Here is a 71,318-nt window from a genome sequence, read left to right on the forward strand (position 1 = left end):
AATTCCCTATACTTTGGCTTCAGGAGGTAAGAGCCAGGACACTCCCAAACAAACAAGACTGCTTTCGTGGCAAACTACACGCATCAAACAGGGTCAGAGGTTGCCCCAAGGTTACACACACCCCTGGTGAGAATGCAGAAGGAACAAGTTCTGCCTGGGGATGTACAATGACACGTGCCGCCTCTTTTGTTTTGACACGTACATTTGACGCTACAGAAGTACGTTTATACAGAACCAGTATGGTTAAGGGATGCGTCAGTGAAATATGCTGATTGGATTATTTATGATGTGTCAAAAATGGCTGCACAATTTGGTGTTGCCAAAAAAGTGCTTTTACAAGGTACAGTTGTCAGGCCTAACAATGTCACCTGTGATAGGTGAAGTGAATCCTATCTCTTTCTCATAGTACCTTTCTGTGAAAGGGATATACTACGGAGGAAGCAAACATTTTGTCCTAAAAGGTAGTGCGTCTAAAACAGGGGGAAAAAAATGCAGAAGTGTAAAAAATTGAGCAAGTCTGACAAGAGTCCAGTTGTGTTCATAAGATGACTGGGTCAAAGCGTTTCTGAAACTGCAGTTGTTGTAGGGTGTGGAGAGTATCAATCAAACATGACCCAACAGACAAGCAATTACAACGTTCTAAGGCTGACTCTTGTAAGAAAAGTGCCATAAAACATTTGCATTTGTTGGACTGTTTAGCCACAGACCAAGCAGAGTGTCCATGTTGGTCATGCTGTGTTTGATCAGTATTATCCTGTTTGACTGTTCAGTGCTGTCCAAAGCTAATTAAAATACATAGCGTGTTGTGGCAAATATAAGGATATGTTTTAATCTCAACATGAATAAAACATTAAAACAAAACTTTACTTTTACAGTTTTTCATTCAGTTACACATGCAGCTAATAATTTCACATTTGGCAAGTTAACTACAAATAATTGTATGCTCTAAAATCCTATGAGCTTCTTGAACCTTAGTAAGGTTAGAGTAAAGTTATATCTTTATGCATTTTGCTATAGCACAGTAAATTTTGTTTGTTTTGAAGTATTTTTGACAAGTAGGCTGCTATATTTTCTGACCATTCTCCTACTTATTCGGTTTTCACAACAGCCTCTGTGTTTGTTGTTCTACATAACGTCATGTAAAGCTCTGCCGATCTTGAGATGGTGTGTTTCCCATCAGGCACCGCCTTCATACAGGATGGTACACCATATTTGGTAAATGACGCGTCGGGGATCCCGCTCTGGAACATTCCATTTCTCTACAGACGAGCTTTAAAGCGACCAAAAACACTCCGTGTTTCTTCGTCAGCTGAAAGAAAATGAAAAGATGAGTTTAGTATTATTTTCTTTTAAAGTAAGACTAAGCCGAAGTGGTTGTTTTTCGGTGTTTTCTGTGTTGCTATGCAAATGTTTGGGTGGTTTTCTCCCGCGGTGTCAAGCGACAGAGTCCCGCCTCCTGCTACGTCACGCTGAGATTCTCTATAAAACGCTCCTCAACTCCAGAGTTGGCATTCAAACTTTGAGTAGCAGAGCAAGGACTACAGGAAAGCGAGCAACAGCAGCACTTTTAAGAGTTTTTCACAAACCTACTGAAGGGATTTCCTCAGCTCAAGTTTACACAGCCCCGAAGTAGAGTTAGCTTGGATATTCCGTCTTCTTTTTTTCTTATAAATTGTTACTCTCGGGACGATGATGTTCACCGCTTTCAATACGGAGTGCGACTCTTCCTCACGCTGCAGCACGGCTTCCCCGTCTGGGGACAATTTGGGATACTACCCGTCACCACCAGGATCTTATTCCAGCTTGGGATCTCCCCAGTCTCAGGTATGTCAAGTAAAAATGTTTTATTTATTTATCTTTTCTCCTTGCGAACAGCAACTTATGTAGAGCTATAGTCCAAGCTTGATTATCACACTGATTTACTGATTTCGATTGAGGGTAAAAAGTTAGAGAATGATAGGAAGATGATTGCACTGCAAATAGTGCCATGCAATCTCCATTCATCCACCTGGAAACTCCATAGAGAGTGTGTAACGTCATAGCTGACATCACACAGATATTTTTAAACAGTCCAGCTTTTTATAAACTCCTCCATTGCGACCCCCTCTCCTCCTGAACTTATACCAAATCCCCTCATGTTCTTTCCTTTATTTCTTCCAGGAATTCACTGATCTGTCAGCATCAAGTGCCTCCTTCATCCCCACCGTCACAGCTATTTCAGCAAGCCCGGATCTGCAGTGGATGGTCCAGCCTTTGGTCTCCTCAGTGGCCCCCTCTCACAGGGCTCACCCATACACCTCGAGGCCCAGCCCGGCATACCCCAGATCAACCATGAAGTCTGCAACAACCAGACCTCACATTTCTACCAAGAGGGGCAGAGTTGAACAGGTAATTACATGGTCTAATCATATAACTTAGGTCATGCATAACAATGAATGAGTTGAAAGAGTTGGAGTCTGACTGTTTTTATTATTGTTATGCGCAGATTTCTCCCGAGGAGGAAGAGAAGAGAAGAATTCGCAGATTGAGGAACAAGCAGGCAGCAGCTAAATGCCGCAACAGGAGGCGAGAGCTTACAGACACCCTGCAAGCTGTAAGTATCCCACCTGATTCCCTCTCACTTATCAAAACCTATTCACCACCAGAGCTAATGACGATAAAACAGCCATCTAAGTAACATTTCCTCTATTCTTCCCCTTTGTCAGGAAACTGATATGCTGGAGGATGAGAAGTCCACCCTGCAGAATGACATTGCCAACCTGCTGAAGGAGAAGGAAAGGCTCGAGTTCATTCTGGCGGCCCACCAGCCTATCTGCAAGATCCCTTCAGAACTGGACACAGACTTCCCCATGCCCTGCCTCTCCACCGCCGTCACTTCCACAATCACTTCCAGCCGGCCAACTTTCACCTCAGCCTCCAACTCCATCTTCTCCAGCACCAGCTCCGTGCCCTCCGCCGCCGCAGTCTCAGACAGCACGGTTAAGATGGCAGACCTGGAGGCCTCTGTTCTCGAGGAGTCCCTAAACCTTCTGGAAAAGACGGAGATGGAGACGGCACGCTCGGTCCCCGAGGTCGACCTGTCCAGCACCCTCTATCCAGGCCAGGACTGGGAGCCCCTTCACACCTCAACCAGCAGCAATGACTTTGAGCCCCTGTGTACGCCTGTGGTGACCTGCACCCCGGCATGCACCACCTACACGTCTTCTTTCGCCTTTACCTTCCCAGAGGCTGAGACCTTCCCCACCTGCGGCATCGCACACAGGAGAGGAAGCAACAGCAACGATCAGTCCTCTGACTCTCTCAGCTCACCAACCCTGCTGGCCCTTTAGAGACTCTTCCAAAAATGAACTTTCTTCCTAGAAGCACATTTTCTTGAATATGTGACAGATGTGCAGATTACAGGGCTATGGAGCAGACTTGTACCAGGAAGCAAATTATATTTATGATTTTATCTGCCTTTATGTATAGCTACTTGCCTATTACACCAATGTAGCAAGTTATTAAGCATGTTTCAACTAATACCACTTAGTCGTTCTACAAGTTCCTTATATGATTTCATGGTGCTAGATTTTAAAAAAAAGTTTATTGTTATGTGCTGAGAGCAATAGTTATTATTTGACCAAATTTGTTTTTTTGAAAGTTAAGAGTATTTGTGAACTGTTTGTGAAACTTAAAACAAAACAAAAAACAACTGGTGTGCTTTGTCTGAACCATGGTCTGAGTGGTCTATAAAACTATAATATGGAGTTTTCTGTGAAAACACTTGTCCTTTTAATTTATTAAATTTTATTTTTTTAGCGTACTGACGAATGTTGTTTGTAAGACATGTGAATAAAAAAATAGAGATATTTAAATTCATTCAATTGTCTGACTAATTTGAACTCTCGGCGTTCACATTTCTATAAAACGGGCTCAGTTAAAATATAGCAACTGTTTGAAAAGCGCTCGTTTAGAAATAGCTGTATTTTTCCTGCTCCTCTACCAGCTCTATTTATTGTTCCGTCTGTTGTCAAGGCTGGCGAAACGTCAGGGACTTGACGTCAGTGCGTTCTTTCCATTTTTTTTAATTTGCAAGCGTTGCGTGGTGACGTCTTACTTCCGAGCCCAAATATAGAGACCAATGTGGAGTCGCTGTTGCAGTCTGTCAGCAGAAGAGACTGTCCGCTCTGCACAGTTTACTCGGTTCGTACGCCTTATTTTTCCACCAAAAGACAAAAATCGTCGTCGCAGTACTCTCGTTGAAGTGAAATTGGCATGTCCACTGTAAAGGGGAAAATTACTGCGCTCCTTCCGCAATCGAGGCTGCGTTGTTTCTCACATCTCTTTGAGAGACAGTAAGCTTAGAGATTGCAAGAGGATCTGAAAGAAACGATCAAACCACAATGTATGCTGGTTTTACTTGCTGGTGTTATAATGTAAAATACAATTGCGCAAAAAAAACCAAAAAAAAAACAAAAACAAAAACAAAGAACGCAGAAAATATAAAAGGAAAAAAAATGTTTACTTGGAAATGATTTAGGCTACATGTCAAACCAGTTTGAACATGATGCACAAGGCGGGTTACAGTGCAGCACCTTGCAAAAAATATATTAAGATTTTTTTATTTTTTTTTTACAACTGCTTGATTTATTTTTGACAACGACATAAACTGTCTCACATAGTGCAATTGAACACATATTTGTGACAGTGCTTCTTGTGTCGAAAGAAGCATATTTAGTTTTCCCTCCACTTCACAATTATGTCATTCTTTGATTTTGTCACATTAAAATCCCAATAAAACACACTGATGTGTGTTGAATTTCACTTATCAATAAGTGAATCGCTTAAATAGGAAGGAATACTTCTGGAAGGCCCTTCATGGTTTCTGTGTTGAAGGTATCACTGTTATTTATATAAACATGCTTAGAATTAGTAGATATGTATAAAGTTAAATCAGGCCCAAAATCGGGATGTAGTGATGGACTCAGACCTGAACCTGCAGAGACACATAAAGACAATTACAAAGCCAGCCTTCTATTACCCAAAGAACATTTATAGGATTAAAGAACTAGTTGTTCTTTAATCTGACGCACTGTCCGTGCGTTAGTCTTTACTCACTGGTCTTACTTCCCTCCTCCTCACCAGAACCAGAACCAAACATGGAGGAGCAGCATTTAGTTTGCTCCTCTAATTTAAGTTCTGAGTTCCTTGAAATCCATTCTTTACTTAATAATAACTGGAAAATAGATTAATCCTATTTAATTCTGGATTACAACCTGTTGTTGCTTCTATTTCTTGTCACTGTAATGCAATGTTTCCTTTTTGTTTGTTTGCTTATTTTTATGACATATTTCTATCATGTCAGGCAGTTCGAGTTGCCTTGTTGCTGAAGTATGCTATACAGAAGGTGCCTCACTGAAACACATATTTCACTTGTGTTTCAATGAATATATAAATATAAATGCAAATTAATCCTGCCTGTTTCCTGATGGGAAACAGAAGACTGAACATGTATTCCCTCATTTGCAGTTATGAAAAATAATTGGTTTGTGCAACATTTTTTCTCGAAAAGTTTGTCACCCAACCTTTCTCATCCCTATGTGTAATTTTACCTCGTTGCTCTTCTCAACTTTACATCCGCATGTACAAAATGTTTCAGTGAGGGATTGCCCAATGGAGCTTTCTCAGGAAATGCGTAGTGCGTGAATGCTCTCGTGTGTGTGTTAGGGAAAACTGCTGTCGCACAATAAGTAACTAACTCTGACGTTTGAGCCGTGTCTGTGGTGCGGTCACACCCTTTTTATGCAACACAATACAAGATACAAAGCATGCTGTTCTCTTATCGTGCATACCTTGAAGCCGGATCCTAGCATAACTTGCGGAGGAGTCTAAAATTTGCAAAGCAAAACTTTTTCTTTATGCATGGAGAACACTTTTAAGAAAGCTTTTAGTAAACCTGTGTTTTGACAGAACTTCCTGTTTCACTCGCCTTGTGCTCTTGCATAACAGCCCTATTCTGGCTGAATCTGTATTCTTTTACATTGAAGCAGCACCTCCTTTTCCTCAGCTCTATGTGCGACCATGCAGCGCCACATAACTCTATTAATATCCCTTCTGCCAGGCGGGGGGATACGGGGGTCGCAGCAGAAATAGCAGGTGCCTTTTGCTTCTTTTAACATCAGCATCAACAGCAGTAAAATTAGACCACTGTGACGCCAACCTGCGTCGGTGCTTCAGCCCAGGGGAGGATCCAGGCAGTGCATAACAGAGAAAGGGAGAGGAGGAAAGCAGTACGCACCAAGGCAAGGCTGGAGGAGGAAAAATGATGTATATATGAGGATAGCAGGGAGGGAGACAGACAGAGATCCCTGCCTCTGTGAGAGCGGTGATGATGAAACAGCTGAGTTCGCCTACGTGCCAAGATGACAAAAGCTCATTTAGGCTTGGCTTTGTATTAAGAAGGATCAGCCCCCAAGTAACTTCATTTTTCAGAGACATGCCAGAATGTCGTCTAAAAAAGTGAATATATCAGACTTGTGATTGCTATCCAGCCCTGCTTTTTTTTTTTTTTTTTTACTTCAGTCAGCTCTTGTAGAGACTAATCAATCTTCATATGAGACATGTTGAAATTCCTTAACAGGACAAGTTGATCTGATGCAGTGGAGATAAAGTCCCTTACCAAAAGTGTGTTTTGTTTAGCTCTATCTATTTTCCCACCAAAACTAACCTGCTGAAAAGAATCTCCACATTATGGTGCTGTAGCCACTCTCAAAACCTTCTGTCATTTTTTTATTTTTTTGGTCCACATCACAAATCATCACAATAAAGCACAGAGAAGTCTGTTGTTAGAACAAAACGTGAAAGAGTTTCATTGAACGCTCTTGCAGGGCAGCATATTCCATGGTGTCACCTGAGGTAGTGTATGACTAATTCGTTTTCTGATTTGCTCTAGACTAGAGTTCAAACCATTTATCTGCGTTTCATTTGCAATAACGTGCACAACCCGCTGTGTGACAGCAGCCGGTTGAAGGGTGTGTACTAACTTGCGTCAGAAGGAGTGCACTTTTAAGGAAGTAGTCCAACTGACATGCAATCATGGCACAAAGCCAAGAGGGCAATAAAAAGGTGAATAAATCATAGAAGTTCCGTCTCGCATCAACGAAATACGTATGTAAACCGCAATAAATATGTTCAAACTTTGTTCGCTTGAAATTCAACTAAAAGGGTTTTCACATTTCACCAACTTATAATCATAATCTTTTATGTCACTTATTGGAATTTTATGTAGCAAACCAACACAAAAGTAGTACATAACTGCCAAGTGGAGGTGCAACCTGATTTCCAAAACATTTTACAAATGAAAATCAGCAAAGTAGATGTGCAGCTCTAATTCACCCCCATCAAATTCATCAAACTATGTGATCTAATCTCAGTAGACATATAGCTGTTCTGTAGAGGTTTAAGAGGTTAGTTAGAGGACATTAGTATACAAACGACAGCATGAAGAACAAAGAGGACAGCAGAAAAAGAAGCTCAGGTTAAAGATTGTGGAGAAGCTTGATTAGATTATAAATCTAATGAATTTAGAAAATCATTACATGATTTGAAAATATGAAGATGCAAGGAATCAAGTCAAACAAACACTGACAGCTTCACATTACGGCTATTTTGTAAAGATCAGTGGCCAAAATGTTGTTTGTATGTGTGCAAAGTTGGAAGAGACATGTTACAATACTGACACCTGTTAATTGAGAGGTAGTTCTGCACTCTGTAATCTGCAAAGCTAAGTGTGGGTTGATTACAAATTCCTGTCACACTTTTCAGATTTGTGTTGGTAACAGCAAGCTCAGACTCATTACAGAGCACACTGCTTTAGGTTGTAATATGAGAAAATGTGAAATTGTTCTTGGAGCATGATGACGGCCAAACACTCAAAATTTTAAATATTTTATGAATTGTATTTCCAGTCTAAAATCCCCACAGCCCAGTGGAGTGTGTGCCGTGTGCTATTCTTAGAGGTTATTTGACGCACCAAGCAGCAATACTGGAGGGATTTCTCTACCCAATAATTACTGTTCACCTATAGTGCCAGACTCCCCTCTCGGCAGCATGTCCTCGTCGCGTCTCGTGGGATCAGTAACGAGGATGTTTCCCTGGAAACTGGACAGCTATAGGGTGCACAATTGTGTAATCCCTGAGCTGCTGACAGAAAAATAATGGCTTTTGGGATTTTCAAAATATCCCAGCTTGCTTACGATGCCTCCATTTCTTCAGGCTGGACTACATATTATGCAATCATAAAAAAAAAAAACATGTTGCAACGACACTATTGTGTGATCATTAACATCATTTTGAGTGTTTTGGACACTCAGAAAGTAAGAGCTATCATCTTAACATTGTTGTTATTCAGCAGAATAAATCAAAGCCGTTGATCGATTGACTGTGGTTCTCGCTGCCTCGAAATGATGTGTTTGCACAAGTCTTCCCACACACTGCCACTCAATATTAGTCTCAGGAAATGGCCATTCAGACACACTGGGAAGCCCAGACTGCATTGCTCTGTGGTTTATGTAAGACTCCCACTAGAATTTTGCTGGAAATTATTGTTTCCTCCGAGGAATCCCACAGACATATGAGAAATTTTTCAAACAATAGCTTCTAGTTCATGTTGTCATGTTGTGCCAACCGATTATTCTGTAGAAATGCTTTGTGTTTTAACTGGTAAGACTGCAAATCTTACCAGGAGGAATTGAATGGGTCACAGATCTTCAGTAACTGTTTTCACCATTTTCTGCAGTTTTCCAGTAACCTGCTCGAACCTGATATTGGATTGCAACACTTCAAGAGTGTTCAGGCATGTCAGCCTCACAAAACAATGCTACATATTGCAGGCGGTGACAATGCAGTCTGATCACTGACGTACAATTTAGTCAGCAGCTCACACAATTAATTGTGATTTATGACTCTAGGTCAATGGTAAAAATCCTATAAAATAAAGAGGAAAATCAAATCAGACAGCTTCACCACTACATTTTCAGTTTTTGCTTGTTGTAATCTGTAAATGAAATTCAGTAGTACCAGGAAATTGTAATTTAAAAAATAAAAAAAATACCACTCAATATAATTACATACAACTAAACACATTTAAGCTCTTTGTCCTGTCTTATGCATGGTGATCTTTGTCATATGAAAAAGGACAGAGAGTACGATTTTCTAAATTTGATTTTGTGAATAGGTGCAGTCAAGCAACCAAATGTATTTACATTTTAAATAAGGATTTTAAGAAAAAGCTATAATAACTAATAATAATGGTTCTCCAGAATCACAAGTTTTATTATTCGCACTGAGATCTTCTTACTAATTATTTGATTAAGTAAAGTGGCTGCACTGATTCCACTACTACTGTGATTAAAGGGAATTTTTAGCATGATAGAATAAAAAATATTCCACCAGAACTGTAGGAAGTGCCCTGCTTTGGTCAGACTGGTCTTTTTAAACATCATGGGTCCCTCAGACTCCACCAACTGGATGGCTAGTTGCCTTTGGTTCTGCCTTCCACAGGTTTTATCATGAGAGAAACATGATAAGCAACCATGCTGTCCTTATACTGTTATTGGACATTTTCTCCCAGGTTTATATGTTATTACGGAGCAAAACTGGATACAAAAGAAAAAAAAAAGATTAATATAAGTCATTTATATTAATCTTATATATACTTATTTAGTCACTGATGCTAAGGCTTAGAAGAAAATTTTTTATTCTTGCTCATCTTTACACAAAATTGATAAATATGTGTGATAAATGTTTTCAGATGATTTAGTGCTCCAATCCATCAAACAGATGTGTAAGCTCTGCAGAGGTTTGGTGATTGCAATCAATTTGCATTGTGTCAAAGCATAGAGGCATGTAAGACTTACAGGACAGAGTGTCTTGAGGACCGTAGTTGGGAAATGCTGCATTGCAGGGTGTGTTCATGGGCAACAGTCTTTCTTCAAGAGCAAAGCACCAATGTCTGTGTGTAGAGTCATAGTCAATAAATTGCAATATACGCCGTAATGAGTCTTGATTCTCAGATTAAAAGTACCTTTTGAAAAAGTAACTTTTAATCAGTTATTAAACATATCTTTCCTAAAAAAACAAAAACAAAACATTTATTTACTTTTAGAAATAATGTGCTGGATATATGGATAATGTGTGTCATTGGTTTGATGCAATATTCTGATGTTAGTTGTGATAAATCATAAAAATAAAGGAACGTAATTAATCTATAAAATCTGTTCCATTTAGTGATTAAGTTTCTACAATAAACAGGCTTTTCAGTAATATTCTGATTCTTTCAATGGGTTTGTATAAGTGGAATGCCGTGGGAACAGGAAGTGGACGGGAACCCATGCAACAGGTTAGCAGTTAGCAAAAGTGGAATTTGATTGCAAAATAAAGAACACGAGGTGTGAAGACAGATGTGGACTGAAGCAATTCGAATATGTCATTCCTGCAGTTCCAGTTTACCTAAGATTTTTAAATGGTTCTGAACTTGTGTTGTGAGTAACACTTCTTGTTGTAGTTGTAAGAAAATGTTTTGGCATCAGCCATTTAACACTAAATATTAGGCTCGTTAAATTTTCTAAGATAAACAACAATGAAAAGTTAAACAACAGAGATAATGAAAAACACAAGTGGTTCATATACACTTGCTAAAGTTTCAACTCCTGTTTTTTGGCAAACAATGGCTGTTAGTGAATTCATCAGTGGATGCAATTCTTGCTCAGTCTCTTTCTCACTATTGAAACATGAACACTCATCCCAGTTGAGGTCTGCAATTCTTTGACATACTATTTTGCATTGTTGGAGTAGTTTCAGTAGCCTGGAAACTCCTATGAAGGTTCCCCACTGTTCAACATGTTCCATTGTTGAAAATGGCTCTGACAGGGGTTCAAAGGTCCAAAGTCTTACAAATGGCTATGTAACCCTTTCCAGACTGATACATGTAATTGCCGAGAGATTTTGATCTACTTCAGAATAGTTCCATTCAACAAAATTATTGATTCTAGGTTGGGCAGTAATAATACCTGGGTGTTGCCACATAAATTGAGCCTGTTTGAAGTGGAAATCTTCCATGATCATTCTTCAGATGTTTCATCACAGCTTAAGATTTTTTTTTCTTCTCATAGCTCGTACTGTACAAAGTTCTTATCTCTGTGAGTGTAACACACACATTCTTTCCCTCTCTTTCTCTCTCTCTCTCTCTCTCTCTCTCTTTCTAACACCATCTGTGTATGAATGGGTGAATGATTGAATGTAGTGCAAAGCGCGGAGTCCTCAGATTTAATAAAGTGCTAAACAAATGCAGGACATGAGGGAGACTCTCTTACCAACTTCACGAGCTCTTTCACTTTTACTTTAAGATACATTTAGTACCAATATATGTTAATCTCTGGGATAAAGATTGAGTCTCCTTCTTACTTAAGACTGTTCCTCCTGCATCTAAAAACATTATATAGCAGTTCTCCCTCCAGGTCAGCGGGGGCGCTGCTGCGCTCAGCGAGGCCGCTTTTGGGAGCCGGAGCTCGGTGTAAAGCTGGTTGGTTGGCAAGGGCTGGTTGGTCGGTCGGTTCATGGTAGCCATGGCTCGATTTGCTGCGCTATTGCTGTTACCGGTTCTCATTGAATCCGTCGTTTCAATTTCTTTCTTTTTACCGGTCAACTCTAGAAAATGCTTACGAGAGGAGATCCATAAAGACGTCCTGGTTACGGGGGAGTATGAAATCAGCGAGCAGGCGAACACCAAAACTAACCTGAAGGTGAGCACATACTGGGGGGCCGTTGAAGCCAAAACAGTTCAAATAAAACCAAAATGGCTTTTTATTGTTATATATCAGTAGCAAAGAGAAGTAGCTGTGACACAGTGGGATAGTTTATTCTTGTAAGTTTAATTTGAAGGACTGAAGGACTTTAGTCAGTGACAACTGTTGTTAGCATTGCTGCTAAGGTAGGCCCGAAAAACTCGTCTTCCTGGTTTTACAGTGAGCTAGCTAGCTAGCTAGCTAATGCTCTCATTGTTTTCTCACTTATTGGTTTTGATATAATTTGCTTGTTGTATTAACTCTGATTACTTTGACGCCAGCCGTGAAGCCCATTGTGAGTGTTTGCTCTGCATTATTTGGTTATATTTACAATATTTATGTAGGTGTCATAGTCTCTGCTGTGTAGCTGTTACACGTCACTCTTACAGACTGCTCAGACGCATACACGTCAGATTTAGTTTGTGTGTAATATTCACATGAACCAGGCCTGGGGAATTTTTTATTTATATTAATGGCGTCTGCAACCATACTTTTTATTTTTTCTTAAATCTAAAAATATATTTTAAAAGCTAACAGCTGTCAAGTTTAGGATTTGTATGCTGTAAAACTAAAAAATCACGGATGACAATCTCAAGTCTGTTTTATTTTCCCATCTATTTTCATCATAGCTGAAAGTAAAAAGTGTTTGTTTTTTCAGTCTGGAAACACAAATGTAAATGGGATATTCTGGGAGGTTCTTTATGAATTTATTAAAGGTCATTTTTGGGTCATTAGCTTTAATGCGATAAAGTAAAACATTTCAGTTTTGATTCTAAACAACTTTATGCACATTTTTTATTTGATTGTTTCTTCATATGTTAATGAACATATTTAAACAGAATGCTTTTTTTTTTAAATGTATTATAATCTGTGCTCACAGTAATGCATTTAGTGTGCCAGATGGTGGTTTGCAAACCATTTTAATGTCACATTATTGTATGACCCATTCAAATTCAGTCTAAGGGGCAGCAGACTAACACGTCAAATATGTGACTGCAACAAAGTTAACAGCTGGTTGCTTCCAAAGTTGAAAAAGTCTTAAATACTCATTAAAATCGGAATTTGCTGAATATGATGGATTTCAGATTATTTATTAACAAGAATGTGTTCTCCTGTAGTTTGTATTTCAATACAGATGATTTAATAATGATTTTATCAGTGGTGAGTGAGCTAATAAACTTCTCCGACCTCCTCCTGTTGATAAAAGTGTTGCTCTTATCCTATCAGCAACAGAAGCTGTTAAAAATACTAAGGACAATAAAAGGCTGCAAAATACATGATAAATTGTTGAGCGTTCTGAACGTTGTTAGACAACCGAAAAGATCCACACAGTTCTGTTAATCTGCAATCTTTTATCAAATTAAAAATTATATTTAGAATTTGTTCGTCACTGTTCACAGGTGCAGTGAGATTAAAGTCAGCGACAACAGTGCAAACAATGCAGAAAATATGTACAATATAAATATGGTGACATTTCCATTATTTACAATATTAAATCAGGTAAAAGTATATATACATACACAGATAACCACCATAATTAGTTTTCTTTCATTGAAAATAATTAATTTAAAAAGGATTTTTCAAACTACTCCAAAAATGTTGGCTATGTTCTCCCAGAATATGTCTAAATGTTTGTTGTTGTAACTTTGTAGATCACTGACTCTTCCAGCCACACTCTTTACTCGAAGGAAGATGCAACAAAAGGAAAGTTTGCCTTCACCACAGAGGACTACGACATGTTTGAGGTTTGCTTTGAAAGCAAATCACCCATGGGTAAGCAAAATTGTAAAGCAATTAAAAGCTTATCAGAGGAATCTAATCAAAATGCAGTCCTATATTTGATTGTATTGTGAATCCCTCATATTATTCTTAATAATCTGGAGACATTTTTGATGTATTTAAATCCTCAAAAGTTCTGATAAATATAACTTTTATTTTTTAGTTTTTTTAGTTTACTGAGAATGTTAATTGTCCTTTGCAAAATAAGCAATCACAATGTTTAATTTCAATTCTGTGAAAATCCGCAGGAACAGGAAGAGTGCCTGACCAGCTGGTCAATCTGGACATGAAGCATGGTGTCGAGGCCAAAAACTACGAAGAGGTAAAGTGTCAGAAGACTGAAATCTGTGCTTCCTGATGTCGAATAAACGCAATCCAAATTGTAGATAAAATGTCTTGCGTACGCTCCCAGTACTCTTACAGATGGGATTTTTACTCCCAAATGTGCTTGAAATATGCCAGCATGAATATTTCTACTCAGATTTTAGTGCTGTGTTCATCTATCATTTAATCAAGTTAGTTGAGTTAGAAAAATAATAGAAAGACGGAGGCGTTTTGAAATGAGTGTAAAAGTTAGTTTGCTTCCTTTGTACAAACGGTAGCGTGGGTGTCTTTTGTCAACACTGTGAAAATGACATTTTTAAGAAATGCCAAGTAAACCTAAAAATTAAAATGGTCCCGTGACAAAAATAATGAACACGGACTTTATATAAAAGTGGGAATCTGCTGTTTTGCCGTTTTGGGATCCATCTGCGTCAGGTGATTCTTAATGGATTCAAAAAGGAAGAAACACGTCGCTCGTAGCTCAGAATCACCTTTCTCTGCCCACACATGTTGAGCAAACATTACATACTGTTCAGCTGAATGGCGCGTCGGTGGATATTCACAGTTGAACTTGAAGAGGGCATTCCTGTCTGTCGGAGGAAGGGCGGAGCTGGCGTTACGCATGCATTAACTTACATAATGCTTGAATAAATTTGCAACCTGTTCAGTAGGGGGTGTACTTGAAAGAGAAGAAAAATGTCGTTACACAATGCTGTCTGCGTGGCAGATACAATCTGTGCTGTGAAACTTTTTTTTTTTCCCTTTTCTTCCTGATTATCAACTCTTCTGACTGCGCAGGATTTCATTGATTTCAAAGGCTGTGTTTGATTAATTTAGCTCATTAAGGGGGGGCTGAGGGGATTTTTCATTCTTTTAGAAACGGACATGGTTAATCTTGTGTCTTCAGTCAAGTGAATAAAATGTTTGCCCTGCCAGATCTGATAAACTTTTGATCTTTCCGTGTAACTTGCATTACGTCTTCCGGAAGGGGAAACGCTACGTAACCATTTTTCCCTTTTATAACTCGGGAACTTTATTAAGATTTTCCTCAAACTTTGCCCCCAACAGTAGCTTCAGTGCCCATCACTCAACCGAGCACGGACCGGTCTGATGTTTGAACACAACGTTTTTCAGTGTCTGGATGAGCTGTTCCTTTCTCCAAAGCAACAAATATTTAATATTTCACGATAACCCACGTGTGTATCAGCACTGAGTGTGGGTGCATACCTAGAATGTTTTGCAAGATTTGTTGACGTATGATAATACCTGCATGTACTAGTATGGTTTTCCACAAACATTTCCGGTCAGCGTTCCCCTGACCTCTGCTCTGATAAATCTGCTATAACGGCTGTCTTAATCATTTACTGAAGGAAACTGGCAGAACGAAGGTTGCAATCTGTCGTGAAGCATATAGTTGGTATAAGCAGGGAGTCCAAGATTCGAATCTTTGATTCCTCAAGTTTTGTTATCTGAATTTGTTTTACTTTAAACCATCCAGGGTTAGTGTTATCTGTTATCAAATTGTGCTCAGTAATCCCTCAGATGAATGGGAAGGGGAGGAAACTCCATATATAGTAACAAATAAAAGTTTTGTGCCACTCCTCAGTTCATTGCCTTGCCTCCAAGGAATCGAGATGTTCTTATCATATTCTCAAGTGAGCTTGAGCAATAATTATTACAGTGTCTTTATTGTGGCTATTTTAGATGTTTCCAACAGGAAGAGAAAGGCAAACAACCCCATCAAATTAAGTTCAAAGTATATATAATTTACATCTATTAAGGGATTTTACTCAAGTTAGTTTTATAATTAATGTAGGTTTTATGTTTTTGAAGTTTGAATATTGGTCTTTAATTTTCTAAACCTTTCAGAACTGCTGTTATTTTGTTCATGATCAAAATCTCCCTTTTCAACAACTGTTTGAATAATGTTGGTGTTCAAATCTAAGTGAAAGGGAAAGCCTGGCAAATATTTGCCCTATTTGGGAATTTTAGCTCAAGAGTGACACCTGCTGGACTGAGCATTCAACAATTTCAAATGTTTTGTGTTCCGCTTTATTTTGGAATGCCAACATTTTATTTAGAGGTTTTATAAGCTTTCTGTTGATCCTTTTTTTTTTTTTTTTTTCTGTCCCTCCAGATCGCAAAGGTGGAAAAACTGAAGCCTCTGGAGGTTGAGCTCAGGCGACTGGAAGATCTGTCTGAGTCCATCGTCAATGACTTTGCTTACATGAAGAAGAGAGAAGAGGAAATGCGGGATACCAATGGTACGCCAACATAGTACTTACACAGATTCGTACTTTTGCATAATTGTGTGATACGTATTGGGGCTGAAACGATTCCTCGAGTGATTCGAGTACCTCGATTATTAAAATTCCTCGAGGAAAATTGACCTGCCTCGAAGCTTCGTTAATTTATGTTTTATCATTTAGCGCACCGTGTTTCAGCTGGAACATTATTTGCGTTGAGTGGAGCTCTGACTTCCGCCTCTGAGTTGTTGACGGAAGCTACGTGTTAGCGGCATAACGTCCAATCTTCAAATTCGGCCCGCGGGGATTTTACTGATTGGTGATAATTCCGGGTTTTCATCGTTTTTGTGGGACCAATAAACATCCTTAAAATGACCGGCGTGATGCCGGGAGTTCGGCAGCCTGAGCGGAGAGACTGAACACGGCGGGCGGCTGAGGGTTGATGCTTACAGGGTAAGAGCAGCTTTACGGACCGAACCGCACAATAAACTTATATCATCCCGGTCTGAACAAACGGGAGGCGGAACATGACTGGTAGATGAGTTTCTGAATGGAGGAGCGGTAAATATCCCGTGTTGCTCCCCCGGTCTACAAAAAAGTAACTGGTAGGGAAGCTCAAATGTGGAAAAAATAGACTGATGTTGATATCCGATAGTAACACTGGTGTTATGGAAGATTTACCAATATTTTATTTCATAATTGTTTTTATCCGATTACTCGATTAATCGTAAGAAAAATCTATAGATTACTCGATTACTAAAATAATCGTTTACAACAGCCCTAATACGTATGTAAAATGAGCATACTAGCTGGTGGCTCTTCTGCCTCTGAAAGCGGCTCTTCCTAACTTAGGATAATAATTATGTGAAAAACAAATTGTTTCTAATAAAGGAAGGTTTTTAAACTTCTCTACATAGATCTGTTCTAGCAGATTGAGCCTAGTGGTCTTTTAAGTCAGTTACTTCATAATTACAGTTTGTGAGTTAGTTGTTTTGAAGTTGACTGACTGCTTTTCTACAGTTTTCAAAAATATGAAAAGGACTGAGAGGAGTGAATTCTTAAAAGTAAACTTATTTTGTTTTGTCTTTAATCTAACAATAAAAATGCAATTTATCAGTTTTCACAATAAAACTAACTTTAATGCAGTGTATATTTGTGAAACCGACAAGGTTTAAGAACATTTTGTGTCTGTCTTTAGAAAAATGTTATTTTATTGGGCAGGAATTGCTCTTTGAACTGAAAAGGCTGCTGATGCCTAATCTGAAAACTAGATGGTTTTTAATTTCTTGCAGGGATAGCAAGAATTTCTTACTGTCCAATAATACTAGCATTTTTAATTTCTCCACAGAGTCTACAAACACCCGCGTGCTGTACTTCAGTGTGTTCTCCATGTGTTGTCTCATCGGCCTGGCCACGTGGCAGGTCTTCTACCTGCGGCGCTTCTTCAAGGCAAAGAAGCTGATCGAGTAGATCGACTCATCCGGCTGCTTCCCTCGAGGGACGCTGCCTCCCAGTCAGCAAACGCATCCCAGCAATCCACTCTCCTTGGACTAGCTTCAACAAAACAAGCAGGGTTTAGGGAGCTCAACATCTAGTTTTCAAAGCTCTGAGAGTATCCATGTTTCCAGGAAAATAAGATTTACCTGCTTGTTTAGTAGTTGGAAACATGAAAACCCTGTAGGGAGAAATGCCTTGTCAAACATGGGAGAGAGAAATTTCTTTCTACACTGTTTTGAATGTTACAGCTGACTGAATAAGATGGATTTTCTTTTTCTATCAACCCTTTGAAAAGTTGGTTTGTTTTTATTTCTGAGCTCGGTTTGAGTGGATGTGCCACAAGTGAATGTCTGCCCCTTCTGTTAATGTACACATTATTTACAAGGCCACATAAACTAAACACCTTTTTATTAAGTGAAGGCTTTAAGAAACATGGTGTGTTGTTCCTTTAAGACAATTGGAACCACTGAACTTCTGTGTTGTCACTTAAACTACATATATGTTCGGTAGCTAAAATTAACTGTCTTTAGTTTGTTTTCATATTGTAATTACCACCTAGATGCTTCTACTGGTATCTTTTTCTTTTTATTTTTGCGGGGCGGGTGGGAGTTGAGTTTTCAGATTAATGTTCTCAATTATAAATTCTTGCATTCTTGCAAATTTTTGCATGTTCAGATGTTCTTTTGTTTTTGAACATCCATTAAAAGTATAGAGGAACCAATATTCTTACATTCAAGCAATTCCTCTTTCCCCTCTTCAATGTATTTATGCAATCTTTCTTGTTGAAATGCAGTTGTTGGCGACTGTGACAAGAATTGAACAATTATCCAAACGTGCACCCTTTTGCTTTAAACTGGCAACTCCAAGTTACAGCATATCACCTCCCAGTACCAGAACCTGCTGATCCATCCAGTGTTCCTATTTTCATTCAAACATTTGAGGCCGGGGTCATGTGAATACGGGTGGTTTCAGATATTAATGTTTTTGTTTTGGTTCTTTTTTTTTTTTTGACAGGAAATGTTGAAGGCTGTCCTGGTACATTTTTAACAATGAACATGCGCATGGAGCGCAGTCAATTTTTATGTTGACTGGTAAATTTTGTAAATTTGTGTTGGGCTTTTATTCAATAAAATATTGGATGGATTTACATGACTTATTTTGTAGTTTAATCTATATTTTTGAGGGGGAGAAATATACATTTTTGTTTCAGAAAGTGGTTTAGGGTTAAAATACATATATGAACCAAATTTCAACCAATAAAACGACTAATAACTTCAACAGAAAAACTGATAGGCGACTCGGTGTTGTACCCAAAACATCGCCCCCTGCTGTGAAAAGAACTCATATTTGCAGCTTAAACATTTAATTTCCAATAAATCTGTGAAAATTAAACAAGTTTGCCAACAGACTTTAAGATTTTACTACTATTAAGAGTATATTTATGTACTTATTTTTAAATGGGGTATAGGGGTTATTTAATGGCGGCCACTGTAGAAAGCATGTCACTTCGAGACTTGCTCAGCTGGTCTATAGTAGCAGAATGTGCTCATATCAAAATAAAGCTAACTATAGTGGAAAACAAACGATATTTGCTTTAGCCCTTTGGTCGGTTTTGCTGGTGAAAACAAGCGCTATAATAAAGGGAGACCAGACGGAGCGCTTTTTATGCTACAACACCGGATGTTCTTTACAAGTACTTCCTGGTCAACATTAACAGTAGAAACTTGCAGTCTTCTTTTTCTGACGGTTCGTTGATTTGGAAAACAACTATGCCGGGCCCCGACAAAGAAACCGACCTGACTGAGCGGGTTGAAGCCTTTCTGTCCGACCTGAAGCGCGGAGGTAGCGGGGCGGGACCTCTGCGGGGCTCGGCGGAGACTGCCCGAGAAACGACCGCACTGCTTCGCAAGATTACAGCCCAGGCTCGGTGGAGTAGCGCAGGTTCTTCTCACTTGATTTATTTTGACGATTTCTGATAATAATAATGATAATAATGCAGAGGACTATATTACTGTGAAATTGGTTCTGTTGTTGTTGTAATGTGTGTGTGTGTGTGTGTGTAGGTTGTTATTATCTGTGAAGATCTCAGACATCTGTTGTAACATCTGTGAAATGATTGAAATAGGGCGAGTTACGTCATGGTTTCTTATTTGTGTACGTTTACTAAATTGAGCAACATTTTTGCTACATTTTTATAAAGACACTAGTTAAAAAACTAATAAGTAATAATTTCTCTACAATGTTATAATAACAAAACCAAAAGGGGAAACTTAGGGTAGAGGTGCAATTAAAGCAACAATATAGTAACAACTACTACTTATATTAAAACGTTTTTTTGTTGATTGCTGCTTTTAGGTGATCTGATGGAAATCATACGGAAAGAAGGGAGGAGAATGACGGCCGCCCAGCCGTCAGAGACCACAGTGGGTAACATGATCAGGAGGGTCCTGAAGATCATCAGAGAGGAGTACGCCAGGTGAGGACAGACAGCTGCGGAGTCAGATAGTTCCTAATCCATGCACTGGGAACGTAAGACAAAAAGACATTAAGTAAAACAGTGCTGTTTGTAGCACATGAAATATCCCAACTTATCACATCACTGTGAAATGAGTATTTTTCCATGTACAGTAATGACAAAAGAAAAATAAACCTCAATTCTAAGATTTTATGAATCAGAAAATCATAAAATCTTAGAATTTTATGATTCTAAGACCACACTGTACAAAGCCTCCAGTAGAAGCTGTTACCCTCTAAACACATCGGAGAGGATCCCCTCTTGAATTTCATGTAATCATAATGTCCTCTGTCCCATTTCAGCTATGGGACAGCGGACAATGAACAATGTGATGAACAATTGTTCATCACATTGTTCATTGTGATGAACAATGTGTGTTTGTTCATCACATTCTACTAGATTTTCTAGATATTTAGTCAAATTCTTAATTTAATATAGTGAATATTTTGTCATAGTCAAAATGGAAAGCTTGTGGACAGACTAAGTACCACTCACTGCTTAAGTAGGATTAAAGAGAAAAAATGGGTACTGAAAACTGCTAACACATTAAAAACCGTCATTCCAAATTTAGACAATGTAGTGCTTAGAGAATTAGCAAAAACCCCAATACTTGCATTTCAGACCCTGTAAAGTTTAAATATTAAAACAATAATTGGAAAAAAACTAAAACAAATAAATAGAACTTGCCAGGAAAAAGTATCTTCTTTCTAAAGAGAAAATGGCAACAAGATTGGATCTAAAGCTACCACTATTTCTGGAATAATTTCCTTTGGACAGATGAGACGAAGATGAAGAGGGTGCAGCTGTTGATCCATGTGGTGGAGGTTGTAATTATTGGCGCTTGTTTGGCAGCCATGGGAGCTGATGGTGGGTTGAAATCTGGTCACATAAATAACTAAAGCAATGTTGGATAAAGCCTAGGAGAATATGACAGACTTCTGAAAAATGCAGTTGTAGAAAATTCTGAATCATAAGACGACTTTCCACGTTAGCCTCAACTTTTTTTTTTTTAATTAAATATTTGTAACAATCTAATAACAAATTTTTTGCTTGGCTAAGTCTGCACTTACCTCATGTAGATTTGCCTCTACTTTGTCTTTGTGTTTCCTTTTATGGATGCACTGTTCCTCAATGTTCATTCTGCAGAGTGTAATGAAAGTGTTTGAATCGGACGTCCACATGCTACTTTAGCAGAAAGGTTCACCTTCAAAAATATGCTTGGCACCCTAGAGTCGCCAAAATAAAACTGTTAAAAAATTGACCTGATGTCAAGCTGTTGAGGTTTTCCCCCTCAGGTCTCGAGGAAGCAGCGAAGAGGCAGACCAGCAGGAGTCCCTCCACAAGCTGCTGACCTCTGGAGGACTCTGCGAGGAGAACTTCAGGCAGCACTTTGCTCCCCTCAAAGCAAATGTCATTGAGGCCATCAACGAGCTTCTCACTGAGCTGGGTAAGATGGTGGAGCTGGTTTTACAGAGCTGAACTGCCCACAGTGCTGGTTACTCACTGATGTTCTCTAAAAATCTCCGCGGCCTTCACAGAACACCCGTATTTATGCAGTTGTCTTTTTTTTTTAGTGGTAGCAGAGTGGAGGGGTCTGTATTTGTATCTGGGTTTGTGTGGGTGCTTGGAATCCTTGAAAGTGCTCCAATTTCAATTTGGTGTTTTCAAGATTTGGAAAATGCTTGATTTCTGTATCAAGTCCTTGAAAGTGCTTGATATTCAGTCTTTTGTAATAAAGTGCAATATAACATTTTATCAAAGACCTGCATTTGGAAAGCGTTATTTAGTCGAAACCAGATATTTTCATAGACTTAATAAAAAAAAAAATTGATGCATATTTTTCACTGTCTAAAGTTAGACTAAACTTATTTTGTTTCAGTTCAGTTAGAATTGCCAAACTTATTTCTATTTGCTAAATACTAAAAAACACAGCAAAAACATTTTTTATAGATTTTTTTCTGACTTTCTTTGTATACTGTTTTTAAGCATTTATTTTGATTAGAACGTAATTTACTTTAACATTATTTATTTGGATTGTTTAAATGTAATAACTACTATTCCTAATAAGTCAGTAACTTATTGATCCTCTTATATTTTATACATTAAACAAAGTAAATGAAATCGCTTACCTTGTCCCTGCTGTAGAATGTAGAATGCTACCACAAAAAAATGATTAACATTATTAAATTCTAATCATACGATAATGTATTGTTTTTATCTCCAAAGTGTGGTGCTGTAAAAGTTTGAAAACCTACCTTGAAAATGCTTGAATTTCACTGTGGGAAAAGTGGAACAAGGAAACTGGAGAAAATATGATATTTTGTCTATAAGTTGAAAGAGATTATTTTTTTTTCTTTTGCAGAAGGAACAACAGATAACATCTCCATGCAGGCCCTGGAGCACATCCACTCCAACGAGGTCATCATGACCATCGGGCGCTCCCGCACGGTGGAGGCATTCCTGAGGGACGCCGCACGTAAACGCAAGTTTCATGTCATCGTTGCGGAGTGCGCCCCCTTCTGTCAGGTATATGAAGTACATCGAAAAGAGCTCGGAAAGCAAAGGTTTACCTACAAGAACGTTCACGGAAAAACCTTCACTTTTCAACAGGGACACGAAATGGCCACCAACCTATCCAAAGCTGGCATTGAAACAACGGTGATTGCTGACGCTGCGATATTTGCGGTCATGTCCCGGGTCAATAAGGTATTTATCTTCACAGAAGACTCGCTCCACATTAAGGCGGTGCAATTTAACTTGTTTGACGATCTGGTTTGGCAGGTCATCATCGGAACGCAGACCGTTCTAGCCAACGGCGGTTTGAGAGCTGTGAACGGCACGCACACTCTCGCCTTGGCAGCCAAGCATCACTCGACGCCTCTTATCGTCTGTGCCCCCATGTTCAAGCTATCGCCTCAGGTAGGAAAACACTAGTTAACAAACGTCTAATAAAAGCAATCTTTTAAACACAAATAATAAAAGAAATATTTTCTCTCCTTAGTTCCCAAACGAGGAGGACACTTTCCATAAATTTGTCTCCCCACATGAAGTCCTCCCTTTCACTGAAGGTACACCCTCATCGATTTACTTTACAAGTTAAGCGTTTATCTTTGGTAGAATATGAAGTTAACATGCTGATTGTGTACGTTTCAGGTGAGATCCTCTCTAAGGTCAACGTGCACTGCCCGGTGTTTGACTACGTTCCTCCAGAGCTCATCACACTGTTCATCTCTAACATTGGAGGACACGCGCCATCATATATCTACCGACTGATGAGTGAACTGTACCACCCAGAGGATCACGAGCTTTAATTTGTGTTGCTAATAAATACATTTAACTTAATCTGTTTTGTGTCTATTACTTACCTTAATAATAATAAAAAAAAAAAACTAAAGTAGTTTTAGATATTGTTGATTCGGTATATAAGCTGCTATACGGAAGATGAAAAGTATTCAACTCTGACTTCCAATGATTGTTCAGTGTCTTAAAGTTGCTGGGATACATGGGCTCTCTATTTAAAATTACAATTTTGAAGAATGTCTACAAGTGAAAACGCTAATCAAATGTTTACTTAGGGTTGCTTGTAATAAAACAAACTATTTTTAAATAAGGTGACTTCTCAAGGCAGTGGGTTGGATTGATTTTTATTAATGGGTAGAGTAAATTTGTATCATCCTCATTTTGATTTAAAATACTGTAGATTTCTCCAGCTGATGTTAAGAGGTTACATGTGGTTGGTGTAGTATGAGATGTCTTCCAGAAGGAGGCGGTGTTGGACAAGAATCCCATATGCTTTTTGAAAGTTTATGTTGAAACAATTAGCTCGAATGAGTGTTAAAGCAGATTTCAGATACCAAAATATGAATGTTAGTGTGACAGTAGTGTATTGCTGAGAATAAAAAGACTGGGTCTCACCGTGTCACTCAGGCTCAACTACAGCATCTATTCACAGGGGCGATCCCACTACTGAGCAGTACGGGGGATTTGACCTGCTCCGTTCCCGACCTGGGCCGGTTCACCCCTCCTTGGAGGACCTGGTGGTCCAAGGCTCCCCCAGGAACACCATATCTATACTGAACTTAGTGTGGACCCCCGCTCAACATAGCCCACTGCAGCTCAGAGCTCCTGAGCTCAAGCAATCCTCCAGCCTCAGCCTCCAGGTAGCTTGGATTACAGGTGAGAGCCACCTCACCCGGCGACAAGCAGCTGATCAGACAAGAAATTGACCAGGAGAGACGAGATAACATGAGAGGAAGGAGAGAGACACCAAGTGGTGGAATATATTACTGCATGTGATTAAGTTTAATGAGTCAGAGTTTCGATTTAAAGTGTTGCTTTTATTATGAATATTTAACCGTCCAAAGTGACTCCACATATTTTTCTAAAAACTGAAAGGATAAGGTCTGACAGGATATATTCACTACTGGGCCACTCAGTGTCCCTCTCTTACTTCTGCTGCTAGCATCTCGTCTCTCCAGGTCAATTTCTTGTCTGATCAACTGCTTGTCGCTGGGTGAGGTGGCTCTCACCTGTAATCCAAGCTACCTGGAGGCTGAAGCTGGAGGATTGCTTGAGCTCAGGAGCTCTGAGCTGCAGTGGGCTATGTTGAGCGGGGGTCCACACTAAGTTCAGTATAGATATGGTGTTCCTGGGGGAGCCCTGGACCACCAGGTCCTCTAAGGAGGGGTGAACCGGCCCAGGTCAGGAATGGAGCAGGCCAAATCCCCCGTACTGCCCAGTAGTGGGATCGCCCCTGTGAATAGATGCTGTAGTTCAGCCTGAGCAACACAGTGAGACCCAGTCTTTTTATACTCAGCAATAAAGTACTGTCACATCGACATTTACTTTTTAGCATCACTCAGCTTGCTTGAACACTCATTGCAGCTTCTTGTTTCATTCAAAAACCTCCAAAAAAGCAGCTGAGATTTGTGTCCAACACCGCCTCCTTCTGGAGAGCGGCAGACACTACATCAAGCTGGTGCAACTTAAAAACTTCAGACATTCTGGTTTGTTCAACTGATAAAGTCAACTCAGTAAACAACAAGCAAGCAGAGATGTGATGATTCAGATGTCGGACTTCAGCAGAAGTAAGTTAAAGTTTCAGGGGTTGCAGCTTTGTGATACTTAATAAAATGATGTAGTATCTGCTGTCCTCCAGCAGGAGGCGGTGTTAGACAAGAGTCCCAGCTGCTTTTTGAAGGATTTTGATGAATCGAGACGCTAGAATTAGTGTTAAAACAGGTTTAAGATGCCAAAATATATACAGGTCCTTCTCAAAGATTTTGCATATTCTGATGAAGTTCATTATTTTCCATAATGTAATGATAAAAAGTAAACTGTCATATATTTTAGATTCATTGCACACGAACTGAAATATTTCAGGTCTTTTATTGTTTTACTGATGATTTTGGCATACAGCTCATGAAAACCCCAAATCCATGTCTCAAAAAATTAGCATATTTCATCCGACCAATAAAAAAAAGTGTTTTAATACCAAAAAGCCAACCTTCAAATAATTATGTTCAGTTATGCACTCAATACTTGGTCAGGAACCCTTTTGCAGCCGTCAGTGCGGCGTGGCATGGAGGCAATCAGCCTGTGGCACTGCTGAGATGTTATGGAGGCCCAGGATGCTGCGATGACGGCTGTAAGCTCATCCAGAGTGTTGGGTCTTGCGTCTCTCAACTTTCTCTTCACAATATCCCACAGATTCTCTATGGGGTTCAGGTCAGGAGAGTTGGCAGGAAAATTGAGCACAGTAACACCATGGTCAGTAATACCAGTGGTTTTGGCTCTGTGAGCAGGTGTCAGGTCGTGCTGAAAAATTAAATCTTCATCTCCATAAAGCAGATGGAAGCATGAAGTGCTCCAAAATCTCCTGATAGCTGCTGCATTGACCCTGCCCTTGATAAAACACAGTGGACCAACACCAGCAGCTGACATGGCTCCCCAGACCATCACTGACTGTGGGTACTTGACACTGAACTTATGGCATTTTGGCATTTCCTTCTCCCCAGTCTTCCTCCAGACTCTGGAACCTTGATTTCCGAATGACATGCAAAATTTGCTTTCATCCGAAAAAAGTACTTTGAACCACTGAGCAACAGTCCAGTACTGCTTCTCTGTAGCCCAGGTCTGACGCTGTTTCTGGTTCAAAAGTGGCTTGACCTTTGACCTCGGGAATGCAGCACCTGTAGCCCATTTCTTGCACACGCCTGAGCACGGTGGCTCTGGATGTTTCTACTCCAGACTCAGTCCACTGCTTCTGCAGGTCCCCCAAGGTCTGGAATTGGTCCTTCTCCACAATCTTCCTCAGAGTCTGGTCACCTCTTCTCGTGCAGTGTTTTCTGCCACAATTTTTCCTTCCCACTGAGGTGCCTTGATACAACACTCTGGGAACAGCCTATTCGTTCAGAAATGTCTTTCTGTGTCTTACCCTTACTGAGGGTGTCAATGATGGCCTTCTGGACAGCAGTCAAGTCAGCAGTCTTATCCATGATTGCGGTTTTGAGTAATGAACCAGGCTGGGAGTTTTTAAAAGTCTCAGGAATCTTTTGCAGGTGTTTAGAGTTACTTTGTTGATTCAGTTGATTCAGATTCAGCTCGTTCAGAGAACCTTTTCATGATATGCTAATTTTTTGAGACAGGGATTTTGGGTTTTCATGAGCTGTATGCCAAAATCATCAGTATTAAAACAATAAAAGACCTGACATATTTCAGTTGATGTGCAATGAATCTAAAATATATGACAGTTTAATTTTTATCATTACATTATGGAAAATAATGAACTTTATCACAATATGCAATTTTTTGAGAAGGACCTGTAGATATTGGTGTGATAGTAGTGTATTGCTGAGTATAAAAAACTGGGTCTCACCATTTTGCTCAGGCTGAACTACAGCATCTATTCACAGGGGCGATCCCACTACTGAGCAGTACGGGGGATTTGACCTGCTCCGTTCCCGACCTGGGCCGGTTCACCCCTCCTTGGAGGACCTGGTGATCCAAGGCTCCCCCTGGAACACCATATCTATACTGAACTTAGTGTGGACCCCCGCTCAACATAGCCCACTGCAGCTCAGAGCTCCTGAGCTCAAGCGATCCTCCAGCCTCAGCCTCCAGGTAGCTTGGATTACAGGTGAGAGCCACCTCACCCGGCAACAAGCAGCTGATCAGACAAGTAAATCAAAATTACAGTTCTGTTTTAAAATGGAAAAAGTAAGTCCCTTTTTAAAGTTTATTTTTTATGGAAGACTGAAATTTTGCACTCATTAATGCTTTCCCTCTTGGTTGTACATTTTATAGGAACTGGCAGTAAAAAAAATGCAATCCAATTTATTCTGCTGAATCTTTGAAGAGTAAAATAAGTAAATTAGACACGGGGATCCAGATCTTATGGTAATTGGTGGATTTTTTTTTTCACACCTTTTTGCATGATTTGGTAGAAATGCTTATAAGCAAGAACAAAACAGGAGACAGAAAAAATGTAAAATTAATACATGGAAGTAAAAACAGTTGCAGTAAAACAGTTTTTACATTAAAAAGATATCTAATGGAAAAATGTAAATGTATATATATTTTAAAAACAGTGTAATTTTTTATGTTTAAATCATAATTTTAAGTTGTGATCTGAATGTCAGTTAAATTATAAAACAAGTTCTCCTTTTTAAATTAATTGGCATACTTTATACCTTTTATCATGTCACCGTTAGTCCCCCAGCTATGGTTTTTAGAAGCTGCTAAAAGATGACTTGAGAAACCAACGTTGTTGCCGACATGTTTTTGTCAGTGAAATAATCATTCCATTTATTCTGACATCTAGATGCAGAAACTTAAAACTGACTCTGAACTGTAGTTTTTTCGTGTTTGTTTTTTTTAGATTAGTAAAACTATAATTTCACAGAATCTGTGCTGTGGAGTTTTAAGTATTTAAAAACAGTCATATTTGACTGGTTTCAGCAGAAGAGCAAATAAGAGCCCTGCACTGTTATACTTTGATATCATGTCAGCAGCTGATGTAAATAATCTTGTTCTCAGGAAAAGATCGAAATCTATAAAAGGAAGTCTTTTTCCTCACTTGATTCATAAAAGGGTTCATATTGAGTCTACAAAGCTGCATGTTAAAAAAACAACAAGAAATGACAACAGGAAATAAATAGAAACATTGTTGAGTCTTTAATATCTGGAGCACGTGTGCAGAAACTCGCTTTTCATCTTACAAAAAAATTTCATAAAAATCAGTCAAAACAATATAATAAAGAACATAATTAACGGTTACATTTACTAATGAGGCTCCAGAAACACAAGAAAAAGAACATCATCTTCCACAGCTTGATAGTTGACCATCAGACTCTCTGGGCTTAATTAGCTGGAAAAGAAAAAACATATATTTTTAGTGCATGCAGCAAATTTACATAAAATCAACTCCACAATAATTATCGACATGGCAACGTTAATTAAACTTATCAAGACGGGCGTAACTGTTTCAGGTGAAAACGAGATATTTGCAAAATGAGATTAATCTCATTAGTTTGGTTGAGGAGAATCAGTTTGTCAAAGGCTAAAAAGATTCTAATTTATGCAAGAAAATATTTTTGAGACGTTCCACTGCGGTTCACCTGCTCTGTCTTTCGTCCACTTCAGGGCATGTCTCGGAGGCACAGCTGTAGTTGGATGGTAGAAAGTGCATCCCGCTCGTTTGCACTGAGTCGCAAAGCGACAGGGCTGCAGCGGAACAGAAAAACAAGTCAGTGCTGCTCAGTTTGAACGCAAAAAAAAAAAAAAGTTGGTTAATGGCCTCTATGCTGAGCTGCTACCTTTGGATGATAAAACGTACAATCCACCTTCTTGCACTCTGGGAAGAAGCGACACACAGTCGCACTCGAACTTTGCTGCACAACTGTAAAAACAAGTTACAAACAATAAGTAACAAGAAGTTGTTACGGCAATAAAAAGCACATGTTTTAATACTTATGCAGCTACAGCTGCGGCTTTTATTCTTCTTAATATCAGATCACCTTGGAATCTCACTGGCTATTACATGTTCAAACAAAAAAATGTCATATCTAAGTTATAGGTGTTATTTGTTTGACGTACCTGGTCTGAGTGGAGGAGCAGCAGTGCCTCTGCGGCTGACGTGAGTGAAGGGACAGTCTGGCTTCGTGCAGCGAGCGTCATATTTACAGTTAGGATGCACAAACAGGCATTTATCTCCAAACTTGCAATTTGGAAAAGTCCTGAAAAAAACAACAAAAAACCCCCCAAAAAAACAGCAGTCAATCAGCCGTCAATATACCTTCAATGCCTTTGTAATGTAACTTTTTTCTATTAAAGCCACTCACTTGCACTGCGCCGTCGGGTGATGGTACACACACTCATCTCCACTTTTGCAGACGGGCCAGAACTTGCAGCGCTCCATAACTTTCTGCTTCTTCACTGGAACGTTGTCTTCGTCTGCCACGTCCACGTCCATCCTCCCATCTGTAAATGAACGAAGTAAAGAAAGTGTTACGTGTGTCAATCAGGTTTTTATCCACGAGAGCAATAAATAAAACAACTGCAGAGACCCCCAGCCCCTTTCCACACCTTCTGATGAGACGACCACTCCCTGCAACCTGTCCATGACGCTGACTTTAGGCTCTCTGTAGACGTGGCCCGCTGCCTCTGTAGCCTTTGAGAGCGGCCTCACGTCGTCCAGCTCCATGTCTCCGTCCGTAAGGTTGCCCAGCGGGCTCGGTACTCCGTCTAATGTCACGATGAACTTTGGACTCGAGGTGTCAACGCCCTCTCTGTAAGCGTGACCACAGAAAGTAAGCGGAGTCACCAGAGACAGGCAAAACATACACGTTAACCAAACAGAAACATTTAATGCCTCGTAAAAAAAAAGAAATATTCACAATTCTTGAACTTTTTCATCTCGTAATGAGCTCGTGCTCTGTGCATACCTGGCCTGGACGGTGCGGGGCAAAGCTGGCGGCTGGACTTGTTGCTGACTTCGGGCAGACGCTTCCTCTATGACCGGCCGACTCATTATGAAGGAGCGCGTATCGGAGCTCTTCGGCTCACAGCCAGCAGGGGCTTCGGCGCCTGGTTAAAAAACAAACAAAAAAAACCCCACATGGAAATAAAACTTTGTGGGTGGGTTTTACATTTTATCCATTGTTCCCACTTTATTTAATACAAAAAGAAAACTTTTTTTTTTAGAAATTTTGTATTTTGAATCATGTTTTATTTCTTAGACGTCCGCTAAAATCAGGATTTTGAAATAAATAATTCTTTGTAAGTTAGTATATTTTCATCCACAGAACTTGGTCTGAAAGTTGTAGACAAAAGAGTTGAACATAGGTCTTCTCCAACAGCTTAAACAAATCAAGCATCACCTACCATATTCACGCTGCTGTCTTGCGTCGCTGCCGTCCAGCTGAAGACGCGACGCTAATGATCTCGCTGGAATTAGAAGAACGAAACAACAGAAATAAATCACTTAAGTCAATGACACGGATGAGCAGCTGTTGGGTTCCTGCGTACTTGTTGTTCTGGAGGCGGGCTGGTTGGCGGCGGCGTATGCCTCCGCCCTCGGCGCCAGGCTGTGCAGGTTTTGCATCAGTTGGAGGGCTGCGGTCATCTCTTCGCTGCTGGCCAAGCGCGTACGGGGCGCCACAGGAACAGTCTGTCTCTGCGGGACTGCGGGCGGGGGGTGGGGAGGTTCGGGTAGCAGAGCAGAGATTAGATTTGAAATTGCTGCTTTGAAGTAAGAAAGATTTAGACTGCAGGAAGCCCCAAACTTTCTAAACAATGTTTCAAATAATTAGTTACTAGTTTGTACAGCTAATGATAATGGAATGCTGGTACGGTGCGTTTCCTTTGTCGACGCGTGGCTGACGGGAACGTACTCGGGGGATAGGACGTAGTTTTGGTGATCGAGTCCTGAGCCTCAGAGATGGCCTTCAGTATCAGATTCCTGTTGGCTTGCTTGGCTGGTGGGAGAGTCGGTCTGAAACAGTTTAAACACCCACCAGAAAAAAAAAAGTTACAATCCAGGAAAGAATGCAGATGACTGAAGCTTCACACACACACAAACACACACACGCTGGGACATTTTTAGAAGATTTAACAAAACATAATGCTTAGTTGTGTTTTTTCCATCCTAAAATAAAGAGAGAAATATTTTTAAATGACATTCAGAGATAGCAAGACTGACTTTCGTTCTGGTTTGGAGGGAAGGGAGACTCTGCTGGAGAGGCTTCGGCTGCCGAAACCCGCGTCATCGTCGTCGTCTTCTGCATCGTCGCTGTCCTCATCATCGGCTTGGTTCACTCGAACAATAGAACTTGCCACGGGAGCTTTTCTCTTTCGGGACATCTCTTCTTGCTGTACAAAGGAGGAGCATCGGCATTACTAAGAACACGACTAGGTGCTGATCAGACACATCCGTCCAGCAGCTGAACATCACAGGCAAAACAAAAGAAAGAAATGAAGGTGTCATCACTGATTTCTTTACAGTTATTTTATGATAAATATAAAAATCAAGAACTTAAATGTGAGAACTGGGTCATTTATTGTTGTCGGACCCAACTTTTCTTAGTTGGGTCTAAGAAAAGTACAATTTGGTGCAAATGGCACAATATCATGAGGTTGAACCAGTATTTTTCGGAGGTTTTTAATCGAGACAACTTAAAATGACGTGCATCGTAAACGTAACGTACCGCAATAGAAGGAAAAATCCAAATTTGGACTTTTTTTTTTCCTTCAAATTTGGTCCAGCAATGATTAATTGGAACAGTGGTCCTTAAGGACCAGAATCAGTCCCCTGATCAACAGGTTCAGTGGTTAAAAAAAAGACTATTTTGTCTAAAATGTTCAACACAAGACTCGTTGTGGTAAATCAAGAAGTCGATTCCAACCATCTTGGGAATTTCAGATATTTAATTGGAAGAAACACGAAAAATGGGTCAAACATTACCAAAAAAAAAGAACTTAAAAGCTAAAACCTATTAAAATATTGAAATAATCTGAAGAAATCAAAAATAAGCAAGAAATCCTAACACATTTGAAGCAAAACATAAAGAATTTAATCCTCTTTTGAAAAGCATCATAATAATAAAAAAAAACACCTCCCTGTACCTTGCTCAGCCCGGTTCTGGATGCTTTGCCGCTTCTGCCGTCCTGCTGCCTCATGCTCGAGGATCCCTCGGGGGGCCGACACATCTCCAGAGAGCTCATAGACGTAAACTTGCTCTGACCGGGTCTGTAGATCTCAAGGGTCGGCCGACCAGCACCGCGGGTGCGACCGCTTCCCATTTCCACAGGTTCCTCCGCAATTAGATCGTCGTCCATCTCAGGCTTGATATCGATGACGGCTTCCGAGGGGAGCGGCTCGGTGTGAGGCTTAATAGTCGAGGTATGTCGTGAGAAACCTTTCCCCAGCATCCCTTTCCTGATAAGAAACAAGCATCAGTATTATATTACTTGGAAAAAACTATTTGTAGACAAACTATGTATATCAAAGCATTCCAGGTACCTGCTGTCATAAGCAGAACTAGACACAGGCGCTTCCATCCTATCGGTCCGCGAGCTGGACACTGCCAGCAGCTTCAAGTCTTCTGCTCTGCCATTTTCATCAATACACGGCTTCCCGTACACGGTAACAGAGTCAGACTGCAGATGCCTTAGAGATGATGGTGGCTCTAAAAAACAACAATAACAAAATCAGACAAGCGATGAAACATCAGATCATGGTTGGCAAAGTACAGAAAAAAAACAACTGCTTCAGCAGAAGTTTCTCACCTCCGGCGACCGATCGTAGTTTCTCCAGCACACCATGCAGCCTAGAGAAGGTCATTTAATGTTATGATAGAAAGAAACACGGAGTGAACTCAGAAAGCAAGAACTTCACTTTGATCATACCAAGTGGTAAACTTAATTGTGTTGTTTCCCAGGAACAGGGAGAGATCTTCAGTCATCTGCTGGGAGGTTTTCTTGTTTGCCACCATCACCATGATGTAGTCAGGAAGCTCTTCGTCTGCAGGAGAAAAATAAACATTAAAGAAATGTTAAAAATTTCAGCAGCGTGTGTCCCATGCATTTCGCTAGTTTTATGAGCTTACCAATATAAGCACCGAGCTCCTGGAGCTTGCTTTTTATAGCAGCCTGAAAGACAACAAACCGACAGATCAAATAGCATTAGCGACGTACGGTATGGATAGCATATTAGCTACCCTGATTCCATTTTCAAATGGTAAAACTTTAGAAAAATAGTCAGAGATTTACAAAACAAGCAAAGGAAATGAAACAAGTCAAAAATACTAAACTGAATTGCAAACAGAGGGCCACATAGCCAACCCTGCGCACAAAAAACTGATTTCTAGACACGTTGAAGCTAACAAGCTAAAGAGCTAGCAGCGGCTCGGTATTATTTTTATAAACATGGCGGACTGTTCAAACACAACATCCACAGCTACTCACTCTTATTTTCTTGCTTATTTCAGTTCCGATCTCCATGACTGCTTGTTTATTCAAGAAAACAATATTTCAAAAAGAGGGAACTGTTTTAATGACACCTGCAACACGAAACAGCCAGGGACAGCTGTGACGTAGAATCACGTGATTACCAAGAGGAACCGAGAGGACACGAGTTTAACCGATCCTCAGTTTTGCTCCCTTTTTATGCTTTGAACTTAAGAAAATATTATTTATTTATTTTTAATTTTTAAATGTATTTCATTGCCCCACTGTCCCAATGACGATATATGGGTTTTGACTGGACTAAATAAAAATACAATAAATAAACAAATGAAAACCAAAGATTAATTCAACTACAACAAAACTTAATCAAATGAAAAATTTCAGAAACAAGTAAGCAGAAAACTGATATGTTATGGCAAGAGTAAAAAGCAAAAGAGAAGAAAATCATCCGGGAAACCACGAGATGGCGCAACAGACTGCTGAGGACAACATTTGATTTCTGAATGGAGAAAATCGCTATTTACAGTAGTTAGATCGTCTATATACACGAAGGTGTTTGACAATAAAATAAGACAACTTGAACAATGTGCTCAGCTCTGATGAGAATAAGAATCACACCTTGCTGTGGTGAAACAAGATATTGCCAGTTGCTGATGCTTTGTTTAAACAAATTACTGGAGGTCGTTTATTATAATCTCATTTGTGTCGGCACACTTTTCTGCTCTACGCATGTTTTACTTTCTAATTTTCATTGCTGTGTGTGTGTGTTTTTTACGCAGCAATTATTTCCTGTTTTGCAACCCCTCAATGCCAACTAACAATGACGGGAAGGATCTTGCCTACAGTCTAGACGAATGTCTAACACGTTCTCTGTGGTAGTTGTCTGCTTACTCTCTTTTTGCATTGTTTACATCAGAGCTGAACAAGCATTATCTGCTTGCAAAGGTCAATATGTGGACTTTGTGTGGTGCCAAGTTTTTCTTTATTACCCAATTTTCAGATATTACAACCGCAGAATCAAAATATAGTTGTATTAAGGAATAATTCACACATCATGCGGCTCAATGCTCAGCTCAGTGGTCAAGCATGCTCCAAACCCGTGTAGTTCTGCACTGTTCAAGGTTAAGGAGGAGGCGTAAAGTAGGCAGCCTTTCAGAGACCCCAAGCTTTGAATGGTCTCGTTTGAAACCCTCAGAGAATGCCTGAAACAAATCCAGCTCGGGGCACAAAGGTGCTCTATCTCATTGCTGTTCTTTTTCACAACTTAACAGGATCACAAGAGAAGCTGGACCTCCGCACTGACCTGTGGAACAATAGCTCCAAAACAACATCCATCAGCGCTGTCGAAACATCCCCCGTGCCGTGTTGCACAAGGTTAGGGCTGATGTGTTTTCTTCAGTGTGTTAATGAGCTGGTTTCTCTAATGTATACAAACACAATCATGCTCCTTAAGCATTTCCACATCTTCTCTTTATGAACACAAACATAATGTGTTTTACTTCGATTCTGTGCAACAGAGGAAACACTAGGTAAGTACATAAATGCGGAGTTAATGGAACATCTTTTTCCGGATAAACATCTGAAAAAGAAAAAAGTGCTTTAAATTCATTTACCAAATTTTACTGGAATTCCAGGGAATGCCTCTGTCTACTGTGCATATCTAGGAGTTGACGCTTTCGCTCAGGCAAATAGGGTGGAGAGTATCTCTGAACATCAGTGTAAGGATTCTCGATTGGATTTATGTCTGGAATTTGATTTTCAAACCTTTTGAGTGGAGCACTAACTGTATATTTAGGGTTGCTGTTGTACATCAAGGTGAACCTCCGCTCCGGTCTCAAGTCTTTCTCTGCCTCTAACAAGTTTTCTTCCAGACTTACCCAATGTTTAGTTCTAATCTGCTCCTTTCAGGTTCCTTGCCAATGCCCCTCTTGAGTGCAATGCAAGCCACGGCAGATTATTTATAGCACAGACGCATGTTTAGTTCTGCACCACACACACACAATCAAAGGACAAAGAATCCCCACAGCACAATACCGCCACCACCGTGGTACAGTGTTAGTCTTCCGTTTTGCATTGTTTTGCATTCAGACTACCTGATCACGTTATTCCGCGTTTCCACAAAAGCGCCACGTAACATTTTAATGGAATGCTAAAATTTGTGGCTGTAACGAGGCAAAATGTTCACGAGGTATAAATATGTTTGCGAGGTAAAGTTCACCCGATGTGCTGCGTGCAGATGTAACTGTGATACTTTACTCCCTGTTCTTCATTTGAAGAACAGGGAGTAAACTAGTAAATTAGCAGTGTGACTAATTGCTTAATTTCCAGTGGCATTATGTTGAATCTCAGCTCCTTAAATCTTACCTTTTTTTTTTATCAGCGAAATGCTTTGTTTGTTAGGATGTTATGTGCAACACAAAGAGGAAAAAAAAAAAAGAAAAACAACTTCACAAGCAAGTTTTGATCATGGACCACTAAAACAACATAAGATAAAGGAATTGTGTGAAAAACACTTCTGAGAACATCTACCTTCATTCCAAATGTAGCTGCTTTTGAAGCTTCTGAAAGCTTGTTACCACAAGTTGACTAATCTGCGGCTGGCATCGCCGTACCCTCTCACACAAACATCACTGAGCGGTAACTGTATTTCCTTTTCCTCCGAAACACTTTAAACCAGGAGAGTTGCCTCGTTAATCAACTGATCGACTTCTGCAAACTCTTCAACCGCACGCGCCTTGATGACGACAGTCCTGACACCACAAAAAACTTCATCCTGTCCCAGAGCCAGATGTTACGCTCTGCTCTAATTTTCCTCAGAAAACCAAAAAAAAAAAAAGTCTTGATGTTTTTGTTTTAGTTTTTTTTTTTTCGCAGTGAAGACATTGTGCATCAACACTGGACATAGTAAGAGAAAAGTTAGAAGGTTGTCGAGAAAATCCTTGAAGAAAAAACAGCAACAACCAAAGGAGAAAGAACAATTCACTACAACTGCTCTGCCATGGTGTAGAAACCCTATATTGACTTCCCCTAAGGAGGTGAAGCTCACGTGAATGGGCATGCTGCAGGGTAGTGCCTGCACACAAACCAGTGAGAATCTCAGGGGTGTTATCAGTTTGATGCAGACTAAAATAGACAGGGGTACATGCACAGAGCATGTTTGCGGGTGCAAAATGTTTGCAAACCTGAGTTTGCTTGTGAATCTGAAACCAGCTACGCTCCTAGAATAGCTCTACCAAGGAAGCCTTGTCTCTCGACTTTGATGCAGTTCACCCATATTTAAACGAGGTATCATGCATGCATTTTGTAGAATACCGGTCCATGTTGTTCTACATGGGAGTAAATAACTCATCGTTATTATAAATGCTGTATTTTAAGGTGCGCACAACGCACAAGATGGCATCTTCTGAAAGTTTGCAGTAATTTTGTCATAATGGAAGAGAAGTTTCACTGATTCAGTTTTGATTTTTATTATGGCCTTTTTTTGTAATTTTACAAATAGGTAGTGATCTACCTGAGTGCAATACAATCTCAGTAGATATTGATGATGTACATTAGTGAACATTCAAGACTAAGAACACCATGCAACACATCAAGTAGGATGGGGACAGAATTGTGGGGAAATTTAAAGCAAAATTAGATTACAAAAACAGAACATGTCCCAAACCCTGAACATCTTAATGTTACAGAGGCATGTTGGGCTGCTTGGGTCACAGGCTACCCAAAAACAGCAATACCAGAAACAGCCAAGAGGCCCATGCATAGTAACTAGAGGAGCCGCAGAGTCAGCACACACAACAATTAGGGATGCACTACACAAATCTGGCCTTAAGGGGACATGGGAGGAAGAAAGCAATGGTTGAAAGAAAAGAATGACACCATTTAGGAAACATAGAAAAGGCATGAAGAAGAAGAAGGGCTCTGCTCAGACGACACTAGAATGTAACTTTTACTCTATATGGAAATGCCATGTGTGCAAGAAATCTAACACCGACCGTCGTACAGAACACAGTCTATGGCATGAAACTTGGTGGCAGCATCATACTGTGGTGAGGCTTTCCATTAGCAGGAACAGGGCAGCAGCTCTGAGTTAATATGATGATAGATGCAGCTAAATACACGGCAGGGTTGGGTGAAAATATGCTAGACACTGAATCAATCTTGAGACTAGGACAAACATTCAAACAGGACACTCAGAACATACAGGCAGAGCCAAAACAGATGATGCACCTGTGCATAAAAACACGTTGATCTGGCCCAGAACTAAAACTAGCATCCCAAAAAAATCTTCACAAAGGTCATCCACCCAGTCCGACTTACTTTAAGGTATTATACAAAAACCCAACACCATAAACCATAGTTTCTAGATGTACAAAGCTGGTAAAGCCGCACCGTAGAGGACCTGCAGTTTAAGAAAATCCTCACAAATGCACATCACACTTTTCAGATTTAAATTAGCAAAGAATGAAAAGAAGATGTATAATTTACTACTTTATGTTTGCCTATGACCAAAAAATCTGAAGCTGTATGTAAATACGTTGTAGCTTTTGTTTGCAATGTGACAAAGTGTGAAAAATGTCAAGGGGTCTGATTACTTTTACTTCATAGCACCATGAAGATACAGCAAAAAAACAAAAAAAACCCTGCTTCCAGTGAAGAATGTGACTACATATGAATGTTCCAAGACATTTTGAGTGAATTCTGCTTTTTATTCACAAACACTCTTCCTGAAGCTTTTTTCTGATTAGTGTGGCAAGTGAAAACCTTTTAAGAGCTGGTTTAATCACCTGGAGGCTCAGTTTCAACATGATGAGCCAGATCCACACAGCTGGAAACGGTTGCACATGTTCCCCTTTTGTGCTGCGTGGGAATGCAGGCCAGGGCAAGTTTTTGAATATGACTGTGGATTTTGGAGAACAATGCAAACTACACAGTGTTTGCACATTCTGGCTGTATTATGAGTTCTGTTGTTGGAGCGGAGCTGCGAGGATCCATCCTGTTGTGTTATTAAATTCCCCTTAAGAGAGCAGCATCAAGTTTAAGAACGGGATGTTTTGTCTTTGTATTTGTTACTTTCTATTTTCTCTCATACACCAACCTCCCACACAGACTGGCAGCGTTTGGTTGAGCTCTTCACAGGATCTGGTTTTTAAGAGCGGGCTCTGAAGTGGCACCCGTGTTAAGAGGATGCACGGATTTTGTGGATTAAATGCAGACGGCAATCAAAACAGGTTCCTAAGAACACGGATCAAGGTGGGGATGTCCTATTTTCAAAATGCTTTTGCCCTCTGGCAAAGAGCATAATGAGAAGACTGAAAGTAAAGCTGCTGCCAAGCCGAGCACATGGAAACGGTGAAGCTTTCTCGAGGAAACGGTGAAGCTTTCTCCGCCATTAGGCGGTAATGTGAAGTTAAACATTACATTTCCAAATAAAGAAATCTGGATTTCAGTGGCATTCTGTAACTCTTTGACAGTTCAGAGTAGGAGACAAATTTTAAACAACCTAAAACTCCTTCATCAGTACTAACCAGTCATCAATTTTTTTTAATGTTTAGATAAAAGCAAAGTGAATCTGTGTAAGATTTTTCAGTATCAGTTTGTTCTAATTGATGAAAAAAAGCTCCATTGTTCAAAGCCCCCAAAAGAAACACAACTTCACAAAGGGAATATTAAATTACAGTATTTTAATGTGCTGATGTCAGACAAATATCTGACTTGACATGTGAGTCGTACAGCAGATGAAAGCGAACCGTTTGACCGTCTTTATTGCGGTGGCATGCTAGCGAACTAGCAGCTAATCTCCTTTCTTTTAAAATCGCAAAGCAGTGGTTCTACCTTGTGTGCCGGCATAACTGTAATGGATGTCTATGTGATGCAGTGATGGGAGTAGTGAAGAACCCCCCACCACAGTTACCATGGATACTGAACACAATCCGGTGGAGAAACATCACAGGAATCACGGCCCAGGCAATCCAATTTGATCTTCTCCACCTAGATGGCGACACCACTTCATCATTGTGCACCAAAACGCAATTTTGTTTCACTTTTATGTTTTCGATATACTTTAAATAACGAATAAAAAAGTGGTTTTGAACAACGAAGTGGTAACTGTTTCTTATTTTTTTTTAGAACATTTTACATAAAACGGACATGTTATCCCTTTTTATATGCATCCGGAAGAGAATAAAATTTTGTTTTTTACAACATTAAGCATTTACTCTCTCAAATTTTTGTGCTTAACATAGAAACAGCAGCGCGTTGTTATCAGAGTGAATGGGAAGCTTTTCAGACACTGAAAGCATGAGCTGCACTCTGTCTTAGTGTAGTAGTTAGTCACTAGCAGTGAGAAACATTACACCCACAATCTGTCAAAATGAATATTTCCTGCTGCAGGAGAAGTCACCATGTGGGCGTAGGAGCATTTCATTTAGTGCTCACTAATATATGATCAGGCAGAATAATAAACTTCTAAGAGGTTGTAAAGTGGCTGAATATGAAAACATTAATAATAGGGGTAATTCTTTGGCAAAAGCAGAAAAGGAGGTTAGTATTTATAGTCAGCGTCTAAAAGGTGGTATTCAATCATTAAATGAATAAAACAGAAATGAAAGTGTAGATAAACATTTATTGGTGTTGGTCTAAAATGCATGCAAAGTGTTTCATCGTAAAAACTGTATCTCCTTTTCATCCTCGTGAAAAAATCTTGGCTTTCTCCCAATGCTCAGATTAAATTCATTTTTGAAATTATTTCAAAGACCATTTCACTGTTCCAGTGTGAGTCCGTCGGGGGCGGGGGGAGAAAATTCATCACAATGTTTTTGAACTCGAGTTGCTGCTTGTGAGTTTTTTTTTTGTTAGTTATGCCATGCTGTGAAGATTACTAAGAGACTGCTTACCACATCTGATAGTTGCAGTGGTGCATAATAGTTTACATAAATAGTTAACACAACTGAGCATGTGGCATCATTAGCAGTTTTTCATGGTAACACTGTTTTTTTTTCTTGGTTGGTATTAGTAAGGAAGTAGCATGAACCTCGACTTATAAAGTTGTCAACTAATACATGAATACATTTTATGAAAGATTTTGGCCCCGACATAGGCCCCTGAGTGACACCACAAAAAATCATGCAGATGATAACTTAATAAAATGTCACAAATTCTGATTACCTCCAACAACAAAACAGAAACTCTAAACCAATAAACATGTTTACTCCAATGTACCTAAACTAATATAACACCAACATACCAGGTACAATCTGCGGTTACAATTTAATCACCACACACTGCCTCACTTTCAATCAATCAATCAATCAATCAATCAATCAATCAATCAATCAATCAATCAATCAATCAATCAATCAATCAATCAATCAATCAATCAATCAATCAATCAATCAATCAATCAATCAATCAATCAATCAAGTTTATAGCAACTCTAAACAGAATTTTTTTTAAAGTCTGGATTTGAAGGAATTCCGTGTTTCAGCTATTTTTCAGTTTTCAAGAAGTTTGTTCCAGATTTGTGGTGCACAGAAGCTGAATGCTGCTTCTCCTCATTTGGTTCCGGTTCTGGGGACGCAGAGCAGATCAGAATCAGAAGATCTCAGATTCTAGATTGTTCCTCTTTAGGTCTGAAGATAATAACTTCAGTTTTCTGAAGAAAAGAGAACACAGACAGACGTGTGTCTGTGTTCTCTTTTCTTCGGAAATACATTTATGTATTGTTTTCTAGTTGACAACATAATGTTTAAAGACCTAAAACATACAAAAATACACTCTATAAAAATGTTGGGCTTCATGTGGCCTTATTTCCTTGAGGTGTAAAACACCAGACTTTCAATTCTCGAACAAAATTATTGTCATTAATTTTGGAGACTTTCTAAAAGTTTCCGTTCTCTAAAGATCTACTTAGAGAAGTGATGGGCTGGAAGCTTCTCGACTCTGCAGTTATTTCTGCCACACATCTTCTACACAGCATTGAAATTGATATGATTTTCAAAGATAAGTCACAAGAGTCATCATGGAAGGATTTTGTTGAAAATCATGTATTGCTTGGTTTAAAGTAATAAACTACAATTAAAATTATGCACTTTCGATTGTCGCAGCTATGTCATGCTTTATGTATTTTGTGCTTTATGTTTGAGTCAGAGTAATGATGTTTAATTTAAACTCACGTAATCCGCTTTTTGGTTAAAAGCTGAATCGTGTAATCCCAAAAACAATCTGTCAATTTCTTACAAATGAATAAAACTGTGCATTTAAAATCCAAAGCTAAGCCAGTTATGCAACGTGGTTAGGTTTGCGATTGATCGTCTGACGCGCCAATGTCACTGTGATGCTCAGTTTCATCGTTTATCTTCAACCAGATTTGAACAGATGTAGGCCTTTAAACCGTGCGGCTGCAAGTAAAATGCATCTGAGCTGATCTGAGAGCTGCAGTTGTTGAAAGCTGTCCAGACAACAGATGGTTTCAAATACTTATTATGCGGTCATGGCCTCCAGGTGTAAACTGCGATCTTGTGCTCTCTCTCAAGTCATCCATCAGCACCCTCACTGACAACGCTCAACACCTGCACCGCACTGAACCTCCTCCTCCTCCTCCCCTCTTCCTCCTCCTCCTATGTTGTCTTTGTGTGCTGTTTGGGCTGCTTAAAATATCATTTGAATTCTCTGCTAAAAGTTCACAAAGGAAAACCTTGATTTTTTATTTTTTTTGACTGAATGCAAGTCTCACTTGAGTGCAATCACACGAGAGCGACTGCTGAAACGCAAAATCAAACTTTTTAAAGGTGAAGTTTTCAGTCTCTTGTCTTTCAACGCTCTCACTGCCCTTGTTGGACCCGGCAACCTTGTAGGTATAATTTTGTGTCTCGTTTGCCGCGAATGGGGGAGCGGATTTGGGTTTCAGGCTTAATTACCTTTGAGTGAAATTCACTGTTGGTGTTGCCGCATGAATAAAGCTGTCGGACAAAGAAGCAGACAGGAGACTCACACTGAGCTGCTGCTGAGAGGACATGAGCAGCGAGTAATGAAGATGGCGTAGAGATCGACGATAATAATTTTTATTCGACTTCATTTCCAATTGATTTTAGGTGAAATCTCAAACTGACCTTATGGTACGCATTCTTTAATAGGTCAGATCTCATGTTGTAGATTCAAACAATGTACAGTTGTGTAACCAAAATGTGGACACTGTGATGTCCTGTTTAATTAATTGTGCAGAAGGTTTACAGCTGTTGATGTAATCCAAGCATAATTTCTCAAGAAGTTTATTTTGTTTGGTTTGGTAGGGTCATAAAAACATGTGTTACGACTGACGGCGTACAGTTGATTATAAATGAGTCGGCAGGTGCCCGTCCCTGATTGATTGATTCCAAGAAGACGACGGAGATGTCCCATTGGCTGCCTTTCGGAGGGGACGGACATAAAAGATGCTGACGCGGACTTCCTGTGTTCCATCCTCAACTCATCTCCACCGGCCACACCCTTTTCCTTTGTTTATCTGTGTTAGAGTTCTGGAGTGTAGGAGTGAGTTGCCGTTTATGTTTCCTTAGTTTTCTCATGTTTTTCTTAGGTTAGGAAGGTAAGTTTTTTTGTACTTTGGTTTATTTACTTTTGATTAGGTAAGCTTCTCTTATTATTTAGATAGGTTCGTTTTGTTTGTTGTTTTCGGCGATAGCTCACTCTGAAGCCAGGTACTCCAGTTGTAACATCTTGATAAAAAAAAGATATATCTTTTTAAAAATAAATCATTATCAACTGTTCAATTTTGTGTGTGTCGGATGTTGAGATCGGAGGAGGATGGATCCTTCATGTTGCGACCTGGCCCCCCTAGACTGGTCGTAACATGAATTGGGGGCTCGTCCGTTCAAACTACTCCCACTTTTGAATCTTGGTTTTGTTTTATGTGTCTTCTTTCGTTGTGTTCGGTAAGTGTTTATTTTTCTGATTGGCAGTTTTATTTTGTGCACCGGGGAATTATGGAGAAGGGGTTTTCCCTTGATGACTTTGTACGTTCACCTTCTTGGGTAAAATTGGACAAATGTAAGAAAGCGGATCTGCTTATTGTGGCTGACCATTATAATGTTGAGGTGTCTTACAGTGATCGAAAATCAGAACTGAAGGAAACGCTGTGTGAGAAACTGGTGGATAAAGGTGTGCTGCAAACGGTTGCAATGAAGGAAGCCGGAGACGCCGCACTTGGCGCGGTTGGTGACTCGACATTGGCTGATGCGCCTGCTGCAGTCTCAGAGTTCAATCAGGACTCTAAACCTCTTGAAGGTATGTCGTCGGAGGATCTGCGTCTCACACTCCATATAAGGGAGGTGGAGAACCGCAACAAGGAGCTGGAAGTGGAAGCCATGCATCTTCGGATCAGAGCTCTTGAGCTTCAAACAGAGCATCTGCAGCTTCACCAAATCCACCAAGCACAGATTCTTCTGTTTCTGTTACTTTTGACATTGGTAAGCACATCACATTGGTCCCGCAATTTCGTGAGTCTGAGGTCGACTCTTATTTTGGCGCATTTGAGCGCATAGCCGCTGCCTTGAGCTGGCCAAAGGAATTCTGGTCCATTTTGGTGCAGTGTAAATTTGTTGGAAAGGCTCAAGAAGTGTGTTCGAGCTTGTCTTTTGAGCAGAGTTTAGATTATGATATTCTTAAGAAAACTGTGTTGCAAGCTTATGAACTTGTCCCGGAAGCATATCGTCAAAAATTCAGAAATCTTAATAAACTGCTAATCAGACATTCGTTGAGTTTGCGCGACAGAAGAATGTTTTGTTTGATAAATGGTGTTGTTCGTGTGAAGTTAAAACTATTGATGATTTAAAATCACTTATTTTGTTGGAAGAGTTTAAAAAGTGTCTACCTGAACGTATTGTGACTTATTTAAATGAACAGAAAGCGTCATCTTTAACTAAAGCAGCACTTTTGGCTGACGAATTTATTTTGACTCACAAAAATGTGTTTTTTTCACAGAATTCGTTTCAAGAAAATTTGTCCGAACGAAAAAATCTCTCAGTGAGTCGAAATGTGCCAGCAGTTAACTTAAAAGCTAACAATCGTGAGTGCTTTTACTGTCACGCACCTGGACATTTAATTGCTGCGTGCCCCGTCTTGAAGGAAAAAGAAGCTAAGAGTATAAAAACTCCTGCGGGTGTGGGATTAATAAAGTCCGCTTCCCAGCCAAATGTACGCGGTGACATTCAACAAAAACCTGAAGTTGATGTTGATCCGCAGTTTTTGCCATTTATTTCGCAAGGTTTTGTTTCTTTGACGGGTGAGGAAAAGGATAAAGTTCCAATCACAATCCTTAGGGATACAGGTGCTTATCACTCTTTTTTGTTAGAATCTGTGCTGCCTTTATCTACGCAAACATCTTGTGGTTCAGATATTCTTGTGTGGGGAATAAAATGAGCGTCACCAAAGCCCCTCTGCATATGGTGCACTTGTATTCACCATTAGTTTCGGGACGCGTTAAAGTAGCTGTGCGTCCGCGGTTACCAATTGAAGGAGTTTCTTTCATTCTTGGTAATGACTTGGCTGGCGGAAAAGTGTTTCCTACACCGGAAGTTGTTGATGACCCAATTTCGGTTACCCTTGTTACTGAATCAGCTGTTACTTTGAATGAGTTTCCTGCATGCGCAATTACACGCGCGCAGGCTCGTAAAATGGGGGAAATCGTAGATTTGTCTGGGTCATTTATGGCTACACTTGATGAAAATGGTTTTGATGCAAGTGACTCTGTAACAGTGTCAAAAGGTGACGTTCCTGAACTTATTCCTGCAGACGTAACTTTGAGTTTAAATATTACTAAGGAGATATTGATCAAAGCGCAGCAGAATGATCCGTCATTGATTTCTTGCTTTTCTGTTGTAGATAAGAGTGGATCTAAAGCCCAAGTGACATATTTTGTTGAAAACGGTGTTCTGATGAGATCTTGGTCCCCAGATTCAGGTGATCTGCATCGAATAAATCAGGTGGTTGTGCCACAAGATTACAGACTTCAGATTTTGAGTCTTGCACATGATGCCAACTTGGCTGGACATTGTGGTGCTAAAAAAACTTATCACCGGGTGTTACGTAATTTTTTTTGGCCTGGTTTAAAGTCTGACGTAGTGAATTATTGTAGATCATGTCACACATGCCAATTGGTTGGAAAGCCAAATAAACCAATTTCTCCAGCGCCGCTTCATCCCATTCCAGCGCTAGGCGAACCATTTGAACGAGTTTTATTGGACTGTGTCGGCCCTTTGCCAAAGACCAAGTCGGGGCATCAGTACATCTTGACTATAATGTGTGCTGCCACTCGTTTCCGGAAGCAATTCCATTACGCACGTTAAAGGCGAAGAACATTGTGAAAGCCCTCACAAAATTTTTTTCAACTTTTGGTTTACCTAAAGTTGTTCAAACGGATCAAGGGACAAATTTTATGTCAAAAGTGTTTGCGCAGGTTATGAATGAACTGAAAATTCAACATCAAACCTCCAGCCCCTATCATCCACAGTCCCAGGGTGCGCTCGAGAGATTTCATCAAACCCTAAAAACTATGTTGCGCAAATACTGCCTTGAATCTAGTAAAAGTTGGGATGAGGGTCTTCCACTTCTGCTATTTGCAGTTAGAGAAACCATTCAGGAATCCCTTGGATTCAGTCCGGCAGATTTGGTATTTGGACACACTGTTCGCGGTCCACTCAAACTCGTTAAAGAGAAATGGTTGTCAGAGTCGCATCAAACTGAGCATAATGTTCTTGATTATGTTAGCAGTTTTAGAGAGCGTCTCTTTCATGCATGTCAGCTGGCCCAAGAAAACCTGGCTAAGGCCCAGAGTAAAATGAAAGCTCGTTATGATAAAAATCTGTGATCAGAAATTTTATTCCTGGTGAAAAGGTTTTGGTGTTGCTTCCTATAAGTGGATCTAGTCTTCATGCACAATTTTTTGGACCATATGAAGTGGACAGAAAAATAAATGAGACGAACTATGTGATTAAGACTCCTGATCGAAAACGAAAAATGAGGGTTTGTCATATTAACATGCTTAAACGCTATGTTTCCAGAGAAGGCGTTGTCGATAAAATCTCTTTTGTAGCCCCCATTTCTATCTGCTCTTCAACCCCACTCTATCATCTGGCCGATGACGATTTGAGGGAGAACAGCGGTTGTATGCCTATGGCTCGTTTGAGGAACTCAGAAGTGTTGGGAAACCTGGAATCTTTCCTATCTCATTTGTCACAATCTGCCCGAAAAGATGTTGTTGATCTGATTGAAACTAATGTGTTGCTTTTCTCAGATCATCCACAACAAACCTCCGTGCTTTTCCATGATATTGATGTGGAAGTTGAGAAACCAATCAAACAACATGCTTATAGAATAAATCCAACGAAGCGTGTTTTAATGCAACAAGAAGTGGCTTACCTGGTTGAACATGGTTTAGCGGTGCCCAGTAACAGCGCGTGGAGTTCGCCCTGTATTCTGGTCCCGAAACCAGACAACACATCTCGATTTTGCACCGATTACAGAAAAGTTAATGCTGTCACTAAGGCCGATTCTTTTCCGCTTCCGAGAATGGAGGACTGCATTGATCGTGTTGGCTCCGCCAAATTTGTTACCAAATTGGACCTGTTAAAAGGTTATTGGCAAGTCCCATTAACACCCAGGGCTTCTGAAATTTCTGCTTTTGTGACTCCCGATTATTTCCTGCAATATACCGTTATGCCTTTCGGGCTGCGTAATGCACCCGCTACATTCCAACGTTTAATGCAAAAGGTGTTATTTGGAGTGAAAAATTGTGAAGCATATTTGGATGATGTAGTAATTTATTCCGCTACTTGGTCAGAACATCTGGAAACTCTTTCAGAAGTGTTCAATCGTTTTCGTGATGCTTCTCTCACATTAAATCTTTCTAAATGCGAGTTTGGTAAAGCCACTATCACCTACTTAGGAAAACAGGTTGGTCAAGGACAAGTGCGTCCTATTGCTGCTAAAGTGCAGGCAATAATCGATTTTCCTGTCCCACAAACAAAAAAAGATTTGCGTCGCTTTTTGGGAATGTGTGGTTTCTATCGCGGGTTTTGTAAAAACTTTTCAGCTGTAGTTAGTCCACTCACTGAACTTGTTAGTCCTTTGAAAAATTTTGTCTGGTCTTTATCTTGTCAGGTTGCGTTTGAGTCTGCCAAAGCATTGTTGTGCAGTGCACCAGTGCTGGCTGCGCCAAATTTCGAACGTTCCTTTAAACTTGAAGTTGATGCCAGTTTGTCTGGCGCCGGAGCTGTTCTTCTGCAAGAAGATGAGCAAGGCATAGACCATCCTGTCTGCTACTTCTCAAAAAAGTTTAACAGACATCAGCTTTATTACAGTACAATTGAAAAAGAAGCTCTTGCTTTATTACTTGCTTTACAGAACTTCGAAGTTTATCTTGGTTCTAGTGCGCAACCTGTACAAGTATTTACTGATCATAACCCGCTAGTTTTTGTCTCCCAAATGCGCAACTCCAATCATCGACTGATGCGCTGGTCTCTGCTTCTGCAAGGCTTTAACTTGCAGATTAACTACAAAAAGGGTAAGGATAATGTAATAGCTGATGCTTTGTCTAGAATTTTTTAGTTTTCTCATTTGAATTAAACACTTGGGGGTGTGTTTAATTCTTAGGAAAGGGGGTGTTACGACTGACGGCGTACAGTTGATTATAAATGAGTCGGCAGGTGCCCGTCCCTGATTGATTGATTGATTCCAAGAAGACGACGGAGATGTCCCATTGGCTGCCTTTCGGAGGGGACGGACATAAAAGATGCTGACGCGGACTTCCTGTGTTCCATCCTCAACTCATCTCCACCGGCCACACCCTTTTCCTTTGTTTATCTGTGTTAGAGTTCTGGAGTGTAGGAGTGAGTTGCCGTTTATGTTTCCTTAGTTTTCTCATGTTTTTCTTAGGTTAGGAAGGTAAGTTTTTTTGTACTTTGGTTTATTTACTTTTGATTAGGTAAGCTTCTCTTATTATTTAGATAGGTTCGTTTTGTTTGTTGTTTTCGGCGATAGCTCACTCTGAAGCCAGGTACTCCAGTTGTAACATCTTGATAAAAAAAAAGATATATCTTTTTAAAAATAAATCATTATCAACTGTTCAATTTTGTGTGTGTCGGATGTTGAGATCGGAGGAGGATGGATCCTTCATGTTGCGACCTGGCCCCCCTAGACTGGTCGTAACACATGTTAGGGACTCTGTTGGTTCACATTATTTTGTTATTTACCCTTTTGGCTTACAGTCTGTGCCTAATTACTTGACCAGACATTTAGAAAATACAGGCCTATATTTTCTGTAGTGGGTAGGTAAAATAATGAAATTGATAGTCTTTAAAGATATTCTAGCATAGTCACTTTAGTGCCAAAGTTACGCTAAGCATGTGTTCATCCATTAAAACAGCCTTACTGGAGACTCTATCTACTTGGTGAGTCAATTAAAAGTAAAATTTTTGCAAAATGTTGTTTAGCAAACATAAAAAAACATTTTCTCATCATTTTTGGAGAAAAAATTGGTAAAGAAAAAGATGAAAGGTATCTAAACCGTGCATAGAGAAGTCAAAAGCAAGCAGAACAACAAACCATAAAAGGGGTGACTGAAAGGTATAAATATTAAGTCATTTCTAATTGATTAAAAGTAAAATAAGAAACAGTAACTACTATATGGTAGCAACAGGAAGTTAGTTTAAGCAAAAATAAAAGTGGAAAACGTTTACCAAATAAACAGGAAACTGTCCAATCGTTTTCCATGCAGTAAATTCACCCCAAGAAGGCTACAGTGTTAGGGACGTGTTCAAGATCAATTCAGAGAATATAATAGAAGATAATAAAACGAAGAATGTATTTGCTACATGTCAAGTCATATCTGTATGTTATTCAGGCTACAAGACAGAAACAGATAACCAGAAGTCTGAACGAAGAACAGCAAATTAGTTTCATTTCATCCTTTTAAGCTGTCAGATTCTGTTGTGGAACAAAATGTTTGCATATCAAAGGTAAGGCCAGACACACAGAGACTACTGTTTTAGTAATGCTATCCCTGCATGTTGCTGCATACGACTCCATTTTATAAAATCATCTTTATAATTCACTTCACAGTGAATTCTCTACCCCACAGCTTTCACATGTTGCCATTTCTCCTATAACGCAAATAATTAATGACTGCTCACAGCAGGAACATTAAAAAAATATTTTAATGCTGTTTATATATCTTCTTAAGCTTTAGCTCTTGAAGATAACTCAGAATCTTTTACTTTAAAGATTTTTCTGGTGCAAGTCATCTTTATTTTTCAGCGAATCAGACAGGAAATAAGTTGACGGAGAAGGTGGGAAATCATTTAGCAGGCGTCCCAGAGTTGGGAATCGAACCCTGGAGGCTGCTCTACCTCTACAATGCTCACAACCCTGATAACGCTGAATCTGAGAAGATCATTATCAGCAAGACAAAGTTTTTCAAAATCCAGACAGTGGTGATTGGTGCACAAATCTATGTTAGCTGCCGTGCCTCTGCAGTGCTGTCACACTCATTCGCTCCCCTCATCAGCTCCTTAACCCCTTTTGGTATAAGACGACAAGCGAGAGTCTAAATTGTTGCCAGATTGTTAACAATCCAGTAATCTATTCTAGACAGATTACTAGACATGTTAAATAAGTTGCTCTGTCCTCAGCCCCACACTTTCCTTGGATTCCAGCATCTTCACGATGTTTGTTTCTGTGCCTCCACCGCCTATATTAACTTACCAGCACTCAAAAGGAACCGTTTAAATGATTTTACATTGCCGCGGTCTATTTTGAAGTTTACTTAGCGAGAGCACTGATAGCCGAGGTACTAAAACCTAACAAAGAACTAGTGGTGTGAAAAAATAAATGTTTAAAAATTCATTTCTCTTCTCCCATCTGATTTCGCTCCACAGATGAGGCTGGTGTATGAATATGCTTCTGTGAAGCCAGTATGTTCTGCGTTGCTGGAGTGAGATGAAAGTTCAGTCGGATCGCCCGAGGCTGTTCTCAGGGGGAGCCCAACAACCACCAAGGGTCACCGCTTTGTCTGCTAATTACGGTAATGTGTGGAGCTGTATGAAACGGCTCCACACATTACCCACAATTACCTTTGCATCTGTCATGTGATGCTGCGCTGCTTCATTGTTTAAAAGCAACATGACAAAAAGCCCACTCTGCAATAGCAATTATATGCTTTCCTTATTGCTATAACTGCTACCTTGCATGCTGTCCTGTGGATTAATGAAACCCTGCAATGAACAAGAAGACTTCCTTCAATATTTTTGGATTCATACATGTATGACATCTAAAAGAAGAGCAAAAAAAAAAACAACAAAACATCCATCATGACTTTTCTTGTCTTTACTCACCATTAGATCAACACACTGTTGATCTCTGATACAGACGAAAGTGAGTCAGAGGACTCATAGGAAGTCATCGCCACAATCTGGACCCAGTCTGGGAACAACAGAGCCAGAGCTTTCATTGTGCGTCTCCTTCCTACAGAGGAAACAACTGTCACAAGTTATTCACTGCATTTTAACCTCATCTATCAACACTGCGCTTAGGGCACTAATAAATGAGAGCAGGATGACTAACAATGGCCCCAGAGGCAGATTCACATGTGGCCCGTTTCCTACCTTAAGACGAGTTCAAAGAGAAAGCAGTGATGGACTGATGACTGGGATTTTCATCAACATCCCCATGAACATTGTCAGGAAACCTATGAATGGATGGACGGAGAATTTGGCTCCTCTTTTTGGACCTTGTGTAACATATAATGCTCCTCGGTCATTATTCAGGAACCTGCATACACCCTGGACAGACTGACAGTCCATCACATAGCAACATGCAGACACACAAGAGAGACACGCACACATTAGCACCTGAAGGCAATTTGCCAAACATTCATGTTTTTAGACAGGAAGCCAGAGTTCCAGGAGATAATTCACAAAGGCACAAGGAGAACAAACTCCATGCATAGAGACTCCAAGTCAGTAATCAAACCCAGGACAAGGCAGCATAATGTAATACATTTTTTAATAATTTAATTTTATTTTTTGCAACCTGGGTTTTTACTTCTCAGACTTCTCAGATACATTAATATTTAATGTATCAAGGCTGGTTTTTGTCCTTCCACTATCGATGTGGCTCACGAGGATCACAATACAGTTTCGATTTGGCCACAATATATGTCACAAAATAAATTATACTGGATTTTTATTTTGGATATTGCATGTGGAACAAAGGACAATATATCAAATATAATTGTTATATTAATAAGCCCTGTGCAGGTGCTTTGAAATGTAGCTGCCTCTCCATGGTCTTCGACTGGTTAATGTCTGGTTTGGTTCTATCCCAGTTAGGAGCATCTTTACTGGGGGTTTGTTACTCACTGTGGGCATGAAAATGGAAATGTGGGTGAGCCACAGAGCTGTGGTCGATGCTGTGATGTTTGTTGCAGCAACACTCAGCAATGGACAATATCATGGTTGAGACTTTGAAGGACTAAACCCAGATATTTCATTCTGTTTGATAGAATTTCACTTCTACCAATTTCGCCTGCCATAATTAAAACAATTCATATGATCTGATTTGATCAATATTTGGAAGCGTAGACAATGCTCAGATCAAAACTGGCTGCATTTCTTTAGAAAGATTAACAAAGAGGGCTACATTGTTCAAAGGATTTAAGTCTTATCTGCAGGGCAGGGTTTCAAGAGAAACCAGGTTCAAATTTAAATGAAATGAAATGCCATCTGACTTATGTAGCACTTTATGAGGACACTCCAAGACAATGAACTCAGTCATTCCCATTCATGCACACATTCACCAGCTGATTGAGCTGAATTGACAGGGAACATTGGGCCCATATATTTCCAGATGGAAACTAACTCCAAACCACTCAGACTTCACCTGAGAGACAGAAGGTCAAATATTTGAGCAGGCAAAGAGACGAGTCATCACACAATGTAGAGCAACATATAAAACATGGAGAATAAGGTGCTCTGGTCATATGAAACCAAAATGTAGCTTTGTGGCCTAGATACAAAGTTACATTTGTATTAAAGATGTTGCAGGAAGTATTAAGGAGGGACAGTGAAGCTAGTTAGAGTAACTGGGGGAATAGTTGGACCTAAAAACTTGAGTCTTTGGCAGTGTTTTGCCTCATAGCAGGACAGTAGCAATAACTCTGCAGCCAAATGCGTTGATCAATCACATAAAATGTCTACAAAATACATTGAAGTTTGTGTTTTTAATGTGATAAGGTGCAGAAATGTTAAAAGTGAATGGGTACTGTTGTACGGCACAGTGCTGGATGCTGGTGAACCTCGGGTTTGTCAGCAACTTTCAGCTGGCTTCACAGGGAGTTTTGTTGTAATTCTGACAGGGATTTGTCAAGAGCTTCTTAAGTTCATTTGAGTCCACTTCTGGAAATCTAGATTTAAGTCAGATAATAAGTGTGAATGACTCATATCCCCTCATGTTTTGTTTTCCCCCCAAACTCTCTAATCAAAGCTTTAGCTGGAAGGTAAATGCTTGACTCAGTCAGTCTGACAACGCAAAGACAAATATTTCTTTCAAGAGTTACTGGAGGCTGAAAGGTCAGATTGAATCTTAGGCGATTTGGGTGGTCAAGAAAATTTACTACAAGCGTGCTGTAATTTTTGAGATTTAATTTATCGTCAAGTCTTGATTGTAAATATAAGCTCATTCTTTTAAAACTGTTGAAAGACCCTGAATATTGTAATTCACTCCTCCTTGGTGAATTACTATTTCCCTATAAATCTCTGCTTGTTATTAGTGGATTGTTGGTTTCTGAATCCAAGATACAGATCCCTCAACTTTTCTTCCATTCTGAAATTGCGATAACTTTTTAAAAAAAGAATATCAAACACAACCGAGGTAAATAACATGAACTACAACAGTAAGCTTTCCTTTTTTTTTCTGGTCCCAGAATGTGTCACACAGTGGAAGAATCAGCCTTCAGCTCGGAGTGTAAATCCAACCTGACAGGACTGCTGAGACGGCTCTGCGTCCACGTCAATGCTCAGAGAACCGCCCGCCTCGACGTCCACACGGCAACAAAGCTCACACAGCGGGGCCTCGACCAATCAGGACTCTCTAAAAGGTGACAGGCCCGGGCCAGGTCTTCTTTTGCTCTCTGTCGCTATGGCTGCTGTGGCGCTTTTTTTGTTTTCCTGAGAGAAACACTGACAGAGCAGAAGAGAGCGAGAGAGAGGGAGACAGAGATGTGCCGGCATACGTACTCGATGTAAATGCCTCTTATGCTCATGTATGTTGAAGACCATAGACAGAGTCGTCATTGTGTCTTTTTCTTGCAACTCTGAAAGATACGTTAGAGGGTGAAGTGTGGAGAAGTGTGTGATTTTCAGTGGGTGGCACATTTGTTTTGAGTTTGCACCCTTTTTTTATTTTTATTTGTGGTTACATCGGAAATATGAGTATATTTGCAGACAACATTTGTCTAGACATTTGTACCGCAAGTAAATTATAACAAGCAACGTTTTAAAATTATTTCCAACTTGTAAAGAGGAAGGGTTTAAATGCAAGATACATTCACGCATCCTTTTATAAACTCTGATCACTTTGCACTTTAAGAAGATACACGCCATCTGATTTGAGGCATCGCATCTGTATGTGTTCTCAATAAAATTTCCACCAAATTCCCTTGAATTATCCTCACTTAGCTGAGGCAGAAAACTTCTGCGAGCAGGGAAATGCCTTTGGAGTCGACAGCCAGCAACAATGGTTGTATTGTGCGTGTGTGAGTGTATCCTGAGCTGACCTCTATTCTTCTTCGGTGCGTGTATTATTGCTGGAGCCTTCTGGAGTCCATCTGGGTGTTTGGATTTGGTCGCTCTGGTTCGTGCCAAGAACAATACTTCTTCCTCCTGCGGCCTGGCCGTTCCGCTGGCACTGACTCGCCTGCAGCTTCACTCTCACATAGTGTCCTGGCACCACACCAGGCCAATTAAGATCCACTGAGTGAGAAAGCCACATCAGTTATAACCTTTGAATATTATCAAGCTCTTTTTTTTTTTTTTACTGGCTTATGTTTTCAAGTAGTGGTATAAGTAGTTTTAAATTGATGCTTCTCCCCCTCAAAATAACTTGTTTTTGTCATCTAGTTTTGGCAAAACAGACAGAAAGGATGAATTTACACAGACAAGACTTTATTAAAGTGAAATAAGGCGATGCCTTATTAAGTTAACATATGGTTAACCAATGTTTTCCTCATGCTGCTTTTTCTTTTCCATCGTCGTGCTTTAGTGTTTAAAATTTATATCAGGTTGACTCCATGTAACTGGACAAACAGAATGCCATGAAATATATTTGCCCCTTGGGAGAGATATCCAAACACTAAGTAATGAATAATTGCAAACAGGGATTAGAAAAGGACACAGGGTTTTTTTTTTAAATATTTTCCATAAATTATCCTGCAAAAGTGTTGCCAGCACTTTTATTCAGTCCTCTTCCTACTCTTAAATACAACCCATGGCAAGTATTTATCTTTTGAAAACCCTGCAGCCATTCTTCTTCCTCCTTCTTCAGAATTATGCTCCACTTTGTTGGTCTATGACACGAGAGTGTACACAAGAAAAATAACATTGAAATTTGTGGTTCTGATGTGCTCCAAAACCAATCTGTGAGTAATCTCATGTTCAGACCTATTCAGAAAACCTTGGTGGTTAGCATGAAAGCCTCTTAAACTATCTTTACAGCTCCTACCATTATGTTTCACTTCTTAGACATGAAGACTTCCTTTGAAAAGGGAGGTTTGTCACGCTCAGGCTGACTGCAGATAAGCATCCTCAAGTGTCCATGTTCAGAGAATGTGGGTAATGTGTGAGATGTGGTGTGCCAGCCAATGTTAGCTACACTTGTAAAGAACAATCGCATGATTATGGGTCATGATAACATACAATATGAGCTGTAAAGGAAAGAACTGAAAAAAGGTTGAGAAATATTCACACCTCCTGAACTTTTCCACATTTTGTCACATCGCAATCACATCCTTTGTCGTATTTCATTGGGATTTTATGTGAAAAAAACAACACAAAGTTGTGTGTAAACTCAAGGTGGAAGGAAAATGACACAAAATTGAAATTCAGAAATCGGAGTCATTATTTTGTAGGAGCATCTTTTGCTGCGAGTCTTTGGTCTTATACCTCTAGCAGATCTAGATACTGAAATCATTGACCAATGAAAATAGCTCAATAGTGACTATAACGTTTTAAGCAATGCCACAAATTATCAAGGCCTGGACTTTCAGCAAACCATTCCAACACATGAATATGCTTTCATCTAAACCCTTTTATCCTCCTAACTTCATCTCTGACCTCTTTGCTGTGTTTCTCAGTGTGCATGATGCCGTTTTGTTCATTAGTTAATGTTCTGTAGTAAACCTCTTACTCTTCCACAGAATGGGTGGATTTATGAGAATAAATTACCCGGGTTTACTCTTCTGAAAGCATCTTGTTGCACTGGATTATATCAGAGCAAAAAGGTATATCAACGCCTTTGAGGTTTTGTTGGTAAAAGAACTGAAAACCATCTTATCATTTACAACTATAAACTTTGTGGTTGTCATGTAAGAAAATGTGAAAAGTTAAAGGTGCGTTAAACTTGCTCCTGCCCCTTCTGTCTTTCAAAATCGTCAAGCACTCAAACCAGTTTCATCACCTCCAGGAATGTGGACGCATATAACCCTCGCTGATCTTTGACATATAAAGCCGCTGCACATTTGGCTCGTCCGATGGACTCATATTTAGCTCATACCCATCAGCTGGCAAAGCATCTCTGCTCAGCTGAGGCAGCCTAAGACAACATCACAGCAGCATGCTCTCTGAGGTTTTCCCACGACCGCTTGTCCTCGACAGCTGGCCTCGACGGTTACAGGGACAGGTGCAAATCTTTCACTATGTAGGCTGCACAGGGTCAGTGCTCCTCCTAGATAATGACCTTGAGTCATTAAGTTAGTGGATAGGATCTCTCTGTTTGCATTAACATTAGCTAACCTTAAAGTGACAAATGACTCAATTGTAAATTAAAGTTTGTACGACTGCATGTGTCCCAATTGCGTCCCCTTGCCAGCAGAGTTACATGGGCGTTGTACTGTAATTTCTATCGCCAGCCACAAGTTGAAGCAGAATTTGATGAGGGGGCCCCACTTACCCGTAGGCACCACTGCACCAACCTACTTAACCGTTTTCATCGTACATATCTTTTTTTTTTTTTTTATGAGTTGGGGAGCAACCAACAACTTATTTAACTTTCTGAAAATCACCCCAGTGAGCTTCAATTACTCAGCATTTGAGTGTTTCAGAAGGTAAAATCAGTAAATAAATTGTGGAGATTGGTGCTTATTTCTGACTAACTGATTTATTCTTGAAGTTTTTTACAGTTTCCATCCAAATCAGCTAGGAAAGAGATGCTACGTTAACTGTCTTCACATTTGTGCATGAAATGGGAATCTGAATAAGAGAAAGCAATAGAAGCTATTACACCAGCAGCATAAAATTATGTCTGATGATATAAGTTGAACTATAAAAACTATGAAAACCTTGCTTATCTACATGAACTACAGTTGCCAGTTCTTTTAAATTTTACATGAATGGTATGTTATGTCTTTCAGTTGTTTAAAAATGTATTTCATTTATTTCAGCCTAATCGTTTTAAGGTCAATTTTACAGCAGGCATTAGCAGTACAAGTTGTCAGCACCAGTTTGCTCGTGACTTGGACCGGCTCCTGCTCAAATGAAAACAGCTTCATATATTTTTAATAAGTATAGGGAGATTAATGTCAGCTTTGGGGGTGGGTTACGGCCCAATGTGAACGTATGATGTGGTGTATTGCAATATTTAAAATCTGTTCTTTATCTCTATAATAATATTCAGTCGTCTGACTCAACCAAACAACAAACTATTTGTAGTGCACTTCCATACAACCAGCTGTGCAAGTATATGAGAGTTCTCAGTTTTTCTATCAAGACAACTACTAATCCCTCCGATCAATAATCAGACCATACAAATACTAAACACTGATGAGATCACAAAACTATTGTGTGTGCCAGGCTCACACACACGTATACACGCGCACACACACACACACACGCAATAAAAAATAAATAGGCCACAACGTGACCATAAAATAAAAAAAAAAATACTAAAAGACTTTTGCTAACTGTTTCAAATGAACCAGCAGTGCAGAGATCAGAATAAAAAGCCACTTCACATCAGCCAAAATTTTGCTTTCATTAAACCCAAGTAGTTTTGAGGGAGATATGCTGACATCTTTCTTCTCTTCTTTATTCTAAAAGTCCTGTTTGTTTACCATTTGCTTGGTGTCTTCATTCTCTTTCAGTTCACCTGGTAAACAATCTGCATTTTCTGGAATTTTCTCAATTGGTAAGACACTGGTTGAGTTATGGGTTCAGAAAAGTTACGAGAAACTGAGCTTCTTGTGAATTAGATGCAAAAAGACAACGGTGCTTTGGAATTTTAAACTCAATAAACACAATATTGTTATTTTAGACATCGCAGAATATATGTCGTATGTTGGAGCTGCCACCCAACTATGTAATTTTTGATTAATTGATGTACAAGTTTCCTTATCTTAGGGTGACATTGGATACATAGAAAGGAATCTGTGTGCTCTCAACAAAATGTTAACATAATAAAAAAAAAACGAAAAAAAAACACTGCAGTGTTTTAAACCTTTTGGGTCATGGTTTTAGTAGCTGGGAATCGATTCCTCTAAAGTTTCCATGCTGGCTTCAGATTCTCGGTTAAACTTGACGCTGGATTATGAAGCAGCACAGATGTGAAATAAAACATAACGGAATTAAAAAAAAACTTTACAGCCCACTCTGAAACTCGTAAAGCTCATTCACTGAGAACCCATAAAATTGCTAAATAGTCCCATCTGAGACCATCTGCCTGTGCTCTCCTACAGCTGAAAGTTCTGACCTTGCTGTTTGGACCACTGACTTTTTGACCCCCCCCGTCAATCCGGCTCTGACCTCTGCACAAGTGCATGAAAGCCCCGGCTTGAGCTGAGTGGCATGCCACAGATACTCGGAGCGTGGGTTTACTTATGGAGCGAGGCGTGCCAGCGACACACACATGGCCAGAGCTGCAGCTGCTGCATGTAAAGCTGTGTGCGCTGTGAGCAAGAGGTGGTTCTACATACCAGACTGTCACTGAGTGTGGACGTGAAAAGTGGGGCCGACATAGATATGGGTGTGACCGACGTGTGAACGTGTCTCATATGTGCAAGTTTGCATGTTTGCGGTCCGAAAGCCTTAGCTGAGTCTGAGCAATTTGCGATCAGTGTAAATGCCTGGGATGGTCAGCGAGCAATAAGATGCATCCACAAAAATGTGAAATTATTTTGGGGGGGGGGGGTCATTAATAGCTTCTTTAAAACTGCTGACGCGAGCAAAAATGCTGTGAGTCTTCAGAAAATAGTGTGACTGCTACAAATGCTGTCCACATGCCACTGCAGCGATAAAAAAAAAAAAAAAAAAGAAGCCACGAGATTGGGTGATAAGCGTGTGTCTGTACACGTTTGGACAATTACAACCCCTGCACCACATGCCAGATAGAGATAAGGTTGCAGGCGTGGTCTGCGTAACATTTGCTCAAGGCGCTGATTGAGATACTCTGTCTTAATAAAGTGGACAGTGCAGCTGGACAATAAGAATGACACCAGGAGTACAGAACGGCACCGAGCGCTTCGGGCTTTGGCATTAAAGGAAGGGGGGAAACAATGTGTGATGTTTCCTTGTCACACAGACCACCATAATGCAGGCTGTGATAAGGGCGATAACAGCCTCCCTGCCATGCTGTGCTATTCTGAGAGGAGTGGGGCTCTGGAAAAACAGGATATCCCCTTTGTTTTGTTGGTGTTGCTTTAAGCAGTTAAAACTCGTAATCTTTCTCATCTGTTTCATTATATGTTATTTTCCCAGGTATTTGCTCTTCTTACAGTATATTAGGAAAAAGGCTGCGCTTCAAGTTATTGTTTTTTCTTTTTTGTGTACATTTTACGAAACTCCTCTAAATTCAAGATGTGGGTCAGAAGGTCACTAAGGCCAGGAAGGAGGTTAAAGGTAGTTATGTGCACAATGGGACCCGAAGACCGTCTTCTGTCAGTTATTAGATCCATCAAACCCCAGTGTGCAGGTGAATGCTTAACAGCTAACAACTAATTTTTCTGGCATAAACTGAACCCTGGGCCAGTCTCACTCAAGTAATTAAAATGATAAAATAAAATGTAGGAGTGAGATAAAAGTCCTTTTTTTTTTTTTTTTTTTTTTTACAGAAGATGGAAAGGGGTGACTGAGACCAATAAGCAATGCAATGTTTGAGGTGATCTTTAAGACTTCAGATTGTAACCGGCTGTTCTGTGTTTCCACGGAACTGCCAGGTCAAGTTTCAGCAACAAGGGAGTTCAAAGAAGTGCTTTACATCAGAAAATCATCATACAGTCACCAATTATGAAACAAGTGATAAACATTACAGTTTGTCAAATGTCATAATCGAAATCTTCAAGCAAGTGCATGTCTATTCTCCTGACCAATGTTCCAAATGCTAGTAATTAAAGGTGGCTCTAAACAGGCCTTGATTTAAAAGGAACTCGGGGTTTTGGCTGTTTTGCAATTTTCTGGAAATTTGTTCTTCAGGCGATAGAAGGCCGACTTTGTAATTGTCTTTAGGTGGCTCTGAAGGTTCAGGTCTGAGTCCATCACCACATCCAGATGTCAGGCCTGATCGCTGGTTTCTAGCTGTAATATCTGAAGCTGTGAACTGACTCTAGATCATCAAAGATATTGACGTCAGTGTGTTTCTGTTCAGCTGGAGAAAGCTAAGCCACATTCGAATTTAATAATAACAACTAATGGAATAACTACAAGAGTCATATTGGAAAAAACGTTTGATCAGGTTCAAATAACCTGTCAGGGTTCCTGTGTGTGTGTGTGTTGAGTGTGAGTGATGCATCTTTTCCAGCGAAGATCTTGGTGAAGAACCTGGGCAGCCTACACGGGTGGATCTCATCAGCCCCATCAGTGTTGGGGATAAAGGAGCAGCAGAACCTTCACTCAGTGCTGGATGATTAACGTGCACCGGTAGTCTCTCTAGCCGTCTCTTGTAGTCTACAGTACTTGTTTTTTGATCCGTCTCTTCAGTATTTTCCAGTGGTTTCAAAGTCCTTGTGTTTGCCATCTCTAGATCAGTTTCTGGATTTTCCAACTGGATCGGTTCCATTGTTTTCTCCTCTTGTGGATCTCACCTGCAAGTCTGCCTGCCCGCTGCTCCCTCCACACCATCGATTCTCTGGTTCCTGAGAGGAGCGTGAGGATGGTGATGACTGGGAGCCATTCTCCACACTGACCTTGGGCACATTCCCCCACGCTTCAACCAGAACCATTCTAAAGTAAGCGTTTCCATATTGTATCGCTGATCACCTCATTTTGGGCCACCAGTAACCTTGCTCTCATTCCAGGCACCTCCGATTCCACTACTCAACCGCTCCTGGAAGGATCAAGGAGAATTGTTTGTCTGTTTTTGGAAGGAAATAAAACCCTTACCTTTATTCAGACTTGTTGATTTTGCATGTGGGTCAGAAGGTTAAAGCCAAACATGGCAGAATCATCCAGCACTGAGTGAAGGTTCTGCTGCTCCTTTATCCCCAACACTGATGGGGCTGATGAGATCCACCCGTGTAGGCTGCCCAGGTTCTTCACCAAGATCTTCGCTGGAAAAGATGCATCATACACACACACACACACACACACAGGAACCCTGGCATAATGTTTCTTTTTAAACAATATTAAGCCAACAAGCACTTTTGGATTTTCATTAACTGTTTTAGAACCCTCTGTGTATTGCTACATGCCTTGTAAAGCCACTTATGCAAAACATCACTAACTTGGTATCCCAAGGTGTTAACATGCCACATCTTATCTTCACTGCACATGATTTTCTTCTTGCCGCTCTTCCCTCATAACTCTCGTCCTCCCTCGCCTTCCTCCGCAGGAATTTGAAGCTATTGGCCAACAAGTCAGCAGGGCTTCTGCCAACAAGGCACCCTCCCCGCCATAATTCACCCTGCCTTCTTTAATACACACAGACAGCACTGAAGGGATTTGTTGTTCGGTGTTCCCTCGTCTCAGGTTTCACTTAATGCAGTGGAGAGGAGAAAAGAAATCCCGGCTGGGAGTTTGCCGCGAATAGAGAAGCACAGCTGGTGCGAGCTAATGTCAAACAGTGGTTTATGTTTCTTTATTTTAGCTGACACCGAAATCAGGGGCTGACACGATCTCATCAGTTGAGAAGTTTAGACATAAAATGGATCATTAACAGATTTGGTGACGGTCCAATTGGAAACCTGTTTATACTTGCAGGAAATCTCCTCCCACCATATAGACAGAGAAAACCATGTTACCCAAACATATCTTTGCCCTATCCGTGCTTAATGTCTCTGCAGTCCCTCTGTAATTACTGTAAATATTTCAATAAAGCAGAGCACTTTAAAGTTGAGATTTGTTGTAGTCGTTTACTAAGCTGCTGGTTTCTCCGAGGACTTGATGTCTTAAACGCACACAGAGAAAATGACGTTTGATGTGCAAGCCTCACTGTTTTGAAGATAAACACAGAACAGCCAGTTGCAATCGTTTAACCTCAGCATTTTTCCCCCTGTATTTCTGGAAATGGCTTGTTGCTGCTTTTTTTGAGGACACATACAGGATTTATAAGGAAAAGTCACCCGCACATTCAAACCAACACAAACAAAGCCGCTTGTGTCAATACAGCCTGAACGTGAGCTCATCGCGTAGAGGACCGAGTCTAAGGAGGGAAAGGGAATCCCACTGGACTTTGCTCTGTTTACTTTCAGACTCAAAGACAATGTTGTGAGGGTTTATGTGTCAGGACAGTAACAGAGTTAGATAAGAGCTGTCTGGAAAGTCCCCTTCCTTCGCGTGACTGTCTGGGCTTATCTTAAAACTCGTTCAGGGAGGTCACCGCTCAAGGAAAATTGTCATATATTACGACCATCTTTTGAAGGCAGCTTATCTCTGCTTTTGCTTATAGCTCTTTATCCAGAAGAATCATTATTTTTGTTCTAATCAGCTTTAAAGATAGTAGCAGAAAAGTAATGTTAAGAAACGCAGTCCACAAAAAATAGGAATAATAGATAAATTTTTTAGAACACAACAGAACAGTATACGTCTACTATCTCCTTTGTAAGTTTTAAGGTAAAATCTGCCCAACTAAGCAGGGTTTGCACTCCAAATTCTGAAGATTTTATATTACAATCTACATGGATTGACAAACCAGTTACTGATGATGAAATAAAGGCAACGTCACTAATGTTTTCTCAGTGTTTAAGAGCTTTTGATGTGGCCTAGAGATGTTGAAATGTAAATTAAAAAGGCAAAACAAATGGATATCAAAAGATAAAGAACACGGCACACTGTTTTCACAGAAAAGAAGAAAAAAAATAAGACAAAAGAAACAATAGTGATTTCATAGAGCCATTTTGTATTATTGTTTCTTACGATAGGTAAATTATCTCTCCTTTAAAAGTCTTCCCACTCTTAAAAATAAGAGTTCTCATTGTTTCTTCTCACAAAAATTCTGGCCTGCTGAGAGTCCGAGCTCATCCTGATGGGCAAGTAAAGACTTCATGGTAGTATAATGGATTTGGATATATAAAGTAGGCCTTGCTTAACTTTCATCCCTTGTGCCAACCTTAAACAAACCTCAATACACACACATCCTAGAGGGGGATGAACGTTTTGATCTGTAATGCGTGATAAATATAAGTTCTTCTAAAGTCAAATGAATGAAATTATGTCAAAGTGAGAAAACCATTTTTGATAACTAACATGCATGTGTGTTTTTTGACTTTATTAATACTTGGCTGCATGAGGAATACTGGCCCATGATTTTTACTTTGCAGCTTTTAAGTCTCTAATTATGCAGTTTACATCTTTTCATAACCTCTCCTTTGCATTGTCCCAGTAAAGTTTCATTGGTTGAGATCAGTTCCTCTGTGCACCCAGTGGCCAAAGGTGGTTAGGACAAGACAAAATCTAATTAATTTATCACGCTGACACAATGTCTAAAACTATAACTATTATTGAACAAACAAACCACCGATTTGTTCAGACACAGAGCTGGAGAACATCTCTGGTGTTTGCGTGCGCTCGGCTCGCAGGCCCTTTTGGCCTTTTGTACACGTCTGTGGTGAAGGAGGACGATTTTACGCTGAACTGCTGAGCAACCAGAAGTTTAATGTTCTTCACACAATATAAATCCTGAGGCACAATGGAGAAGCTCTCCATCATTTCAGCTTGTGGCAGTCAGTGCAGCTTTAGTGTAACAACCTCCTCCATGGTGTGTTTGGTGTGATATACAGCTGATGCGAAATCAGGTCTAACAAAGCAATAAAGCAGACTGTCATGAGGCATTTCTCTACAATAGTAAGTCATCATAGATTTCATCTTATTTTTTTTATGTCAAATTTAAGGAAATCTGACAATTGCTTAGATGATTTGAGTTGTGTTTTTGGGGATCAGCATTTGCAGCTGCAAGACTTTTGCAACCTCTATCAATTTTTCCTTCAGGATTGCCTTGCATTTACTTCCATTCTTCTTCCAAACTGCTCTGTAGACTTTCCTGTTCCTGCTGAAGAGAAGCATGTCCATAGACTGAAGCCGCACCGTGGGAATGGCAGATCAGTGACACCAAAAAGCAACATGCAAAGTTCATTTCCAAAGACTCATGGAGGCTTTTTTGTGCATCACCTGATCATTCCCCTAAATGGCTGTGATAAACTTTTAATGGGTCTTTTTTTTTCACGGCTTTCTTTTCACTATTGCCTTCTTCTTGGCGCTTCTCCATAAAGGCCACGTTTTGTGGAGAGCATAACTACAATAGTTGTCAAGTCAGCACTTTCCTCCACCTAGGCCTCTTGGCTGCCTCTCTGATATAAAAACATCTGTATTCATACTGAGATTAAATTACACACAGGTGGACTCTGTTTACAACTAGGTGAAAGGCCTGGACATAAATATACTTGTTAAAAACACATACACACACACATGCACACGCACATGCACACACACACACCTAAACACGCGCGCACACACACACACAAACACTGCAAAACATTTAAAATCTGTGTATTTTTCCACTTCGGAGTTGTGCCCACTTTTACATATTTGATATAACAAAAAAACACCCCAAAAAACATTGAAGTTTGTGGTGATTTCATAATAATGAATGCATCAGTATTTGTACTGCTCTTACTCTCTGAGCACATTTAAGATCTCGGGTGCAAACATGCAAGCAAAGTCAGTGTCTAGACTGTTTTCTTTCTGTATGTGAGAACGAACGACATGCTCAGTAAGCGTGAGTTAATATCTGAACATTTCCATTTACATGCTCTTAAAACCACAACATTATCTGCAGCAGTCAGTGTCTGACACGAGGTTTTCTGTGTCTGAAATACGGTGGGAAAGTGTCTGAAGGGAACATCAGCTCACACAACAGTCATGAGACATAGCATCATATCCTTTAGATGACAGACATGTTTGATATACTTCGATGCACGGGAGCAGAAGCATTCATAGTTGTCATAAAAAGCCTGCTGACAAAAGGGTGAAATGTTTAGTTTTATAAATTGTATAAAATTGCAATAGAAATACAACATAATGCATACAAATAATGCATAATGAATATTTGCCTTTCAATTAAACACTTTAAACCAAAGCGAATAGTTCTTTTTCTAATTAAACATAGATACAGAGATGTACCGATAGAAGATCCCTCCCCCTCTCCCCCCCGCGACTTAGCCCTGGTAACAGGAGCTCCAACAAGAAACCACTAAACAGGAACCAGAAGCCACAAGTACTTACTTCATATAATAATGAAATACAAGAAACAACTCAGCCTGAGAATATTAAAAATAAAAACACATCTTGCTGACGTGTGCAAGTTGACTGGGAGAAACTGATGTGTTGGTCCAATATCAGCTTCTGTTCATTGCAGTTCAAGTAAAAATCTTTTTTTTAATTGTTTTTTGACTGATTATGACATTTATTGTGACACATTTCTCTGTACAGGACTTTTGTTTTAGAGTCAAGAGCTATTTGAGGAACTCACTGTTTTTTTTATGAGTTTTTCTTTCCCCTCCTCTCAGTAAAGTTAGTTGCAAATAATTTACTCTCTAGGACTTCAGAGCGGACTTTGCATCACTGACCACAATTGATAGTATAAATCACACCGTTCACATGCACAAAGCACCTAAAATATGCAGGCATTCAAGTGAGTAATTACGTGTATTTCTCTCAGATCATGCCAGCATTTCACAGACAACACCAGTAAGAGCTAAAAAAACCCCCCAAAAAACCATTTCACCTATATAAGAACAAGCCATTTCCAAAGCAAATTGCATAAGAAAACATAATTCATGCACTCAGAGTCACTTATCACCTGGTTAACCTTCCTTAGGATCCTCAGTTAACTAAGAACCAATTTCTACTCATGATCAGCTAAATAAAAGAAATAAAAATAGCAGTGGGCTACAATATTCTTCTGTGACTACATTAAATAAACACACAAACTATTTCTTAAGTTATAACATGTTAAAGGACTAAAAGGTTAACAATCCAGTATGGAATAGCTGTGAGCTCAGTTAACTGGATACAAATAGTAATAAATATTAGGTGTCAAGCAATAACTCAAATTGGCTGTTTCTTTAGTACCTTTGATAACACTAATAAACAGTCACTTAAAAAGCTTAAATCTGATGAAGAAGGCTAGTTTCTGTTCTGAGGACCAAACAGCTGGAGATGATGTTGGAAAGATGGATTCTTCATACAATCTGAGACTGCTATACAACAACAGTGTGTCTTGTTTATTCCTAATTGTTTATTCATCTCTTGCATCGTTTTAAGACATAGGTTTGCATTGGGCCTTTATCTCAGACGCCTAAAGCAAATGCAACCCACGATGCTGGTTGTGCATCTTTCCGTCTTCCTTATTTTACGACATGTTGCGAACGAACACCATCTGCTTAAATGTCAGAGGAAAGTGCTAAACCGAGCTTATGTGAGGAAGTCCAACACATGACCAACCTGCCACAGTTTCCTTCCTCACCTCCGTTCGACTCAGTCATGTGACCTTTTCCCCTCATAGCGATACCACCCCGTCCGTCCTTCAGCTGCGTGTTAGTTTCTGTAATATGATAAAAAGCCCTTGGGCAAAGAGTGAGAACAATAACTCCGCCAGGTGACAACAGGAGCCTCGGTTCCGTCCCTCTTCTTCTTCCACTTTTTCCTCTTCAATGGAGTTTAAAATGCAACTGGATATCGCTGCTTTTCAGCTTGTTGCTTTGTGAAATCAAACGCGACTTGCTGTCACGTTTTGTGCACAAATGCCGACACCAAAGTTGGTCTCATTTGGCACTGTTGTATAACGCCAACGTCATGCAAAGGATTGTACGTTCTGGCTCTGTTATCTGCAGTGATATCACTGAAAGTCTGTAAAGCTAATGACCAGATATGATCACAGAGTAAACAGTTAGACACTTTAACTGCATTTGTGCTGCTGCAAGCTAGACTTTGACTCGTCTAACTGCTTTTCAAAGATACATAGTTTCATTACAGAGCGAATGGCTCATTATTAACTTGCAAGAAGAGCTGTTTTATGTAAATATGTCACCTTACTCAATTCCCAAAGCTCCTCGCTCCAATAATTACTAAATAATGCTGCAAAGCTGTAATAAAACTCTCCAGTTTTGGCAATGGCTTTGAGGTACTGCAAGCCTGCCAGAAAAAAAAAAAGTAGCGCTCCTGTCTCTCGGCTTGTCAGACTGAATTGCTGCCATATCTGTGTGCCAGGTCTAGGTCATCATTTGTCAGGGGATGAAGGAAAAACAGAAAGGGAAAAAAGAAAACTGAGGTGAGGGTCATTGTCTGATAGCCGCTAAAGCTTGGTGCGGGTTTCAGTCCCATAGATACTGCTGATGGAGATGGAAAATCAGCACGCCTGAAGGGTGTTCGAGTGTCTCCACGTGCATCGCCTAGAGATGTAGCAGATAAAGTTAAGAAAGAATTACATTTAATTTGCTAAAAAATGAACTTTAACAACTTTTGGTGAGATTTTATTTTTACAGAAGTATTCCAACACCTTGAACTTCACCTCATTTTGTGACGTTGCTATCAAAATTGTTGATATTTCTTTCTTTTCATCTGACATTTAATGTCCCACAGAGGCTACACAAAGTGGTATTTAATTATGAAGTGTAAGGAGAACGAGACTGTTTTTAATTTTGCAAATGAAAATACTGATTCCTCTAAATGATTTCGTGTGCCATCAGTTGCCTTCAGAAGCCACAAAAAGTCCAGTTTGTGGTTAGCCACATGCCATGAAGGTGCTCTGGTCAGATGAACCCAATATGCAGTTCTTTGGTACACACACAAAGAGTTTTGTGTGGTGGAAAACTGGCACACTAGATCATCTTGTAACCCGCTGTGATGGATTTACCATGGCAGGATGATCATGGGGTGGGGAAGTTTTTTTTTCTTCTTCAGCAGATAATCTGGTTTGAGTTGATGGTAAGATGAATGCAGCTAAACACAAGGCAGCATTTGAAGAACATTTTTAGAGGCTACAAAAATACTTGTCACTGAGGTGGAGATTCACTTGGTTTCAAGAAAAAAAAAGCAACCCCAAACACAGAATCACAATAAAAGGGTTTTAGATTAGTGGTCCTCAGCCCTATTGCCCTAAGGTTCCAGTGTACACATCCTAATGGATGTAGCAGGGAATGGATAAAAGCATATTCCTACTAATGTGGTATTGATACTTTTGTATATATAGAAGCAACTCAGTCTCTAAAGCTTTTATGTCGTTGAATTATTAAATACGACTATATTTTTCTGGCTGCACAGTGGCGCAGTTGGTAGAGCTGTTGCCTTGCAGCAAGAAGGTTCTGGGTTTGATTCCCGGCCCCGGTCTTTTTGCATGTTCTTCCTGTGCATGCGTGGGTTTTCTCTGGGTACTCCGGTTTCCTCCCACAGTCCAAAAACATGACTGTCAGGTTAATTGGCCTCTCCAAATTGCCCCTAGGTGTGAGTGTGTGTGTGCATGGTTGTTGTCCTGTGTGCCTCTGTGTTGCCCTGCGACAGACTAGCGACCTGTCCAGGGTGACCCCGCCTCTCGCCCGGAACGTTAGCTGGAGATAGGCACCAGCAACCCTCCTGACCCCACTAAGAGACAAGGGTGTAACGAAAATGGATGGACTATATTTTTCTGTTTTGCCATGTTCGAAAATCTCCAAAGTAACAGATTATTTAGGATTGGATCCAAGAAATGATGAAACATTTCTCCCCCCAGCAACATTTTGACGTTCCTCCAGAGGGATCCCAAGGACTTTCCCAGGACATAAACTGCATGATGCTCTCTGTGGGGTTTCATTTAAGTGGCCAAAAATATCTCCTAGAAGGTGAGTCCAAAAAGCGTCCACATTTGTACCCCTGGGCCAGATTTGAACAAAGCCCAATTTAAGAAACAACAATCTGAGATTTTTAAATAATTTTGCAAAAACAAATGGAAACCAATAAGAACGTACAAGTAGGAAAGTAACTACTAAACTATGAAGAGGCAGTATGTGTATCTGTCAATTTGGATTTCAGTTCTCCTCTACACTGTCCTGCTTTTGCAAGCCCATTTACATGTATTAAAATAAGCATTTCTTGATTTGTTTTTGTGTTTAGATGTTAAAACAAGGGTTCCATTGCACCCTTGTTTGACGTAACTTAGCCACAAGATAGACTTTGTGCGTAAACCGCACTGAGCTCTGCTGTGACTTGTACAAAACACAGAATGTTGACTCTTCCTCTCTGGAATGAATGAGGCCGATGACATGTCATTTCAACCTTCAGGAAGAAATCCGACTTGTCTTTCCATCAAACCAGCGTCTGTGTGTCGATATATTGTCACTAACATTCAATGACATTTATAACATTTCTGGGTTTTGACCGGTTTGAGGATTTTAGATTTTGAGCTAGATGTCATAAAATGCAATTCTGAGACGTTATATATAAAAAAAGACATTTGAAGAAAAATAAGCTACAGAAAACTTAGCTGTAGTGTCCTCAAGTCTGTGTCATCCTGGCAGAGACCCATAACACCCAAATAAATAAATAAATAAAAAAATCCCTCGTGACAGCAGCTGAACAGATCAGCAGCCAGAGGAGACTATATTAGCATACCAAAGCACAAAGGTTGCAAAAATTACTCAGTGTTGAGTAACCATGAAATGCATTTAATTTACTGAACACATTTCTCATTGTTCATAAAAGATAAACCTATCTCTGTGCTGTAATGTGAGTCAACCTTGTGTGACATTTTTGATTTTCTCCATGTTTGCGATAGTGGTTGGCTTATCTGAGTTGGTTGACAGGTCTGTCTTTGGTTTATTTCCCTCATGATCTCCAGCTGGGACACTAGAATTGATACTGTAAAAATGAAAAGAAAAAAAAAGAAAAATGTCCGCCTGGAAAATATCACAATGATAAGACTCTCTGTATCACATAGGCAAGAATTGATTACTCTATTCTTCTGGTATATATACAACCAATGCAGACCTTATTTTGAGTCAATAAATCACAAAAAAGCTCCAAACATTTGAGATCCAGTGATGAACTCGGTGAACCAGGCCTGGTTAATAAATAAGGTTTGTTATCATCTATAAATCTGTGCCTCCTACTGAGTGCCCTTATCTCTCCATATAAGAAACATCGTTTCCATCCGATAGCCTGGAGTCGGGCAGCGCTAACAGTTGCCTGTTTGGGGGACATCTGCTGCGATGTCCAAATATTGTTTTTGGCTCAACCTTCGCTGCCTGTGCAAGTAAGAGAACAGAGCAGGGAACTATTTTTACCTCAGCTGGACGGCCTGTGTTAACATAAAAACAATGCTCCTCTCCACCAGTCGTCCAGCTGCAGAGCGGCTTTGTAACTACACGCAGAAACACAAGCTAATAGATCATCTGAACATGCTCAGAGCGTTCGGCCAGAGGTGACAACAACACGCTGGACCTTTTAACCTCTCTGTACTCGTCTCACTATTCAGGCCTGTTCTCGTAAACAGCACGCCGTAACTCTTCGAAAAGTAACCAAAGCTAAAATTAGCCCGCACGTTTAAGCTGAAACATTTGATAAACATTGCTAGGCTGTTTAATGATAAACTTCACTTTTTAATGCACTAGCTGCACATTCAGCGACCCCGGCACCCTGGAACAAGTGGGCTCTTCCACAGACACTTGAGTTCGCTTCTGTTATCCAGGATGTCCTACGATTCATTTTACATGCATAATGGGTTCAAGAGGTCACCGTTAATGCAGAGACCCGAACTGTTCCAGAGCTTTTACAGGAACTCACGGTTGGAATAAATAACCGAAATGAAAACACTGAAAAGGAAATGATCTGTGTGGTTTAAGGGAAGATGTGGAGAGGGCTCAACTTGTTTCCCTTTCAAATTATATTAGTGATATTCAGGGGCGGGTAAAGGGGTGAACAGTGATGACGATTCTAGGAGCCATGACTAGCAGGGGGC

The 71,318-nt window shown here is 40.0% G+C and overlaps 4 protein-coding genes across 4 annotated transcripts; 3 read left to right on the forward strand and 1 right to left on the reverse strand.

The window, feature by feature from the left end:
• Window positions 1-1,510: 1,510 nt before the first annotated feature.
• fosab (Fos proto-oncogene, AP-1 transcription factor subunit b) lies at window positions 1,511-3,760 on the forward strand. Its single transcript, XM_008397880.3, has 4 exons — window positions 1,511-1,824; window positions 2,161-2,388; window positions 2,486-2,593; window positions 2,706-3,760. Exons 1-4 carry the CDS (start codon window positions 1,690-1,692, stop codon window positions 3,327-3,329), a joined length of 1,095 nt encoding a protein of 364 aa, XP_008396102.1. The 5' UTR covers window positions 1,511-1,689; the 3' UTR covers window positions 3,330-3,760.
• A 7,773-nt stretch (window positions 3,761-11,533) lies between these two features.
• Window positions 11,534-18,820, forward strand: tmed10 (transmembrane p24 trafficking protein 10). Its single transcript, XM_008397881.3, has 5 exons — window positions 11,534-11,780; window positions 13,475-13,595; window positions 13,850-13,923; window positions 16,063-16,189; window positions 17,520-18,820. Exons 1-5 carry the CDS (start codon window positions 11,595-11,597, stop codon window positions 17,639-17,641), a joined length of 630 nt encoding a protein of 209 aa, XP_008396103.1. The 5' UTR covers window positions 11,534-11,594; the 3' UTR covers window positions 17,642-18,820.
• A 529-nt stretch (window positions 18,821-19,349) lies between these two features.
• Window positions 19,350-23,525, forward strand: eif2b2 (eukaryotic translation initiation factor 2B, subunit 2 beta). Its single transcript, XM_008397882.3, has 8 exons — window positions 19,350-19,609; window positions 20,024-20,144; window positions 21,479-21,630; window positions 22,546-22,709; window positions 22,794-22,889; window positions 22,965-23,102; window positions 23,185-23,251; window positions 23,337-23,525. Exons 1-8 carry the CDS (start codon window positions 19,438-19,440, stop codon window positions 23,492-23,494), a joined length of 1,068 nt encoding a protein of 355 aa, XP_008396104.1. The 5' UTR covers window positions 19,350-19,437; the 3' UTR covers window positions 23,495-23,525.
• A 4,810-nt stretch (window positions 23,526-28,335) lies between these two features.
• Window positions 28,336-33,806, reverse strand: zc3h14 (zinc finger CCCH-type containing 14). The gene is made up of 17 exons (XM_008397884.2): window positions 33,648-33,806; window positions 33,290-33,332; window positions 33,090-33,204; window positions 32,970-33,010; window positions 32,704-32,869; window positions 32,307-32,619; window positions 31,384-31,553; window positions 31,076-31,176; window positions 30,711-30,866; window positions 30,567-30,629; window positions 30,128-30,269; window positions 29,769-29,971; window positions 29,525-29,663; window positions 29,280-29,419; window positions 29,000-29,082; window positions 28,802-28,907; window positions 28,336-28,551 (listed from the first exon to the last, which is right to left on the reverse strand). Exons 1-17 carry the CDS (start codon window positions 33,681-33,683, stop codon window positions 28,544-28,546), a joined length of 2,025 nt encoding a protein of 674 aa, XP_008396106.1. The 5' UTR covers window positions 33,684-33,806; the 3' UTR covers window positions 28,336-28,543.
• Window positions 33,807-71,318: the final 37,512 nt, after the last annotated feature.

The sequence above is a fragment of the Poecilia reticulata genome, chromosome 21, assembly GCF_904066995.2.
Source record: "Poecilia reticulata chromosome 21, P_reticulata-male-v2, whole genome shotgun sequence".
Classification (NCBI taxonomy): Eukaryota; Metazoa; Chordata; class Actinopteri; order Cyprinodontiformes; family Poeciliidae; genus Poecilia; species Poecilia reticulata.

Excerpts from the sequence above, each read along its gene's own strand:
- zc3h14 (XM_008397884.2), bottom strand. The coding sequence starts at position 33,683 with ATGGAGATCGGAACTGAAATAAGCAAGAAAATAAGA. Across the intron at positions 32,870-32,969 it reads ACTACGATCGGTCGCCGGAG|AGCCACCATCATCTCTAAGG; the intron begins GTGAGAAACTTC and ends GTTGTTTTTTAG. Across the intron at positions 31,177-31,383 it reads CCCTCCAAACCAGAACGAAA|ACCGACTCTCCCACCAGCCA; the intron begins GTCAGTCTTGCT and ends AAACTGTTTCAG.
- fosab (XM_008397880.3), top strand. The coding sequence starts at position 1,690 with ATGATGTTCACCGCTTTCAATACGGAGTGCGACTCTTCCTCACGCTGC. Across the intron at positions 1,825-2,160 it reads TGGGATCTCCCCAGTCTCAG|GAATTCACTGATCTGTCAGC; the intron begins GTATGTCAAGTA and ends TATTTCTTCCAG. Across the intron at positions 2,389-2,485 it reads AGAGGGGCAGAGTTGAACAG|ATTTCTCCCGAGGAGGAAGA; the intron begins GTAATTACATGG and ends TGTTATGCGCAG.
- eif2b2 (XM_008397882.3), top strand. The coding sequence starts at position 19,438 with ATGCCGGGCCCCGACAAAGAAACCGACCTGACTGAGCGGGTTGAAGCC. Across the intron at positions 19,610-20,023 it reads GGCTCGGTGGAGTAGCGCAG|GTGATCTGATGGAAATCATA; the intron begins GTTCTTCTCACT and ends TGCTGCTTTTAG. Across the intron at positions 20,145-21,478 it reads ATCAGAGAGGAGTACGCCAG|GTCTCGAGGAAGCAGCGAAG; the intron begins GTGAGGACAGAC and ends TTTCCCCCTCAG.
- tmed10 (XM_008397881.3), top strand. The coding sequence starts at position 11,595 with ATGGTAGCCATGGCTCGATTTGCTGCGCTATTGCTGTTACCGGTTCTC. Across the intron at positions 11,781-13,474 it reads ACACCAAAACTAACCTGAAG|ATCACTGACTCTTCCAGCCA; the intron begins GTGAGCACATAC and ends GTAACTTTGTAG. Across the intron at positions 16,190-17,519 it reads GGAAATGCGGGATACCAATG|AGTCTACAAACACCCGCGTG; the intron begins GTACGCCAACAT and ends ATTTCTCCACAG.